This window comes from Oncorhynchus tshawytscha, linkage group LG33 (genome assembly GCF_018296145.1).
Source record: "Oncorhynchus tshawytscha isolate Ot180627B linkage group LG33, Otsh_v2.0, whole genome shotgun sequence".
NCBI classification, from domain to species: domain Eukaryota; kingdom Metazoa; phylum Chordata; class Actinopteri; order Salmoniformes; family Salmonidae; genus Oncorhynchus; species Oncorhynchus tshawytscha.
The window spans coordinates 12,948,890-13,020,778 of record NC_056461.1 but is presented as its reverse complement, the minus strand read 5'-3'; the positions used below and the strand labels follow the sequence as shown (position 1 = coordinate 13,020,778).

The following is a 71,889-nucleotide window of genomic DNA, read 5'->3' as shown; positions in this document are numbered from 1 at the left end:
TTGATTCAGGTGGAGCATTTGTACAACCTGGTGTACCAAACTCTGGACTACATCAATGACAGAAACAAGAAGTAAGTGCAGTACCTTGACTTTTTCCACATTTTGTTGTTTTACAGCCTGAATTTCAAATGGATTAAATTAAGATTTTGTGTCACTGGCCTACACACAATACTCCATAATGTCAAAGTGCAATTGTGTTTTTAGGAATTTTTACAAATGAATAAGAAATGAAAAGCTGAAATGTCTTGAGTCAATAAGTATTCAACCCATTTGTTATGGCAAGCCTAAGTAAGTTAATGAGTAAAAATGTGCGTAACATGATTTTTTTAATGACTACCTCATCTCTGTACCACACACATACAATTATCTGTAAGGTCCCTCAGTCGAGCAGTGAATTTCAAACACAGAAAGACAGTGAAAAGAAGGAAGCCTGTACAAACTGAACTTTATGTCCTGAATATAAAGCGTTGGCCTAGTTATAATAGACTTAAATTGGCTTGAAAATCTATGGCAAGACCTGAAAATGACTGTTAAAAAGTATAATGTGAAAATATTGTACAATCCAGGTGTGCAAAGCTCTTAGATACTTACCCAGAAAGACTCACAGCTGTAATCACTGACAAAGGTGATTCTAACATGTATTGACTCCGGGGTGTGAATATTTACATGAGTATTTCTGTATTTAATTTTCAATACATTTTCAAAAGTGTCTAAAAACATGTTTTCACTTTGTCATTGTGTGTAGGTGGGTGGGGGGGATGGGACAATTTAATACATTTTGAATTCCGGCTGTAGCACAACACAGTGGAATAAGTCAAGGGGTATGAATACTTCCGCAAGGCACTGTCCCTGCCTCGCTCCCTGTGAACACACACAGCACCACTCTTCATGGTTCTCTGCTCCTTCACCTCCTTTCCCATTGAGTTTAAGGGATTTGTACCTGTCATTTTCAGGAAAGATAAACAAGCATTGACTTCTGGAGAGGATGGCACGGATGGGGCCTCATCCAACAATGCTAATGATGATGGCGGGGTAAGAGTGTGGAGCTGGGGGGGGTGACAGTTGGGCTAGGAGACATTGACCAAAGAGAGCCATAGGGGGTTTGTAGCAGCCTTTAGTTCCGGCCCAACACTGTTATTACCTGATTTTACTGATGTTTGATGTTCCCCCAGTTTGACTCCTTAGACCAGGATACAACAGATGTCTCCCTGCAGTCAGAGATGAAGAATGAGGCCAACACGGTGAGTGTCCACCTCTGGAAACATTTAACCCTTTATAAATGCCCCTCTGAAACAGCAATCAATATATTGTACATTCTAATCAGACTAACTGATTTGTGTGTGTGTCCATGATTCTCTGTGTAAATGATTGTCCTGTGTGTTCCTTAGAATGTGGACGTGGCCCCTCTTCCCCCTGAGTCTCTGATTCCTCCCGAGGCATTTGAGAAACAGAAGCTGCTTCTCGTCAGGTGGGTGCCAAGTCCACGGCCTAAACTGCCCTCAACATGATGAACTCTTCTGTAGAATAACTATGGAACATTGTCAGCCTTGCAATATGTAGATGCCTTACTTTCTGGTGGAACAAATTTCTGTAGAGGGCTGTCATATCAATGTTTGTGTGTGTGCCCTGCAGTCTGAAAGGAGAGGTGCTGGGCAGCTGTAAGGACTTTAAGATGAACACGTTCACTCCGGACTCCCTGGGTATCATCCGCCTCTTCCTGGCCTCCTCTCAGTCCCACTTCCTCAGGGATGCCCTCTCTGACGCACCCCTGGTCCCCGTCACCCTGTTCGGGCACCAAGGTAGAGAGGCATTTAGAGATCGATACAGTATATCGACAGTTGTACATTACTGTGTCTAGCTCTATACAAGCGTTTTGGCTTGACTTTATCTCAGCATTCAACACCATAGTACCCTCCAAGCTCATCATCAAGTTCGAGGCCCTGGGTCTGAACACCACCCTGTGTAACTGGGTCCTGGACCCAGAGTTCCTCTGTCTGTTTTTATTTACCCATCTTAATCTATTTTATTGGCCAGTCTGACATATGGCTTTTTCTGTGCAACTCTGCCTAGAAGGCCAGTATCCCGCAGTCGCCTCTTCACTGTTGACGTTGAGACTGCTGTTTTGTGGTTACTATTTAATGAAGCTGCGGGTACTATTTAATTTGACCCTGTAATTGAACCCACAAATGCTGATGCTCCAGATACTCAACTTGTCTAAAGAAGGCCAGTTTCATTGCATCTTTAATCAGGACAACCGTTTTCAGCTGTGCTAACATAATTGCAAAAGGGTTTTCTAATGATCAATTAGCCTTTTTAAAATTATCAACTTGGATTAGCTAACACAATGTGCCATTGGAACACAGGAGTGATGGTTGCTGATAATGGCCCTCTGTACGCCTATGTTGACAATAGTCCTTTACAAAAAAAAAGTGCTTTTCTTTCATAAACAAGGACATTTCTAAGTGACCCCAAACTTTTGAACGGGGTGTGTATGTATTTTCTTAATCCATTCCTTACTTAGATTTATGTGTATTTTGGTAATATATTGTGAAACTGTTAGATATTACTACACTGTCGGAGCTTGAAGCACAAGCATTTCACTACACCCGCAATAACATCTGCTAAACATGTGTATGTGACCAATAAAATTTGATTTGAGAAAACACCCCAAAGATTTGATTTCTCTGAGCGGGTTGGGAGTGTTTGTGATGTGTTTTGCCTCCAACAGAGCAGTAAATAAAGGTTAAATAAAATGCATTTAAAAAAATCTTATACCATGTTGCCAGGACCAGCTCAAATGGAATGTACGGTTCTTTTATGTGTATTTCTAAGCTAAGGCCGGGTGCTGACATCCTTATTGTTGTTGTGTGTCCAGATGACGCAGAGTTTGCAGCAGGGGATGCCGTGGCGGGCGTTACCGGGGACGATGGTGGTGATGCCGGTGCGGACAACTTTCTGCCCCTGGAGGACAACGGGATGGAGATGGACCATGGACCTGAGGAACATATTGACAGACACCAGGTGGGAATGTAGAAATCTCTCTCTCTCTTACACACATGCACATACTCATGCGCATGTAAACTCAGCAAAAAAAGAAACGTCCTCTCACTGTCAACTGCGTTTATTTTCAGCAAACTTAACATCTGTAAATATTTGTATGAACATAAGATTCAACAACTGAGACATAAACTGTACAAGTTCCACAGACATGTGACTAACAGAAATGGAATGTGTCCCTGAACAAACGGGTGGGGGTCAAAATCAAAAGTAACAGTATCTGGTGTTGCCACCAGCTGCATTTAGTACTGCAGTGCATCTCCTCATGGACTGCACCAGATTTGCCAGTTCTTACTGTGAGCTGTTACCCCACTCTTCCACCAAGGCACCTGCAAGTTCCCAGATATTTCTGGGGGGAATGGCCCTAGCCCTCACCCTCCGATCCAACAGGTCCCAGACGTGCTCAATGGGATTGAGATCCGGGCTCTTCGCTGGCCATAGCACAACACTGACATTCCTGTCTTGTAGAAAATCACGCACAGAACGAGCAGTATGGCTGGTGGCATACTGGAGGGTCATGTCAGGATGAGCCTGCAGGAAGGGTACCACATGAGGGAGGAGGATGTCTTCCCTGTAACGCACAGCGTTGAGATTTCCTGCAATGATGACAAGCCCCAGACCATGACGGACCCGCCACCTCCAAATCGATCCCACTCCAGAGTACAGGCCGCGATGTGACGCTCATTCCTTCAACGATAAACGCGAATCCGACCATTACCCCTGGTGAGACAACCGCGACTCGTCAGTGAAGAGCGCTTTTTGCCAGTCCTGTCTGGTCCAGCGACAGTGGGTTTGTGCCCATAGGCGACGTTGTTGCCGGTGATGTCTGGTGAGGATCTGCCTTACGACAGGCCTACAAGTCCTCAGTCCTGCCCCTCACTGCCTATTGCGGACAGTCTGAGCACTGATGGAGGGATTGTGCATTCCTGGTGTAACTCGGACAGTTGTTGTTGCCATCCTGTACCTGTCCCGCAGGTGTGATGTTCGGATGTACCGATCCTGTGCAGGTGTTGTTACACGTGGTCTGCCACTGCGAGGACGATCAGCTGTCCGTCCTGTCTCTCTGTAGCGCTGTCTTAGGCGTCTCACAGTACGGACATTGCAATTTATTGCCCTGGCCACATCTGCAGTCCTCGTGCCTCCTTGCAGCATGCCTAAGGCACATTCACGCAGATGAGCAGGGACCCTGGGCATCTTTGTTTTGGTGTTTTTCAGAGTAAGTAGAAAGGCCTCTTCAGTGTCCTAAGTTTTCATAACAGTGACCTTAATTGCCTACCATCTGTAAGCTGTTAGTCTTAACGGCCGTTCCACAGGTGCATGTTCATTAATTGTTTGATTCATTGAACACTCATGGGAAACAGTGTTTAAACCCTTTACAATGAAGATCTATGAAGTTATTTGGATTATCTTTGAAAGACAGTGTCCTGGAAAAGGGGCATTTCTTTTTTTGCTGAGTTTATATCGATATATATTGTCTTCAGAAAGTATTCACACCCATTGACTTTTTCCACATTTTGTTGTCACAGCCTGAATTTCAAACGCACAATACCCCATAATGTCAAAGTGGAAGAATGTTTTTTTTGAAATGTTAACAAATGTATAAATAATGAAAAACTAAAATGTCTTGAGTCAATAAGTTTTCAACCCCTTTGTTATGACAAGCCTAAGTAAGATCAGGAGTAGAAATCTGCTTGTCAAGTCACATAATAAGTTGCATGGACTCAGTCTGTGAGTTTGTTTTTAACTTGATTTTGGATTGACTACCTCATCTCTGTACCCCACAATTAACTACAAGGTCCCTCAGTCGAGCAGTGAATTTCAAACGCAGAAAGACTGTGAAAAGAAGGAAGATTCAACCACAAAGACCAGGGAGGTTTTCCACTGCCTTGCAAAGAAGGGCACCCATTGGTAGATTGGTTAAAAAGCAGACATTGAATATCCCTTTGGGCATGGTGAAGTTATTAATTACACTTTGGATGGTGTATCAATACACCCAGTCACTACAAAGATACAGGTGTTCTTCCTATCTCAGTTGCCGGAGAGGAAGGAAACCGCTCAGGGATTTCACCATGAGGCTAATGGGGACTTTAAAGCAGTTAAGAGTTTAATGGCTGTGATAGGAGAACACTGAGGATGGATCAACAACATTGTAGTTACTCCACAATACTAACCTAATTGACAAAGTGAAAAGAAGGAAGCCTATAGGGGATAAATATTCCAAATGATGCATCCTGTTTGCAATAAGGCACTAAAGTAATACTGAAAAGAATGTGGCAAAGCAAGTCACTTTTTGTCCTTAATACAAAGTGTTATGTTTGGGGCAAATCTAATACAACACATTACTCTCCATTTTTTGAACAATAGTGGTGGCTTGTAATCGTTAAGGACTGGGGTGTTTTTGAGGATAAAAAATAAATGGAGGATAACCTGGTTGTCTGCTTTGGACAAAAAATTGGGATATGAATTGTCCTGCTGAAAGGTGAATCTAAAACACAAGGCCAAATCTACACTGGAGTTGCTTACCAAAAAGACACGGAGTGGGTGAATTACATGTTTTACTTAAATCTGCTTGAAGATCTGAGGCAAGAGTTGAAAATGGCTGTTTAGCAATGATCAACAACCAATTTGACAGAGTTTGAAGAATTTTGAAAATAATTATTGGCAAATATTGTACAATCCAGGTGTGCAAAGCTCTTAGATACTTACCCAGAAAGAAGTACATTTATAATTGCTGCCAAAGGAGATTCTAACATGTATTAACTCAAGAGTGTGAATACTTATGTAAATGAGATCTTTTCAATACATTTGAAAAAAGGAAGCATGTTTTCACTTTGTCATTATGGGGAATTTAATAGATTTTGAATTCAGGCTGAAACGCAACAAAATGTGGAATAAGTCGAGGGGTCCAAAGGCACTGTGCATGCATGCATACATGCGTACAGAGGAACCGTTGGTATCGCACACACCTAGTTCCATTACAGCTAGTAACCCCTTTATCGTAGCCCTTTTTATGGGACCTTGTGTTGAATTGTGTATGATTTGTATTACCATGTGGTGTTTATTGGTGTGTTCTAATTTGTTCTCTCCCAGGCCCCCAGTGAAAGGAGGGTGTTGAGGGAGAGGGAAGGAGTCCAGCAGCTCTCTGAGGAGGAGCAGAAGAAACAGAGGATGGAGGAGGAGAGGGCTCAGATGGTACGGTTACCCGTCACAACCACCGACACATTTAGAGACGGAAAATAACCTTTCTAGTCTCTTTCTATGCACATTGTTTTTTTTGTCTTTGTGATGTGAGGATTGTTGTGATGCAGGCAAACATGTGGAGGTTACATGACCTTTACGATACAGTCGGCGAGGACAAGCCTCTGAAAACAGGTGAGAACATTTTCCTATCGATGACATGCAGTCCAACTGACTCTTACTCACTGACAGGGTATCGCAGTATGTTTTCTGTGAGGGGGCCTGTCTGTTAAATGTGTGTTCTTTCGCCATAGGAAAATGTTATAAGGTTCCTCCGGGTCTTGATGATTCTGGGAAGCGGAAAAGGAAAGGCCCCGCTGCGCTGCAAGACTTCTGGACCTGGTACACTGGCACCTGTAAGTTGTGTGTGTTGGTGTGTCTGAAGACTGTGAATAGGATGGAATATACCTGACAAATGCCTCTTGTTGCAGATGACCCCCCTGAACCCAGGCTAAAGAATGGACCTACGTATACGGGTAAGGGTGGATCTCACCTCCTCTATCCCCTCATTTAGTTTTCTTTTGGACCCTCTATTTGGCGCTTACAGCAAATGGTGTTTCTGTTACAGACTTGAACTACATCTATATGAGTAAAATGAAAGACAAGCTGAAGACCCGGAAAAGGATTCTTAGAAACACGGTATGTGTTTGTACTTCTATGGGTCACGCTGCAAAGAGCATTTGTTGCTGTTTTTACTGTTGAGTGTATGAGTATGTACTGAACATACAGCCTTGTGCCCTTACAGGGTGTGTTTGTGTCTGACGAGGAGCTGAGAAGGACGTACCTGCAGCTGGACGAGAGAGTAGAGAGGGAGGAGGAGTTAGAGGGCCTCAGACACCACGACCCCCTAGGCCTGCACGATGACCTCTCTGACAACGAACATGACCCTTTGACTGATGAAGCCCCGGCTGACTTCCTGAATGGACAGGCTTTCATACCTGGTAGACACTGTCCTGTCTGTCAAGTCTCCACTGTGTGACTGTAGAGTTAGACTAATGTATTAGTGTCACTCCACAATGATGTGTTACTTGACAATACAAAACACAGATAAAAAAATAAACACTTTGTTGACCACTCAAAGTTAAGACACTGTAGGCAAAGATAGTATGTTTACAATGTTTCTGTTGCTGCCAGGGACAGGCATGGACGGGCTGAGTTACGAAGACCTGGTGAAGAAGAGTGTGGTACGTATACACAGGCCGGTCTCAATAGCCAGTTTTTCTGGGTCATGTTCCAGCAAGAAATACTACAGGGTTCTGTGTAGCTAGTCACTGATGTCCCACCCCACTTCCTTCATATTTCAGGAGCAGTTCTTGGTGAACTCCCAGGGTTATGCCCAGGAGACGGCGCTGTCGAAAAGAGTGAAGGAATGGGAGGACAAAATACGACCGGAGCTCACCTATCAGGTAAGACTCAATAACATACTTTCTAGACATTTTGCTGTAGATCAAGTATCTATTCTAATAAAAATGTATCATTGTTCAGCCTGTTGATTTCTAGTTTGGCGTCATGTGATCTGTTGGCTAAACTTCCACACTCCTGACCCCATGTCTATGCAGGAGGAGCGTGCTACCTTTGACATCCATGACTATGGGGACAGGATCGTAGCCGCGTTGTGCAGTGTGGGCCAGAGGAGGACCTTCGCCTCTGTAGTCCACGGCATGGATAACTTTGAGGCCTGCAAGTACATGCTGGCTTCCCTTCAACTGGTGTGTGTGTGATTTTAATACATCACAATCTAATCGAGCGTAATGAGCCACTGTCTGGAGTTCAGTCTTGACACTGAACACTTGATATTTAGAGATGCTTGATTTTATTGTATGACAAATGAGTTTAATAGCTCCTAGTTCAAGGTGTATTTGTCTACAGTAACTCCATTACTCTACCATCAGGACACTGTGCCATCAGGTTATTATCATTCTCTCTCCTCTTCAGGCCAACGATTACACAGTGGAGGTGGACAGGAGTGAGGGTCTTGAGGAAAGCATCGACAGCATGGGACTCACTCTGCTCAGCAAACACCGGGCCAACCAACGATTCAAGAAAGCCCCCGCATCAACCTCCGACCCAAATCACCCAGACCCATTCATCTCCTCAACCTGATCCAGTGGGTGTGTGAGCGCTTGCCTCCTACAGACTCAGTGGGGACTGGAGACCCATTACTCTGAAACGTGGTACACACTCCTGTGTGTGTGGCGCCACTTGTGCCTACCGGACCACTAGTACTAACCTGCTCTATCAACAGGACCTGGCTGCACCCATTAACTCGCTCATGTACTTGCTCTTATTTAATTTCAATCTCCTCTCTATTGTTTTGATCTTTTGTGTCTGTATTCCTCTGGTTATGTAAGAAGCTATTTTTCCCCTATTTTTTCCCCAACATACCCCTTTTTCCCCATTTACACAATATATTTACCAGATGTCGCACTTGGGGTATGTTGTGGTGTGTTGACTGACACACATCTAAAAAGATCACAATTTTTGCCTTTGTATCCATGACAATTGTATACGTAGCTTTTTATTTGCATGTTTGTCCAGGTGGTGTAGAACTCGTACATTTTCTATATAAAATGAGAGGACTTTTTAAGAAAAACTTGATCATTTTTCTACTTTCATTTAAGAGAATAACCTAAATTGGGAAATTATGTTTCATTGGTTTGTAAGCAAAAATGTTTTTTACTATGGCCAAAAATGTGTATAAATAAAACATGAGCATGTGGATTTTACTAAGATTATGTGAAGACACTTTCAATATTGCAACACCTACTAGTGTCTGTATACTAGTGATTGTCGTGCCCTTGACAAAAGACTAGTATAAAGAAAATTTCATATGCATATCATTATTGTTGGACAAAAACAACTTATTGCACACACAGAATCAGCATAGCCTCTGGGAATAATTTAACACAGGGCCTAATTTCTGATGGAGATTATCTGGACTGGGTTCAGTTTAAGTGTGACATACCATGGGTCTTTGATACAGTCTTGTTGGTGTGGTTACCGTCATTCACTCAGAGAGTTTGACGTAGCTCTTCATATGGTTTCTGACGCTCTCAGCAATCTGCACGTCGTCCTTCATCCTGTTGTAATAGTCCAGGAACAGCCCATCTGGGTTGACCAGGTAGATGAGGATGGTGTGGTCCACTATATAGTCCCCATCCTCATCCTTAGGTCCAGGGCTGGCGTACACCCTGTAGTCCTTCCCCGCCACCTTCACCTCATCTGGGGTACCCGTCAGGCCGATCAGCCGGGGGTGGAAGTCCTTCACGTACCTCTCCAGGGCTGCCACGTTGTCTCGTTCCGGGTCGACCGTCACAAACAGTGGTTGGACCGCGGGGAGAGACTGGTCCTTGTCCAGGGCGCTGACCACAGCAGATACCTTATCCAGCTCTTCGGGGCAGATGTCAGGGCAGTGGGTGAAGCCAAAGTAGAGGAGCACCCAGCTACCCAGGAAGTCTCTCTTGGTCCTGCGGTGCCCCCTGTGGTCGAGGAGGCTGAAGTCTCCCTGGCCCAGGGCCACCTTTTTCAACTGCTCTATACGCTGCATTCGGTGATTTTGCCGCTTCTCGTTTCGCACGTACCACCAGGTGCCAAGCAGACCCCCGCCGAACAGCAAGGTGACTACCAGACGCGTTCGCAACCTGATCTTCGCTGTGGAGGTGTTGGGTCCCTGGGAGAGGGTGACCCTCTGGGTGAAAAGGGGGAGGGAGAGAAGGCCACGGGAACTCCCCAGTGTCTGCTGCGGGTGTGTAAAAGGCCCATACGGGCCTGTCCTATGTTTAGGGGTATGGTGTCCACAGAGTGGTGCCTGTGAGGAGAGCCACACCCTCTGGGGGTGGTGTGTGGAGCCAGAAGTCTGTTGGACTGCTGAAGACCTCACGGTGCATCTCAGGAGTCTCCCAAACGTAGCATGGAGGTCACCCCCTATGAAGCCTACAAGTCCCAGCATCCTTCTCTCCAGACACAGCATACTTCCCACAGAAAACCTTGAGGGGTTGAGAATAAAGGGTTGTCACTAGTCACCGCAGCCACAAAGTCATAAACTCTTGTCTATTTCTACAATTTATCTTCTTGAAATGTGAGTTTTAAACCTAACCACATTTTTAATGCATTTTTTAAGATGGAGCCAATTTGGACTTTGTGGCCGTGGTAACTAGGGGAAACCAGAAAAGTGAGAATGTAAGCAAGCTGTGTTCCAAAGGCATACCAGCCCATTCAGTCTAATAACACCACAGGATGTAGCTTGGTAATTGTCCTGACCCTGTCAAACCATACCACAATCATCAGCAACACAGCACTACCACAAAGACAATACAGGTTTAGAAACTGTGACGAGTAGGCGACTCAAGCTAAACTGCACCATTCTTATAACCAGCTTGAGTAGCTAGCTATCTGGCTAAGCCTACAAGCTACCTGATTTAGATGCAGACGTTTTTATGAGCATTGACTGAGCTCTTTAAATTAGTCATGCTTTCATACAACACGCAGGTTATCTTATAATATCCCATTATGATGGCAAAATGGATAACATAGCTAGGCTAACTACCTCAACTTCCTGGCTGGTCGACCTTTACATGCACACACTGCTCGTGTGATGCTGCTGTTACATGACCACCTTCTTTTCAGATATGTATATTCGACAATACCAATATGTAATAAATAACAAAACAAATACCACTATTATGAACAAGGCAACAATTGTTAAATGTGTTTGACAATTGTGTTGTTACAAAAGAGTTAGAACAATTGTCTTTTACATGTTGAAGTCACATCGGCAGATTCGTGTAATATCTCTGTTTGTGTCCTAGACTTTCCAATAGGTGGTGCTGTTGTCTCTCCTACATGCTGCGGAGTTCACCAGAGTTCAAATTTAAATGAATTCCTTCAGTTTAGCTTCTTTCTTTTACGTGTAGGTAATTTGTTGGTGCTGGATATCAAATTATTTAATCAGACATTTCTGCATGGTTAGATACTTCCATGGTTCAAGAGATCATGGGAAAAGGGAACAGATAAAAGCAAAAAAAATAGAGATAAAAAAATCAAACATAGGCTCTAAAAAGGTAGGATCCATTATATTTATATTGCAACCTGCTCCCTCTCTCCAATCTTACTCCATTATTGATCTGATAATGAAGGCCTACACAGCAATTTGGGTTTGGGGTAAATCCATCCCAATCAATGAAAGACAGAATGTTTCTTTTTTCTTTTTACCAGGCCACAGATTATAGACTTGATCTCTATGCACTGGTGTAGCTTGTGATTTTGATAGGGAAATCATTGATTCACTTCAGCCACTTCCAGTGTTTCTCCATTCTAATAGTAATGGTGTGTTTTTATACCACAGTGTGAACGTTTGTGCGTGCGTGTAACAGTGGATGAGTCATATTATACATACTGTCCATAATGTCTATACACACCATCATATACATTTACTGTATATTTTAATTTCCGGACTCCGACATTGCTCGTTCGAATATTTACATATTTCTAAATTCCTTTATTTTTCTTTTGGGGTTTTGTTTTGTGTTGTTAGGTATTACTGCACGGTTGGAGAACGGAACATAATCATTTAGTTTCACCCGCGATAACATCTGCAAAATACATATGTGTATGCGACCAATAACATTTTATTATTATAGAGTTACTCTCTCACCCCGTCCCACTGACCTCTGGCCCATATATATTCTCTCTCTCTCACACTCTCTCTCGAAATCAACAACGCATGAGAAAACTTTGCGTTTCGTTTAGTTTGTTTGTCAAGTAGGGTGTGCAGGGTGAACGCGCGGTCTATCGTACTGTCATTTGGTGAAAAGCTTTGCTCAGTACATTGTTTTCACTGAGGAAATGTGCAGGTCTGCCTTTAATGATAACGCAGAGGATTTTCCCAAGGCTGCCGTTGACACATATCCCACGGTAGTCACCTCTCTCATTCCATCTCACCAATCTGTTCCCCTCTCTCTCTTTTCATCTTCTACACTGGAGTTGTAATATATGACCAAGTTTTTCATCTCTTTCTTTTCCTCTGTCTCTTTCTCATGAGACATGTTTGCCTTTCAAATTGAAACAAATTTGGATATTTTTTTACCAATGTAGTAGTGCATAATACAATGTAGGCCTTATAGTAAGAGGCATTGTTTTGTTCTACTGTAATAAGTGCAAATGTAAATGATACCCAAGCAGTACCTAGGCTATAATAACTAGATGCGTTTGATGTAAATTGTGTCTGAGTCTGCTGATGAATTAAAAACTTGTGTGGTAGGGTTAATTTGAGTTAAGCAAAGCTGGGTTGTGTGGTCTCTCTAATGTTTAGTGTTTTGATATTATGATTTTAGGTAATTATTTGGGCTTATGTTATAGTTTTGTTATGAAGCCATTTCTTCTTATAAGAGGTCGGCAGGCAATATGTGGTATAGCTGCATAGTTGTAATGCAATGAATGTGGTGATTATTATGTTGCACTGTTATTAGTGTGCTGCTTTAAATGTTAATGTTATTCAGGGAGCTCTGCCTTGGTCTCTGGGGCAGAAACAAACACACACACACACACACACACACACACACACACACACACACACACACACACACACACACACACACACACACACACACACACACACACACACACACACACACACACACACACACACTTACACACACACACTTACACACACTCACACAATGAACAAAAGCAGCCCAGACTCCCTACTAGAGCATCAACCACCCAAACTATAGATGAGACAAACTACAGCCGTGAGGACCAGTGTTAGCCCAGACCCAAAAACGTGTGTGTGTGTGTATCTGCTGTCTCCTAGCCAAAGGTGAAAACAGCTTAGATAAATCCCTTCACCCTAATCTCCTGCCCACCCATGTCCCTCCCACTACAGCTCTGCACTCAACAGACATCTCTTATCTAACTGTCTCCAGTTGTTTTCAACAGCTCAGATCATTTACATGTTATTGTATTTAAAGTGATATTACAGTGCTTTGTAGACTTTTTGTGACATTCAAGGGAAAAATGTACCTCTTAATGTCTTGTGAGCTCACCATCAGGAAACAGGGGGTGTGGCGGTATTGTATGTAAACACAACTGGACTAGTCTGTTCTGTTTTAGTTTGGAAAATGAAGTCAGATCTGGCTTTTAGAAGTCAATGTAGGTGCTAGTGTGTGGGTTCGGTATTGTCCGTGTGTGTGTCTGTGTGTGTGTGTGCGTGCGTGCTGTGCATGTGCGTGTGTGTGTTCTGGCCCTGCTGTGTTGACAGTAATAGGCAGGCTCCCTATTCCAGACCACTGTGGTCACTGTGGAACAAGAACAGTAATTACATCTCTCTTCCTCTTCAATCCCTTTCCTCTCCTCTCAATCTCTCTCTCCCTCTCTCCATCAACACTATCCCTGACTCAACCACCTCATCTCACTTTCTTGCTCCTTCTCTCTTTCTATCAGTAAATACTCCTTGCCTCCCCATTTTTCTTCTTAATTTTTCTTTCATTGACTCTCTCTCAGTGTAAAACATAAGTTTCTCCCTGCCTATGGTTTCCATATTTAATTAATATGCTGAACAGACTACAGGGCTGCAGTATCCAGGTCATTTCACAGTCTGTTTCGCACTCCTTTCTCCAGATCTGGGTGTGGCCAGGTCCGCTGCTTCTCTCTCTGGAGGAAGAGGAGGAGGCAGAAAGGGGGACGCTGCCCTTTTGAGGGGCCTCCATGTTGGGCTCCCGCACGTCCACTAGCAGGTAATACTGGATGTCCTTCAGCTCCAGGCAGTCTTTGGCAGACTGGTCCCTTGGTCTGGAGAGGACAGAGGGAGGACATCCAGGCTTCAGGCACCTCCCCACACCTGAAGGCCCAAATGACCTCCTCTCGTTCTTCACAACGTGGACAGCTGAGGGCAGCAAGCCAGGGCGAAGCGGGATTTTAATTTTTTCCCCCCTGATAAACATGCAGAAACCTTTTGTTTTGTTTGCCAGTGTTTTCCTTCCCCTTAAGTGCACTAGATGTTCTGTAAATGGATTTGGGCTGAAAAGGCCCATGCCATAAATAAATCAGAAGAGAAAATGCATTTCTGGGCCAGTTGATATTATTATTGTGTTATGAACAACAATGCTTTAATCAACAACAGCAGGCAGCACAGCAGGCCTTGGCTAGGCTACTACCCTCTCTTTCTGTGGCACTAAAGTTTGCATACACAGTGTTGACTGTTTTTTATCAACGGGAAAGGAAAAAATAGAGGTCTGGGTTAAATTTCCACTACAAATAAATTAATATAAAGATGAACATTTGTTTGGGTTACCTTGCCTGATCACTCTGCAAGTGTAGGGAGAAAATCGGCACACCTGTGCTAAAAGCCTACCACACCTGAATAAATTAACCTTCTGAATACAGCAAAGACATTATCAATATCTTTTGGTCTTTATATGCAAGTGTGACTCCAAAAGTGGGCACAGTTGAGAAGTTAAATATACCCTAAGCAGGAAATTTGTTGAAACAAAGCGAATAGGTTAGGCTACTGTCCCACCTTTTGACGCATACGAACAAGTTGTAGGCATAGGCAGAGCCATGTATTTAGAAAGTAAGGGCCAATGCAGTTTCTGCTTAATTTTTCTCAGAAAATAGATTGTTATAACATTTTTTTCAGATTTTTCAGGCCAGCACCCCTACATCCTACTATGTATCCAGGTACTTTTTTTGTTGCAGGTGCTGGAGTGATAGGTGAAATCATCTGGAGGAAGAGGAGGAGGCAGAAAGGGGGACACTAGCATTCTGAGGGGCCTCCATGTTGGGCTCCCGCACGTCCACTAGCGCGTAATACTGGATGTCCTTCAGCTCCAGGCAGTCTTTGGCAGACTGGTCCCTTGGTCTGGAGAGGACAGAGGGAGGACATCCAGGCTTCAGGCACCACACCAGAAGGCCCAAATGACCTCCTCTCGTTCTTCACAACGTGGACAGCTGAGGGCAGCAAGCCAGGGCGAAGCGGGATGTTTTCTGTGTTTTCAAAATAAGACAGACTAAAACTATTATATATATATATAACATATATATTTTTTATATTGACTTCCATTTTTTCACAGACAAACTTTACTTTTTAAAGTAAAAAAGCCTTACCTATCTCGCCCAGCATTTTCTGGATCCTAGTCAAATGCTGGGAAGATTTCTTAAGAGACATTGTAATACTTACACGTTTACTCTATGATTTCAGTTTGTGTTATGAAGTTTAGGGTGTCTTTTTTGGTGAAAAGCGCATTTGAGCGTTCTGTTACCCGGCATATACACTGTCAAAATTCTAGAATATCACAGGACTTTATTTATGATGTTATCGCCATTTTCAGCAGAAATACAATGGTTGTATCAGTGTTCCTAGATGTAACAATTAATGACGATTATGATGCTTTAGCCTACAGCAGGTATCAGGTAGCCTAGCGGATAGAACCATTGGGCCAGTAACCGAAAGGTTGATGGGTTCAAATCCCTACGCCGGCTAATTGAAAAATCTGTTGACGTGCCCTTAAGCAAGGCACTTAACTCTAATTGTTCCAGGGATGCTATCGATAATGGTGGATCTCTGACCCCACTCTTCGAGGGTGTCTCAGGAGGAGTAGGGATATGCAAAAAAAACATCTCCAATTCGCACTTGTACATGTGTGAAATAGAACTATTGTCAGGCTTAGGCCTATAATGTAATGCAGTTAAGTTGTTTGTGCTTTCAAATAATATTACACAATGGACATTCATGCTAATGCGGTGTAGCCAATAGGACAGGGTTGCTCTGCTCTGTAAAAAGTATGTGTAGTTTGGTTTGTGTTGACTCTCTTACCCTCAATAAGGAGAGTGAGCTAATACTCTTTGGGGGGGACATGGGAAGGGAACACCACTCTCCAGCCACACGCACTCACACATATTTGGTAACATTCTATGACAAGATTTATAGTGTGTTATGACACTAACTATAAGCGTCCATAATTCTCCATTCTCATAAGTGGTTACATTAGGGCTCCCGAGTGGCGCAGCAGTCTAAGGCACTGCTTCACAGTGCTAGAGGCGTCACTACAGACCCTGGTTTGATTCCAGGCTGTATCACAACCGGCTGTGACTGGGAGTCCCATAGGGCGGTGCACAACTAGCCAAGCGTTGGGGTAGGCCGTCATTGTAAATAAGAATTTGTTCTTAACTGACTTGCCTGGTTAAATAAATAAAATAAAAACATAATACTCTGTATGATGTTTTATGGATTATGAACTAAAATTACCTATAAGACTATAGTGCATAATGTATTATAGCCATGCTGGTTTAAAACACAGAACATCTACTTATAACACACATTAGGCCAACCAAATATTTTTCCACGTTTTTTCACTGCAAGAACCTCATTAGGTACAATAATATTCCTTCACCTCACTATGGTACTAAGGCATATTAATATGGATATATAGTATGGAAACAGTGTTGTAATGACACTTCTGTTGATCCCAACTCTGGCCCAGCTGTGTCTTAACAAGATCACAATGTCTTTCCGACAGAGTGCTCTGCCTTGCGCCCAGGGCAACCACGCTCCATCTGGGAATACCCAGTTTCACTCTCTCCCATGCTAACTGGGGCACCTGACTGTAAACTGTTGCATGTGTTTTGAGATGGAGCAAATCTGTCAGCTGCTCTTATGGCTGGTTGGAAAGAGGAAACAAAAAACAATTAGGGCTTATGCCTTTTTTACGGTGTTGATGTTTTCTCCGATCCACAACTTCTTTTTACCAAATGGACTTGCACATTGTGTACGCCCGGAGTGTTTGTGTGTGTGTGTTATCTACACCCTGGCTTAATGGCAATGAACGCACTCAACTTTCCTGCCTGTTTAAATGTGAATGCCTGTGTCACACAGAGAAGTGATGACAGGAGAGACTGGGAGATCCTGTCTTAGCCCATGGCAAGGTTAGAACAGTGATGAGAGGAGAGACGGGCAGATCCTGTCTTAGCCCACAGCAAGGTTAGGCTAGTTTTCACAGCCTGCTTGTCTTCTTGTCTTTATACCAGTGTGTGTTTATGTTAGTTTGTGTGTGTGTGTGTGTGTATCCATGTGTGTTAATAGACTGTACGTCCCCACTTACCTCCTGATGATGGTAGCATGGCATTCATAGCATCTCCCATATGATAGCACACAGCAGAAACCTCCACTCCTTGCGTCACGGTGGTGGGAGCAAAACCTATATGTGTTGCTAGTTTATTCAATTCTACTTATGCAATTTGTCATAATTCTGGGTATACTCCCTTCCCTCTTCCTTTCAGACAGTAGTGTTCTTTCTCTCTCTGGTCCTCAGAAAGCCTGCCTTATATAACTTCTGCTGCAGTGTTGCACAGCGATACACAGAGGATCAGTCACACTCACTCACTGTAGTCAGGTTTACTGATTCACCGTCTGATCGAGAGAACCCACAGGGCAGAGGACACCAGGGTGTTCTGGTAAAGATGAAAAATCCTTCAAAGTCAACTTTGAACTTTTGTAGTCTTTCCTGAAACTTTCATCATTGGCTAGTAAGGACCATCTATTACAACTAATTTAGATATTGAGGTGTAACTGTTAAGAATGTTTCACTTATCTCGGTAGTTTTGTTTTCAGCTTGAACAATTTGCATCTAGCCTATTTCATGTGATGCGGACCAGTGGACTTGGTTGCCTAGCAACCCCATTCGCCTCGAGTTGTGTGATGCTCTGATCTCGTCGCAGTTCCATTTTTATAACGAGAGGCCTGCTTGTTGTGAGTCATTGTGTATTGTGAAGTGTTACTCAGTTTGTTACTTCATGGCCTATGTGCTCACAATGACAACATGTCAAAGCTGAGAGCACATAATAAATAGTTACATCTGTTGACAATAATCAGCACTGACAAATAGGCTACTTTGGTTACATTTGATGCCATTCTGATAGTCATGAATATTAAAGGTTATATTACAAAATGCTGTTCGCAGAATGACAGATACCATAAACCTGTACATATTTCCCCCGCAGTGTTTCATGTCCCTCTGAAGGTACACGGCAGCTGTGAGAAGCCACAAGAGTCCTCCCTCATCAGTCTCTCCCCCAGTACCTGTCCTCAGTGCAGCGAAGGGTTAAATCACTCACGTCATAAGTTCATTGTGTATTCATGACATACAATCTGGGCTCTCTCGTCAGGTTGGATGGCTAGATGAAACTAGCTGTGTTCGTTGATCATAGCTGACGGGTCAACAGCAGGTAAGGGAAGGGTTAAGCCGTTTTAATCTGTAAGGAAAGATATATGGGGAGGATAGACGGAGACGGAATTAATCAGACAGCGGTATTTAGTATGAGAACCTTTACTAATGAGGCCTGCGTAGTTAACACAACGAGAAAAGAGAATCGGAGGGAGAGAGAGTGTGTGTGTGTGTGTGTGTGTGTGTGTGAGAGAGGGGATGGAGGGAGGGAGGAGTGAACGACAGACGGGAAATGAATCGCAAGCTGCAGGAGAATAGGTTGTCAGCATCCAGAGCTCCAAGGTCTGACTCTCATTAAAGGTAAATGCAGTGTGTGTGTGTCTATATTTACCTGATATTTGCACTTACAGATACGTGTGCTAGATGGAGAAAGGAATGCATTTGATTTGACCCGTGTGGTTAAATCAGCAGAAAGAGCAGGTAGAGGGAAAGAGAAAGGGAGAGGTAAAACGAGAGAAGGGATACAAAGCATTAGCATCAAACGTGCTTCATACCCAGGCCGAGACGGGAGAGAAACCAGTAGAGGGACCAACCGTGCAAATGAGAGTGAGAGAATTGGTCAGTGGTAGAGAGAGAGAGAGAGAGAGAGAGAGAGAGAGAGAGAGAGAGAGAGAGAGAGAGAGAGATAGCGAGAGAGAGAGAGAGAGAGAGAGAGAGAGAGAGAGAGAGAGAGAGAGAAAGGACAGGAAAGGGTTATAGAATAACAGCTCAAGTAAAAAGAAGACAGAAGTGCAGTATCAAAACAAAAGGAGGTCTAGAGAGTGAATTGTGTAGTATCTGAGTGAGTTTGAGAGAGAGCTGTAGTGTTTGTCGCTTTGTTGCATGCATCTCAGACTGCGGTCCCTCGCTCAGTTTGTCTCTTTGTTGCATGCGTCTCAGACTGTGGTCCCTCACTCAGTTTGTCTCTTTGCTCTCCAGCGTCTGTGCTTCTCTCTCACCTCCAGGATGGAGGGGCTGCTGCGGCTGAGTCTACCCGGAGCTTGAGGAGCCTTCCTGGGCTTCGTCTGCGTCATCTTCCCCCTGTCTCTCTCTGCCCTGGTCCCCCTATACTCATCCATCACTCGACCTCTGCAGTACAAGAGAGCATCTGGACCCACACGACACCTCCCCCTAATCCCCCACACTGAGTTGCCAGGGCAACCATGGACGGACTACACCTGCCACCGGTCATCGAGGAGGTCATGGACCCTGCAGGTTAGTGTGTGTGTTTGTTTGTGTGTATGTTTGTTTGTGTGTATGTTTGTGTGTGTGCTTATCATACAATGTGTGTGTTGTTTATATGCCTGCGTGTGTGCATTGCATACCAATGACTCCATGGATGTCTACACAAAATGTTGTGTTCGTGAGTGTGTGAGCCATAAATGGTCTACCAGTGTATGTGTGTGTGTGTGTGTCTGTTTGTGTGTCTGGGTGTTTGTGTTTGCCAGTCAGCGAGGCCTGTGTTTACCAGAACAGATGGATTAACAGAGAGATCCAGGCATGCTTCATCTCAGAGGGAGGGAGAGACAGCCTGCCAGCCTTCCATAGTGACACTACTCAGGGACGTCATCCAACAGAGACTGTAAGCTAGCTGGATCACAGAGCTCTGTGAATATTACATTCATAAACTCTTAATATGAATAAAATATTGGATTTACACATCCAAATATAAATGCTGATGCTGGGTAAATAGTCAATCATCAGAACAATAGGAATTCTGTATACATTCTTTCAGCGATCAGATCCCCAGGGGTTTTCCTGGCATTAATGATGTTGGACATTCAGCCTATGTATTTGTTTTGTAACCTATGACCTCTGTTGTGAATCCTTTATGATAACTAGCCTATGTACGGTGTATGACTGACCGTTGGTCCACAGGTTAAGTTTGGCCATTGAGCCGATTACTACAAGCTCTATGCAGACGCAAGATTTGGAGTGTTGCAATGTTTTTCGTTACAAAAGGGCCCTTGTAAATACACTCCGACATTCAACATACCTTTTTACTACCTGAAAAGTTTTGCCGCTTGGTTTCTTGATCTGATCTATATGCTAAATAGGCTATTCATCAAAGTAGCCTATTTTGCATTGATAACCAAATATAATCTCAGTAACTGTTCAGACAGTAAACCAAACAACAAGAATCCCCCGAACAAGGTATTTTGTTTAGGACCAGTGATATAGGCTATTGTGAAATGGTAGAACCTGGTGTAGGCAAGTGGCTAGCCATGTGCTTTTTTTCTCCATGACCAAAACATGATAACGTTTTACTTTTAGCTGCTGGAAATTAATACACAAGCAGCCTATCAAACTGGAATAATGTTTTAGGTTACACCAGCAAGTATAAAAATATTTATAAAATTATAAATTATAAAAATTATAAAATTATTGTTATAAAGATTATTTCACATGGAGATGTGGGAAGCTGAAAAGGCTAGCTAGCTCGCTAAGTTTTTAGCAAGGCTAAAACCAGCTAGCCAGGCTGCCACATAACTACTACTAGCAAGGAAAAGCGACTCTTCCTTGCTTTAACTAAATGAAAAGACAAAAATGAAAAACGTTGCTATCGCCCCCTTGCAAATGGGAGAGGGACCGTGGACGATATCATGTTACCAAAAGGTATCCTCTACTCCAGAAATCCCACTCCAACGATGCACATAGATCAACGGAGGGAGGCTTGTAGTAACCTTAATATAAGCCATGGTCTGATCACACGTATGGTTCCTTATGTTAATTATCCAAGACATACTGTATTTGAGGGCAGAGTGTGAGGTGTGCAGTGGGTGGTTAAAGCAGGTATAATGTTGTAGTTTTAACAGGTGTAGGTGAGACGGTGTTGTAGTTTTAACAGGTGTAGGAGAGACAGTGTTGTAGTTTTAACAGGTGTAGGTGAGACAATGTTGTAGTTTTAACAGGTATAGGAGAGACGGTGTTGTAGTTTTAACAGGTGTAGAAGAGACAGTGTTGTAGTTTTAACAGGTCTAAGTGAGACGGTGTTGTAGTTTTGACAGGTGTGAGACAGTGTTGTAGTTTAATCAGGTGTAGGTGACAAATGTGTTTTAGTTTTAACAGGTGTAGGTGAGACAGTGTTGTAGTTTTAACAGGTGTAGAAGAGACAGTGTTGTAGTTTTAACAAGTGTAGGTGAGACAGTGTTGTAGTTATAACAGGTGTAGGAGAGACGGTGTTGTAGTTTTGACAGGTGTGAGACAGTGTTGTAGTTTTAACAGCTGTAGGTGAGACAGTGTTGTAGTTTAATCAGGTGTAGGTGACAAATGTGTTTTAGTTTTAACAGGTGTAGGTGAGACAGTGTTGTAGTTTTAACAGGTGTAGGTGATACAGTGTTGTAGTTTTAACAGGTGTAGGTGAGACAATGTTGTAGTTTTAACAGGTGTAGGAGAGACAGTGTTGTAGTTTTGACAGGTCTAAGTGAGACGGTGTTGTAGTTTTGACAGGTGTGAGACAGTGTTGTAGTTTTAACAGCTGTAGGTGAGACAGTGTTGTAGTTTAATCAGGTTTAGGTGACAAATGTGTTTTAGTTTTAACAGGTGTAGGAGAGACGGTGTTGTAGTTTTAACAGGTGTAGCTGACAAATGTGTTGTAGTTTTAACAGGTGTAAGTGAGACAGTGTTGTAGTTTTAACAGGTGTAGGAGATACAGTGTTGTAGTTTTAACAGGTGTAGGTGAGACAGTGTTGTAGTTTTAACAGGTGTAGGAGAGACGGTGTTGTAGTTTTAACAGGTGTAGCTGACAAATGTGTTGTAGTTTTAACAGGTGTAAGTGAGACAGTGTTGTAGTTTTAACAGGTGTAGGAGATACAGTGTTGTAGTTTTAACAGGTGTAGGTGAGACAGTGTTGTAGTTTTAACAGGTGTAGGTGAGACGGTGTTGTAGTTTTAACAGGTGTAGGAGAGACAGTGTTGTAGTTTTAACAGGTGTAGGTGAGACAGTGTTGTAGTTTACACAGGTGTAGGAGAGACAGTGTTGTAGTTTAATCAGGTGTAGGTGACAAATGTGTTGTAGTTTTAACAGGTGTAGGTGAGACGGTGTTGTAGTTTTAACAGGTGTAGGTGAGACAGTGTTGTAGTTTTAACAGGTGTAGGTGAGACGGTGTTGTAGTTTTAACAGGTGTAGGAGAGACAGTGTTGTAGTTTTAACAGGTGTAGGTGAGACAATGTTGTAGTTTTAACAGGTGTAGGAGAGACGGTTTTGTAGTTTTAACAGGCGTAGGAGAGACGGTTTTGTAGTTTTAACAGGTGTAGCTGACAAATGTGTTGTAGTTTTAACAGGTGTAGGAGAGACAGTGTTGTAGTTTCAGCAGGTGTAGGTGAGACAGTGTTGTAGTTTTAACAGGTGTAGGTGAGACAGTGTTGTAGTTTTAACAGGTGTAGGTGAGACGGTGTTGTAGTTTTAACAGGTGTAGGAGAGACGGTGTTGTAGTTTTAACAGGTGTAGGTGAGACAGTGTTGTAGTTTACACAGGTGTAGGAGAGACAGTGTTGTAGTTTTAACAGGTGTAGGTGAGACAGTGTTGTAGTTTACACAGGTGTAGGAGAGACAGTGTTGTAGTTTTAACAGGTGTAGGTGAGACAGTGTTGTAGTTTACACAGGTGTAGGAGAGAGTAGATAGAAAGAAAGAAAAAGTAGAGCTGGTATATGGCTCATATCTTTTTTGGTAAAGGCTAGAATCAAGCCGTTTTCTCTGAGGAAACGAGGGAGACTTGGTTATAGTGGCTACAGAACCAGGCTATGAAATGCAGTGGGGAAAGTGAGAGGGTTGAACGAGACCACACATTCAAAGATGGCCTACTTTTCTATAGTAGAGGGTTAGAAAAACGTAGCTCGACTGTTGTTTCACTATTAAACTCAATGCTGCTGTTGTTTTTCCTTTAGTAAAGGAGCTTCTTTCTTAACCAGGCAAAGGGTAGCTAACTAAAAGGCTGGTGGTGACTGGTTATCCACGGGAAAGCAAGAGAGTCGGCTATAATCGGAGGCAGGCTGTGTGTGCCTGGGGGTGGTGTGTCCTTTAGACTGCTGAACAGAACTGCTCGGTGCATCTAATATTCATTGTGCTTATCACTGAAATGCTTTCAATCTCACCTAAAAACTCTTATCCAGTCCTTTGGGCTCCTGAGTGGTGCAGCGGTCTAAGGCACTGCGTCTTAGTGCAAGAGGCATCACTGTGGTCCCTGGTTCAAATCCAGGCTGCATCACATCCGGCCGTGATTGGGAGTCCCATAGGGTGGCACATAATAGGCCCAGGTTTGGGTAGGCTGTACATGAGAATTTGTTCTTAACTGACTTGCCTAGTTAAATAAAGGTTCAATGAGAAAACATTAGTTGTCCAATTTTAGTCACAGAGAATTAGCCACAGGTGTCTGAGTTGAGTTTCTGTTCAAGATCAATTTAGTTAGCCAAAGCTGCTCTGGCAGAGTGGATGGGGCTAGTTAGCTGTTGTAGCTATGAGTTAGCGATAGCTGCTCTAGTTAATGGGGTTTGTTAGCTAGTCTGAAGGACTTGAGCTAGGTATAGCTAGCTATACCCAGATGAAATAGAGAGTCCCGGGAGTTCTCCCTGTAAAATGCTGTCTCTGATCAAACCCAAAATCCGTTGTGATCTTCAGAGCTGCTTTGTAATGGCTCGGTAGGTCTATGCTGTGTGGTTCATTCTCTGTGTGTGTGTGTGTGTGGTTCATTCTGTTTGTCTGCTGATGGCCCAGTTTATTCTGCTACTGTAATGACTACAGTGTTTCTCCACTCTCACTGCAAGGTAGTGACAAACACACAGCATCTCTCTCCTTCTCTCTCCCCCTCTCACCTGATTTGACTCTAAGGAGTTTGATAGAGAGGTAGAGGATAATGATGGACACACTGTGGGAGAGGGACGGAGAAGGTCTCCACCCACTGCATCTCAATCTCCTTTGATCTGACTGCGACATTCTAGAACACCCCATCCATGTTGTCACAACACACACACACACACACACACACACACACACACACACACACACACACACACACACACACACACACACACACACACACACACACACACACACACACACACACACACACACACACACGCCTTTGAAGAACCATTGACTCCCATAGCTCTTCCCTCAATACCCACTGGTTTCACCAATCCCCATCTCTACTTGTCCACCCCCAGCAGCTGCACCCCTCCTCTCCCTCTCTTCACATATGCCATGTATAGCCCCCACAGAGCCCAGCGCGTGCCAACCTCATCCTCCCACCATCACGCCTCCATGGCCCACTAACACACCACTCTACTGCAGTCTCTCTCCCTGCTCTCTCTCTCTCACACACAGGGAGACAGCTGCAGCCATAGTTCTGCCTCTGCATCCTCCTATTAGAGCCTGTCTCCTCTCCTCTGTCATCTGTAATTGGATGTGACTGGCGATGAAAAGTTCAGGATCGTGACCCATTGCCTGGGTTTACCCTCTCTGTCTCTCTCTCCAGCAAAAACGAGGCCTCTTGAGCCTTCCCTTCCTTCCTGCCAGTAACCAGTCACCCCCCCCCATCCCCATGTCCTCCTCCTGAACTACCTCAACTCTGCAACCCATCCTCTCCTTGTACACAGAGCTAATCGTAGGAGTGTGTCTGTAACAGAGGTCAACAACAAGTACAGTCATGAGCTGATTGTCTAGTTACAGTATAACCTTCTTTAAACTGTGTTTACTCTCTCTCGCTCTCTCTCTCTGGTGTGTGTGGGCCGCTGTCTACCAGGATTATTATCAGTGTAGCTGAGTACTGAACTCATACACTGTCTCCGTATTACGACCCACTTAAAGGCAATAACTGTCAAACTAACAGTTCATCACTATACCCTCATCAAGTCACTAGATGTCTGACTGGAACAGGACTGTAGACTGGGAATTTGCTTCTACTGCTTTGAGCCAAGTCTGGGAATGGCTTGAGGTCTGTGGACGTGTATCCTGGCTGGCAATCCCGATGAAATATCCTGTTTCGAAAGACAAACTGCGTCCCAAATGTCACCTTGTTCCCTATATAGTGCACTACTTTTGACCAGAGCTCTATGGTCTATCTAAAGTAGTGAACTACAGTATATAGGGAATAGTGCCATTTGGGATGCTATCTAACGTTAGCTATGGACACTGCACTAACTGTGCAGTTAACACAGGCAGCTGTTTCAGGTAAACTAGCTAATCTAGCTAATTGGGATTTAATTATAATGTCAATACTAGGTACAGTGGTTAGCTAGCTTGGAGGAAGTATTTAGTGTTGTGTGTACTGTGTTTGGGCAGTCTATTGACAGTGAGATTCTCAGTGTGTTTCATGCTTTACAAGTAAGCTATGTTGTTAGACTAGTAACCTTCTGTGTTACAGTACAGACTTAGTGAGACGTGTGTGTCTGTGTTAGGCTGTGTGTGAAGTGGTTTGTTGAGAAGTGTGTGTCTGTGTTAGGCTGTGTGTATGCAGGTGGCACATGGGCACAGGGTTGGGTGTATTATTTGGTACTTGAGGCCTAATCAGTTGGTCTACTGAATACAATATAACTGTGATATACACAACCCAACAGTTACTAATTGGTAAATAGAAACCCTGCTTTTTGTTCATTATTATGGAATCCCAATTATATGTACTTTGTTACAATCCCTGGTGTCACGCCCTGGTCGAAGTATTTTGTGTTTATCTTCATTTATTTGGTCAGGCCAGGGTGTGGCATGGGTTTTGTAGCTTAGTGGGGTGCTTAGTGTAGCTTAGTGGGGTGTTCTAGTTAAGTCTATGGCTGTCTGAAGTGGTTCTCAATCAGAGGCAGGTGTTTATCGTTGTCTCTGATTGGGAACCATATTTAGGCAGCCATATTCTTTGAGTGTTTCGTGGGTGATTGTCCTTAGTGTCCTGATGTCCTTGTTCTGTGTTAGTTTACACAAGTATAGGCTGTTTCGGTTTTCGTTACGTTTATTGTTTTGTAGTGTTTGTGTTTAGTGTGTTTGTCATTAAACATGAATCGTAATCTACACGCCGCATTTTGGTCCGACTCTCCTTCAACTAAAGAGAACCGTTACAGAATCACCCACCACAACAGGACCAAGCGGCGTGGTAACAGGCAACAGCAGCAGCAGGAGCCGCGTGACAAGAATTTCTGGACTTGGGATGAAATCCTCGACGGGAGAGGACCCTGGGCTAAACCAGGGGAGTGTAGCCGCCCCAAGGTGCAGCAAGAGAAGGAATGGACATGGGAGGACGAACTGGACGGTGAAGGACCCTGGGCTCAGCCTGAAGAATATCGCTGCCCCAAAGCAGAACTGGAGGCGGCGAAAGCTGAGAGGCGCAGGTATGAGGAGGCAGCACGGCGAAGCGGATGGAAGCCCGAGAGTCAGCCCCAAAAATTTCTTGGGGGGGCTCACAGGGAGCATGGCGACGCTAGGTAGGAGACCTACGCCAACTTCCTGTGGTTACCGGGGGGCTAGAGAGACCGGGCAGGCACGGAGCAGTCAGTCTGCCAGGATCCGCCAGTCAGCCAGACTCTTCCAGATCCGCCAGACTCTTCCAGATCCGCCAGTCAGCCAGACTCTTCCAGATCCGCCAGTCAGCCAGACTCTTCCAGATCTGCCAGTCAGCCAGGATCCGCCAGTCAGCCAGACTCTTCCAGATCTGCCAGTCAGCCAGGATCTGCCAGTCAGCCAGACTCTTCCAGATCTCAGTCAACCAGACTCTTCCAGATCTGCCAGTCAACCAGACTCTTCCAGATCTGCCAGTCAACCAGACTCTTCCAGATCTGCCAGTCAACCAGACTCTTCCAGATCTGCCAGTCAACCAGACTCTTCCAGATCTGCCAGTCAACCAGACTCTTCCAGATCTGCCAGTCAACCAGGCTCTTCCAGATCTGCCAGTCAGCCAGGATCTGCCAGAACCACCAGCCAGCCAGGATCTGCCGGATCCAACTACCTGCCTGAGCTTCCTCTCAGTGCCGAGCTTCCTCTCAGTGCCGGGCTTCCTCTCAGTGCCGGGCTTCCCCTCAGTGCCGGGCTTCCCCTCAGTGCCGGGCTCCCCCTCAGTGCCGGGCTCCCCCTCAGTGCCGGGCTCCCCCTCAGTGCCGGGCTCCCCCTCAGTGCCGGGCTCCCCCTCAGTGCCGGGCTCCCCCTCAGTGCCGGGCTCCCCCTCAGTGCCGGGCTCCCCCTCAGTGCCGAGCTTCCCCTCAGTGCCGAGCTGCCCCTCAGTCCCGAGCTGCCCCTCAGTCCAGTGGGATTCTGGGTGAGGACTACTAGGCCATGGTCGGCGGTGAGGGTGGACTATCCTAGGACGCGAGGAGGAGGGACTAAGACATTGATAAAGTGGGGTCCACGTCCCGCGCCGGAGCCGCCACCATGGACAGACGCCCACCCGGACCCTCCCTATGGTTTTGATGTGCGTCCGGGAGTCCGCACCTTAGGGGGGGGGGGGTTCTGTCACGCCCTGGTCGAAGTATTTTGTGTTTATCTTCATTTATTTGGTCAGGTCAGGGTGTGGCATGGGTTTTTGTATGTGGTGTGTTGGTATTGGGATTGTAGCTTAGTGGGGTGTTCTAGTTAAGTCTATGGCTGTCTGAAGTGGTTCTCAATCAAAGGCAGGTGTTTATCGTTGTCTCTGATTGGGAACCATATTTAGGCAGCCATATTCTTTGAGTGTTTCGTGGGTGATTGTCCTTAGTGTCCTGATGTCCTTGTTCTGTGTTAGTTTACACAAGTATAGGCTGTTTCGGTTTTCGTTACGTTCATTACGTTTATTGTTTTGTAGTGTTTGTGTTTAGTGTGTTTGTCATTAAACATGAATCGTAATCTACACGCCGCATTTTGGTCCGACTCTCCTTCAACTAAAGAGAACCTTTACACCTGGTAACACCCATATAGTTACAACATGCACCTTACTTCGACAATATATGTTAACAATATGAACACCTTACTTTAAATGAATGGGTTTAACGTGTTGTAATTATTACATTCTGTACAGACTAATTAGCATGTTAGGTATCTAATTTGCATAAAATAGTATAAAAGTTGTATTATAATTTCAGGAATTGTTACATAGTCTCAGTTTTGCATAAAGCATGAAGATTTGTAAATAATATGACCAACAGATGTTAAATTATTGGGCTTAAATTACTGTAATTATGTATTCTGTACTGCCTAATGTGCATATTAAGTATCTAATTTGCATAATTACATTTTCATTGAGTAAATTTTACTTTAAATTGAATAATCTCTGTTCTACATCAGCCTTGAAAATGTGACCACCCTATCTTGAGAGAAAAAAAAAAATGTTCTAACAGGTGCGTGTGTGTGTGTCAATTATTGTGAAAGATCTCAGTTGACATAACCGACATATTTGTCTCAGTGAGAATGTGAATTCATAACGTGGCTCGATTCCTGTCATGGTTTCTCTTCTGAATGGGATGTTTTGTCCTTGAGGGAGCGACGTCAATAAACAAAGATGGATGGGATGCGAGTTAACATGTGACGATTCTGCACGTAACTGTAGTTTAAGGTGTGTGTGTGTTTTCTCCAAATGGGACCATGAGACTGTTCCCAAATAACACTGCATTGTGTCTATGCAGTGCTGCTAGACATTGACAGTGTGTGTAGGGCTTGAGTGTGTGGGATGTCATCTTTGTGTGTGTGAGTGTCAGGTGTCTGTTACCTTAGTGTGTTTGTAGAAGATTAGGATATGAAGGATAGAGGGGGGGAGAGAGAGAGTGAGTGAAATTGATAACATTATGTCCCAGTGCCCTTCGTCCTCCATCTTCATCATCCTATAGTATATCATATCCCCTCTGCACTGGGGCTGTGTGTATTCAGGTTAGTCATATGGATTTTATAAGCCCTCGTTCTGTGTGTGTTTGTGTGTGTGTGTGTGTATTCATAATCTCCTGGTAAATCATAGAGACAGGGGTGCTCTGATAGGAGATATTTTCCTCATATTGATCTCCCGTCCCTTGTACAGAAGGAAAACAAATTGAATTGGGTTTATAATCGGGTAAACATTAATACTGGTGATTAGTCTCGTCTGGTATAGGCTTTTATTTATGTCCTCTCTAATATTCCTACTCTTTGATTCTATTCATTCCTTTTACTCCTATCTTCTCTCGCCTATCCTCTCTCTGCTTCATCCTTTTTTACTCTAAAATTGTCTACGGTCCTTCTCTCCCTTCAACTGTTTTTCTCTTTTTCCCCCTCTTTCAGTCTCATCATCTTACTGGCTTCATCTCCTCTCTCCATCTCATATGAAATGACTCATTACAGCTCTGTCAAACATGAATTAAAAACACCACTGCCACAGCGATGACGTCTGATCTGTCCAGAGAGAAAGAAAGGGAAGATGCTGAGAACCAGAGGAGATGAGGGATGGAGGAAGTGAAGGAGAGAGAGATGTTACATGTCTTCACAGAACTAATGCAGGCCTATTGATATTCCAGCACTGCTCTCCCCTGGCTCTCCCCTGGCCTACGGTCTACTGTCACCCGCTCCACCTCACCTTTATTTAAACAGGTAGGCTAGTTGAGAACAAGTTGAGAACAAGATAAAGCATAGCAATTCGACACATACAACAACACAGAGTTACACATGGAATAAACAAAACATACAGTCAATAATACAGTAGAACAAAAAGTATATATACAGTGAGTGCAAATGAGGTAAGATAAGTGAGTTAAGGTAATAAATAGGCCATGGTGGCAAAGTAATTACAATATAACAATTAAACACGGGAATGGTAGATGAGCAGAAGATGAATGTGCAAGTAGAGATACTGGGGTGCAAAGAAGCAAGATAAATAAATAAATACAGTATGGGGATGAGGTAGATAGATGGGCTATGTACAGGTGCAGTGATCTGTGAGGCAAGCTAGCAGGTGCAGTGATAAAGGCAAGCTAGCACCCTGTCCTTGGTCTGGGATGAAGCACAACAGAATAGTAATCAGTGCAGGTGTGGGCCTGGGGCAAAAGACACGTTTCTGATTCTCTGTCACTCGTTCTTCCTCTCAACCTTCCTCTCTTTTCACTGGCTCAGCTGTAGAATCTTGAGTGGATATGTGGCACACCTGAATGTTGCTGAGATGCAGGAGATAACGAGAAACACTGAAATTAAAAGGAATCAGAGCATCCAAAACCACACAATGCCAGAGGCCACATATAGGCAACTTGCGTCAATGCAATCAGACATGATGTGAAACACGTGCATACAAAGCAATCAGTAATCAATTATCTCAATTGTCTCAGAAAAGTGTGACTTGATTGAGTCAGTATAGATATTTTTGGGATTCAGTATAGTTTTGACATAATTGTACCTTTTTTAAAATTACATTTGAACATAATGCATAAACACTTCAAAAGCCTAGAAACAGGTGTGAAGACCAAGAACTAAATAAAAATGCGAAAGGGGTGGGCCTATGGGAACTTGTACACGGTTATCGGGTTAAAGAAGTCAGAAATGAAAGGAACCACATAAAGCCAGGGGTTAAGAGGAAACATATTAAAGGATGACCCTCGTTAAAATAATGAAATAAAAAAATACTGGATCAAGTCACACCTTTCTGAGATAATTGATTACTGATGTGCCTCCTGGTGCTTTTGTTGCTGATGTGCAACGTGTCTGATTGCATTGACGCACATTTCCTACGTGTGGCCTTGTGCGTCGTTGTGTGTTTTTGTATGCTCTGATGAAGGTCTGACAACCGAAAGCTCAGCCTAATAAATAGAAAATGATGCATTGATCATGAGTGTACGGACATTCCTTTTCATTTCACTGGCTCAGCTGTGCCACAGAGCAGTGTTGTCTGTTCCTCTTTGTGTGAGTGAGTGTGTGCGCGTGTGTGGTGTGTGTTTGTTTGTGTGAGTGGTCCTGAGTGGATGTGTGTACTGTGTAGACAGTATTGATGGTGCTTGTTCTGGAGTGATCAGGGATGTGGAGAGGGACTGTGTCTGGACATTACTGCCTTTGTCAGGGAGAGGCAGAAAGAGAAGGATGCTGAAGAAAGAGAGATTAACAGATTAGGAGAGAAGGCGAAAGAGACAGAAAGACAAAAATATCGAGCAAGATACATTTTATTCGTCACATGCGCCGAATACAACTGGTGTAAACATTACAGTGTACTGCTTACTTACGAGCCCTTAACCAACAATGCAGTTTCAAAAAAATATGGATAAGAATAAGAGCTAAAAGTAACAAGTATTTAAAGAGCAGCAGTAAAATGACAATAGCGAGACTACTGTATATACAGGGGGGTACCAATACAGAATCAATGTGCGGGTAGTATGTACATGTAGGAAGACTATGCATAGATGACAACAGAGAGTAGCAGTGGTGTAAAGAGGGGGGGGCAATGCAAATAGTCTGGGTAGCTTGGGGGTAGAAGCTAGTTGGAAGTCTTTTGGACCTAGACTTGGTGCTCTGGTACCGCTTGCCGTGCGGTAGCAGAGAGAACAGCCTATGACTAGGGTGGCTTGAGTTTTAGGGCCTTCCTCTGACACCGCCTGGTATAGAAGTCCTGGATGGCAGGAAGCTTGACCCAAGTGATGTACTGGGCCATTCGCACCTATCCTCTGTAGTGCCTTGCGGTCTGAGAATGAGCAGTTGCCATACCAGGCAGTGATGTAACTAGTCAGGATAATCTCGATGGTGCAGCTGTAGAACCTTTTGAGGATCTGAGGACCCATACCAAATCTTTTCAGTCTCCTGAGGGGGAATAGGTTTTTTTGTGCCCTCTTCACGACTGTCTTGGTGTGCTTGGACCATGTTAGTTTGTTGGTGATGTGGACACCAAGGAACTTGAAGAGGTTGAAAATATCAGTGAAGTGAAGACACTTGCCAGTTGGTCAGCACATGGTCACAGTACATGTCCTGGTAATTCTTCTGGCCCTGTGGCCTTGTGAATGTTGACCTGTTTAAAGGTCTTACTTACATCGGCTGCGGAGAGCGTGATCACACAGTCTTCTGGAACAGCTGGTGCTCTCATGCATATTTCAGTGTTATTTGCCTCGAAGCGAGCATAGAAGTAGTTTAGCTCGTCTAGTAGGCTCGTGTCACTGGGCAGCTCTCGGCTGTGCTTCCCTTTGTAGTCTGTAATGGTTTGCAAGCCCTGCCACATCCGACGAGCATCAGAGCTGGTGTAGTACAATTCGATCTTAGTCCTGTATTTACGCTTTGCCTTTTTGATGTTTCATCGGAGGGCATAGCGGGATTTCTGATAAGCTTCTGGGTTGGAGTCCCGCTCCTTGAAAGCGGCAGCTCCAGCCTTTAGCTCAGTGCAGATGCTGCCTGTAATCCATGACTTCTGGTTGAGGTATGTATGTACAGTCACTGTGGGGACGACATCATCAATGCACTTATTGATGAAGCCAATGACTGATATGGTGTACACCTCAATGACATCGGAGCAATCCCGGAACATATTCCAGTCGGTGCTAGCAAAACAGTCCTGTAGCTTAGAATCTGCTTCATCTGACCACTTTTTTATTGATCTAGTTACTGGTGTTTCCTGCTTTAATTTTTGCTTCTAAGCAGGAATCAGGAGGATATAATTATGGTCAGATTTGCCAAATGGAGGGCGAGGGAGAGCTTTGTATGCGTCTCTGTGTGTGGAGTATAGGTGGTCCAGAGTTCTTTTTCCTCTGGTTGCGCATTTAACATGCTACATGGATTAAAGTTTCCCTGCGTTAAAGTCCCCGGCAACTAGGAGTGCCGCCTCTGGGTGAGCGTTTTCTTGTTTGCTTATAGTGGAATACAGCTAATTCAATGCTGTCTTAGTGCCAGCCTCTGACTGTGGTGGTATGTAAACAGCTACGAAGAATACAGATGAAAACTCTCTCGGTAGGTAGTGTGGTCTACAGCTTATCATGACATATTCTACCTCAGGCGAGCAATAGCTCGAGACTTCCTTAGATATCGTGCAACAGCTGTTATTTACAAAAATACATAGTCCGCCGCCCCTTGTCTTACCAGGCGCCACTGTTCTATCCTGCCGATACATTGAATAACCAGCCAGCTGCATGTTGATATTGTCGTCGTTCAGCCACGACTCCATGAAGCGTAAGATGTTACAGTTTTAATGTCCTGTTGGTAGTTTAATCTTCTGCGTAACTCGTCAATTTTATTCTCCAAGGATTTTACGTTTGCTAGCAGAATGGAGAGAAGTGTGGGTTTTTCTGACCGCCTATGTATTCTGGCCCCTCTTTCTCCGCCTCCTCTTCACACAGATCACGGGGATCGGGGCCTGTTCCCGAGGAAGCAGTATATCCTTCGCGTCGGGCTCGTCAGAGTCGTGAAAGGAAAAACAGGATTCTGCTAGTCCGTGCTGAGTAATCGCAGTCCTAATGTCTAGAAGTTATTTTCGGGCATAAGAGACGGTCGCGGCAACATTACTTACAAAATACGTAAAAAAAACAAGTTAGAAACAAACAAAAAAACAATTGTCTGGGGGCACGTAAATTGTATAGATTAGGAAAAAGGACTGAAAAACGTATCCATCTTTAATTCACTTTACCTTAATCCATCAGAAATATATGAATGGGCAAGTGAGAGAGAGAAAGGATAAAGTAAATGACTAGACATGCTGAAGGGGGTCATAATTTGTCCTCCCCCCAGCCCAGTGGCACATATCCCAGCGGTCTATTTTAGCCTGGGCTGTCACAAATATTTATTGACAGGCACTCCATGGCCACCCTTCACTCGTATTACCTTTCAATTCATAGTCTGATTCTAAATGCTACCCTTTTCCCCTATAGTGCACTGGTCAAAAGTAGTGTATATAGGGAATAGGGGGCCATTTGAGCCGCAGCCACAGTGGGTGTACTTTCTATATGTAGCCGTCTTTTAGAGGCGACTGTAACACTGCTTGTTTATTTCCAGTGAGTGAGAGGTCCCACATACACATTAACCTGCAGTACATCACTCTTTATACAGGCTAAGAGGGCTGCTCTGCGTGCCTTTGTAAAAAAAAGGTGCCGCTTCAAGGCAGGCTAATTTACTGCTAGATTAAGCCAATTTACGTTGGTTTGAATTCCTCTGTATCAGGGCAATGTACAGTATATTGCAGAGGGTGTTGGAGTGATCAGAACAGAGGAAGAGGAAGTCATGTCTTTTTTTATTGTTTTACTTTGAGTGGACTCAGGTTGGAACCAAAGCATTGTCTGACATGGTGTCTTGGTGAAACATGCTATTCAGACAGTGAATTGTAGCTGAATCGTCAGCTTTACACCCCCAGAGGACAGTGACTTCAGGTATCTGCATGCTAAGGAGACTGTAGGGTGTGTTTGTATGTACGTGTGTGCTGGAATCCTAGCCTTCGGTAAGTCTGTATGTCTCAAACTCTGTAAATGATGTCGTGGTTTTCACCACTCTTTTGCGTTCATGTCCCTAATAGTCACCTGTCTTCCCTAGCCATGGTTGGATGACATTACTCCTGCTCTGAATACCAGTTATTGTTTCAGCAGCTTATTTACTACCTTTTATACCAGTAAGATTGCTCTAGTTCTGTTTCCCTGAGTACCCTGCAATCAAATTGTCTGTAGCCATAAACCCATATTTGATATAACATTGCAGTGATGGGATGAAGTGTGTAAGACTGGAGTCTCCTCATGTGTATTCTAAAGGGGGTGTATCTCTTTGACTGCATAAATAAGCTGCTTTCTGTGTGATAGGATGCATGTGTAGCATACTGTATGCAGAGAAGAGAGTGTGGCCATGGTTACCAAGGTGCTGTTTTGTGACGCAGTGTTGAGGTATGACTCATTCTGTCATCGCAGCCTCCCCCCTTCACCTCCAAACAACCAGCCACTGTGATTGTCCCTTTGTCATGGGGACACGAAGAGGGACAGGGCTGGGATTATGAATGGTGGGGAGGGGGGGGTCATTATTTATGGGCACAGTTGTGTAGAAGGGATATAATTGGTTATGGTTGTTATTTGGGCTCTGTTCTAACTGTGGCTTCTCAGTCAGACAGAAGAGAGAGACACGTCTATTTCATCTTGCCAAGAGTATTTCAATGACAAACTCTGTCTTTAGAAAGAGTATTGTGTTTCTTTGAGAGAGAGAGAGAGAGAGAGAGAGAGAGAGAGAGAGAGCGAGAGAGAAGGAGTAGAGAAAGAGGTGGATAGAGAGAGGAGAGAAGAAAGGGTCAGACAGCAATGATGAGTGATTATTGAATGATCCCTGTGACAGTGATGCTGTTGTAGCAGGGACATCATTGGTCGCCTGCCAGAAGCCCTTAACCAATCAGTCAGTCCTGTGGCAGACCAGAGTGATGTTGGGGCTTGATTACAGAGAGGAGGAGGAGGAGGGGAGGAGTAAGGTGTGAGGGTTAAGAAGGTTAAACAAAACAAACAAACAAGAGGGGAGGGAACCGTGAGGAAATTACTAAAATGGTTTCAATCACTTCAATCACCTAAATTACCTTGAAAATGGCACATAACCATATTTGCAATGGCCTGTCGTAAGTCTCATCTCTATACCCCACACATACAATTATCTGTAAGGTCCCTCAGTCAAGCAGTGCATTTCAAACACAGATTCAACCACAAAGACCAGGGAGGTTTTACAGTGCCTCACAATGAAGGGAACCTATTGGTAGATGGGTATAAATAAAAAATAAACAGACATTGAATATCACTTTGAGCATGGTGAAGTTATTAATAACACCTTGGATGGTTTATCAATGCACTAACAAAAGGATTGGACCCGTTTTTTCAATTTTCGCATAAAATGACATATCCAAATCTAACTGCCTGTAGCTCAGGACCTAAAGCAAGGATATGCATACTCTTGACACCATTTGAAAGGAAACACTTTGAAGTTTCTGGAAATGTGAACTTAATGTAGGAGAATATAACACATTAGATCTGGTAAAAGATAATACAAAGAAAAAAACACCTACAATGTATTTTTTCCCCATCATCTTTGAAATGCAAGAGAAAGGCCAAAATGTAATATTACAGATGAGGTGCAATTTAGATTTTGGCCACTAAATGGCAGCATTGTAGGTGCCATGTTTTAGACTGATTCAATGAACCACTGCATTTCTGTTCAAAATGTTGTATCAAGACTGCCCAAATGTGCCTACTTGGTTTATTAATACATTTTCAAGTTCATAGCTGTAAGGGGTGCGTATCTGGTGGCAGGGAACTCAGACGCAGGAGAGCAGAACTTGATAATAGCCGGAGCAGTTTAATAGTAAAACCAACAGCATAAGAACAAAGTATGGGCACAATAAACCGACGCGCACCAGTAATACAAAATGTGCACAACCACTTACAATAAACAATACCACACAAAGACATGGGGGGAACAGAGGGTTAAATACACAACACATAATGAGGAAAATGAGAACCAGGTGTGTGGGAAAACGAGACAAAACAAATAGAAAATGAAAAATGGATCGACGATGGCTAGAAGACCCGAACAAGGAGAGGTATTGACTTCGGCAGAAGTCGTGACAGTACCCCCCCCCCCTTGACACGCGGCTCCAGCTGCACGTCGACACCAGCCTCGGGGACGACCCGGAGGGCGAGGCGCAGGGGGATCCGGACGGAGACGGTGGAACTCTCGCAGCATTGAAGGATCCAACACGTCCTCCACCGGAACCCAGCATCTCTCCTCTGGACCATACCCCTCCCAGTCCACGAGGCACTGAAGGCCCCTCGCCCGATGTCTCGAACTGAGTACGCCGGGGCCCCCTTGATGTCCAGAGGGGGTGGAGGAACCTCCCGCACCTCAGACTCCTTGGAGCGGGCCAGCCACCACCGGCCTGAGGAGAGACACATGGAACGAGGGGTTAATGTGGTAATTGGGGGGAAGCTGTAACCTGTAACAAACCTTGTTCATTTTCATCAGGACTTTAAATTGCCCCACAAACTGCAGACCCAGCTTCCGACAGGGCAGGCGGAGGGGCAGGTTTCGGGTCGAGAGCCAGACCTGGTCCCCCAATGCGAACACTGGGGCCTCACTGCGGTGACAGTCTGCGCCAACTTTCTGGCGCAGTGCAGCTCGCTGAAGGTGAACATGGACGGTGTCCCATGTTTCCTCTGCGCCCCGGAACCATCGTCCACCACAGGAGCCTCGGTCTGACTGATGCCAAGGAGCCAGAATCGTCTGATACCCCAATACACACTGGAAAGAGGAGAGGTTAGTGGAGGAGTGGCAGAGCGAGTTCTGGGCCATCTCTGCCCAGGGCACGAAAGCTGCCCACTCCCCCAGCCGGTCCTGGCAATAGGACCTCAGAAACCTACCCACATCCTGGTTAACTCTCTCCACCTGCCCGTTACTCTCGGGGTGAAAAACTGAGGTAAGGCTGATCGAGACCCCCAGACGTTCCATGAACGCCCTCCAGGCCCTCGAAGTGAACTGGGAACCCCGATCAGACACTATATCCTCAGGCACCCCGTAGTGCTGGAAGACGTGCGAAAACAAGGCCTCCGCAGTCTGTAGGGCCGTAGGGAGACCAGGCAGAGGAAGGAGACGGTAGGACTTAGAGAAACGATCCACAACAACCAGGATCATAGTGTTTCCCTATGATGGCTAGAATGCCGGCGACGTCGACCGCCAAACACCGCCCGAACAAGGAGAGGCATCGACTTCGGCAGAAGTCGTGACAAGAACTGTACACTTTCCTCAAACAATAGCATGGTATTCTTTCACTGCAATAGCTACTGTAAATTGGACAGTGCAGTTCGATTAACAAGAATTTAAGCTTTCTGTCCATGTCCTGGGAAATGTTCTTGTTACTTACATACTCATGCTAATCACATTAGCCTACATTAGCTCAACCGTTCCACGGGGTGGACACCAATCCCGTAGAGGTTAAATGACAGAGTGAAAAGAAGGTAGCCGAGAATACAAATATTCCGAAAGATGCATCCTGTTTGCAATAAGGTACTAAAGTAAAACTGCAATAAATGTGGCAAAGAAATGAACTTTATATCATGAATACAAAGTGTTATGTTTGGAGCAAATCCAACACAACACATCGCTCTTCATATTTTCAAGCATGGTGGTGGCAAGGCCTAGGGAATTAGAATAGAGCTTATGACAGGCAAAATCCGAAAGGTAAACCTGGTTCAGTCAGCTTCCCAACAGAAACTGGGAGACAAAGTCACCTTTCAGCAGGACAATAACCTAAAACACAAGGCCAAATATACACTGGAGTTTCTTACCAAGACGACATTGAATGTTCCTGAATGGCCTAGTTGTTGTTTAGACTTAATTCGGCTTGAAAATCTATGGCAAGACTTGAACATTTCTGTCTAGCAATGATCAACAGACAACTTGACAGAGCTTGAAGAATTTTAAAAAGAATAATGTGCAAATGTTTGCAAAGCTCTTACAGAAAGACTCAAAGCTGTAATTCTCAAAAAATGTAGCATTTCTAAAAACACGTTTTCACTTTGTCATTATGGGGTATTGTGTGTAGACGGGTGAGAAAAACACATCTATTTAATCCAGTTTTAATTCAGGCTGTAACTAACAAAATGTGGAATAAGTCAAGGGGTATGAATACTTTATGAAGGCACTATAGTTTTACTTTAACCTTCTTTGAAATCATGCGTTTCCCTCACCTTGCTCTATCCCAGATATGTGTGGTTTTACTCCTGTCTCGTCTCCCTTCGACAACTCATTACATTTGATTAAAAATAGATTGCTAGCTTTTAGGCATCACTGTTAAATCCAGACTAAACCAGGGCCTCCAGATATTCTTCCATAATTGTGCCATGATGATAATTGTTATGCTGTGAGATTCTTTCTCCGAGGCTAACGTTGGATAAGTGTGTCGTGTCTTTCATTTGAGTAGATTTGGGTTGGAAGAGGGACTTGGGAATGAATTCAAGGACATTTCCATCCTAATACGAAGTTGCCACAAACCCAGATCTCACAATGAAAAGACACAAGTTATCTTTCAAAAACAGGAAATGACTTATGTCAGGATACAGTACCCTTACATACACAGGCTTCATCCTTACTAGTCTATGCACCCTAGAATTAGACGACGTTGTTTCCTAAGGCCTCACCCACATTAAACAATCTCTTCAAAGGGGACAAGAGGAGCTACGGTCTAGTGAAATGAAACCAGGCCTAAGTCTGCTCTTACAGTAAGATCATTGATTTAATTTCCCACAGTGCTCTGCTGTGCTATTGCAGCCTGCTATATACAGTATAGCCACCTCAATATCAGGTCTGTATACAAGGAGCTCAAATGGAGATGTTCTCCTGTGTCTCGGTATCCCCTTTAATCAGAGTGGTGACACCAGAGAGCAGAGAGTGGAGGGTTTATAGGGAACTGTGTCAAGCATGTTATGTAAGAATGCAATACTCACTGAGTACATAGAGTACTCACAGAGTATTGAGCTCTTTGACGTGCCACTGTCAGCAGCAGGACGTTAGCCCTCTGGATGGGTGTGTGTACCATGGAGAGATCGGCTATGAAATTGTGTGTGCGTGTGTCTGTCTCGGTGTGTGTGTATGTGTGTGTGTTTGTGAGAGGAAGAGGTCAGTGGCTGTGTGTTGGAGGTACTGGGCTATGGCTGGAGGTAGGAGGTCGACTGCTAATTGTCTAATACATAGCCTCCTTTAGTTGTAAAGTATTCATATTCACCAGTTGACTCAACTACTGTGAGTCATCTTCACTGAGCCATGTGTGTGTGTGTGTGCGTGTGTTCATCTGATTATAACCTGTTGTTGACTGTTTGTTTATAAGCAGGTGTTGGCTTGTTGTGCTGCCTGTATTATATATATATATATTCTGAGTCAGCTGATATGAATCTCTATAAGTCTGGAACAGTATTGGTACAGGGCAACCCCAAACAGTTTCAGCTGGACTTTCACCTAATCAAAGAATTAGCCCAGCAGGAGAAGCTATCCCTTGAGAAAGCTACCCAAACCCCGAGCGGGTCAGACCAGACCTCTTCATTATATAACCCTACAGACTAGAGGTCTACCGATTATGAATTTTCAACACCGATACCGATTATTGGAGGACAAAAAAGCCGATAGAGGGGGGCTGAGTCTGATTTTTAAAACATTTTAAAAATATATATATATACATTTTTGTAATAATGACAATTGCAACAATACTGAATGAACAATGAACACTTTTATTTTAACTTAATATAATACATATGGGCTTTTGGATGGGTGTTCTTAAGGTGGTTCCACAGGTTGGTGGTATTTCTTGATTTAGCCGTTGCTGACCCCATGCTTACATCTTTATCACAAATAAGACACCTTGCTTTCCCTGGTGCCAATTCTATGTAATAGTCCCACGCTGGTGCTCTGCTTTTCTCTGCCATCTGTAAAACACACACACAGCTCTGAAGTGACAATGATATCAAAGAGTCTGCTTAGGAGACAAATACTCTCAACTGTTTGAATAAAAATAGAGTTTAAGTTACCTGTGAGGAATGTTGAAAACAAAAACTGTAATTTCTATATGCAGGAAATCCTATTTTAATAATGGACTTGGTAAGAATTGACTACCAAAGTGCGAGTCATAATTCCCATGACACCTTCTAGCAAAATTTGAAAAGCGGTTCCTTCATTCATTTATTCCATAGGATATTTTGAGATTCACTTCAAATAAGGTCTGTGTTACGTGTAGGCTTACACCACCTTGCCAATTTTATAACTGTGTAGATATCCATAGGACAAGGTAACTCTGATCAATATTGGCTAAATATAAGTGAAGATCATTTTTTTGTAGAGTGGATTTCTGAAAATATTTTGACAAACGTTACCTTATCCTAGTGAGATTTACACGGGTATAAAAACGCCGAGGCGGTTTAAGCCTGCACAAAACACAGACCTTATTTGAAGTATATCAAGACATTCCCTATGGAAGACATGAACGGTAAAATAACGAAGGAACCCCTTTCAAGTTCAGCCGCAAGTTATTACAGGAATTATAATGCGTCGACTATTTCTCTCTAAACCATATACCTTTGACTATTACGAGCCTGCTGCTGCCTACCAACCCTCAGTCAGACTGCTATATCAAATATCAAATCATAGACTTAACTATAATAAACACACAGAAATACGAGCCTTAGGTCAAATCCAGAAACTATCACCTCGAAAACAAAACGTTTATTCCGTTCCGTATTTTATCTGATGGGTAGCATCCATGAGTCTAAATATTCCTGTTACATTGCACAACCTTCAATGTTACGTCATAATTACGTAAAATTCTGGCAAATTAGTTCGCAATGAGCCAGGCCGCCCAAACTGTTGCAGATACCCTGACTCTGCGTGCAATGAACGCAAGTGACACAATTTCACCTGGTTAATATTGCCTGCTAACCTGGATTTCTTTTAGCTAAATATGCAGGTTTAAACATATATACTTGTGTATTGATTTTAAGAAAGGCATTGATGTTTATGGTTAAGTACACATTGGAGCAACGACAGTGATTGTTTTTTATAAGAAAAGTTTAATGCTAGCTTGAAATTAAGGATAAATTCACCCAGCTGGAGGTAAGGCAGGTGGAGCTGGAACCGCAGGTGATTACACTCCAGTCAGCACAGACCCAGACAACAGTCCAGCACAACAACACCCCCTTAACCAGACCCGGAGAGCTGGAGAGAGACATATCTGCACTCTGGACTGTAATGAGACAACATCTCCAGGAGAAGAAGCAGGAGCTGGAGAAGAACAGAGCACTGGAGAGGATCAGACTGGTGGAGGAGAGTGTGAGGGGGATGGCGTGTGACAGAGAACAACCCACTAGAGAGGTGGCCACCCCTGAGGAGAGCCAGCAGAACAGCCCACCTCAGCTTCCGACAAAAGTCTCGACACCACAGCAGAACAGTCCACCCCTGACCTCAGCGTCGAAATCACAGCAGGACAGACAAATGAAGAACCCCAAGCCCCCCCGTCAGCCACCCTGATAGCCCTCCTGACAACACGCCCACACCCACTGAGAACATACACAAGACGCAGATTGTTCTCCTTATGGAAAATACAAATACAGTGTGTCTAAACTCTGGAGTCCAAACACCCAGCGCGCCCTAGACCTTCTGTCTGAAGACCAACTAGGATCACCCAGCCACATAATAAAACACACAGGCACAAATGACCTGAGAGCCCAGTAGGAAAGGGTGGCCACAGCACTCAAGGGAGTGATTGAAAAAGCTTATTCTACTTTCCCCAATGCACAAGTGGTTATCTCCACTCTGCTACCATGAAAAGACTTCCAACCTGCTACCATACAGCGGGTAAATGCAAGTATTTCCAATGACTGTGCCTCAAAACCAAATGTTTTCCTGGCCCACCACTCCACCCTGGACTTGAACAGCTTCTATGACCAGGTCCACCTATACAAGGCAGCTGTGCCCACCTTTGCCCGGACCCTAAAGGACATCGCTCTTAAACGCAGCCCCAACACCTCACACAGGAGCATCAGATCAATAGACACCACGCCCAGACCAGCAAGACACTTTCCCAGACCAACACCCCCCCAAGTCAACCATGCCCACACCCCATGTAGGCCCCCTCAGATCAGACCTATACCCCTCCTGCCCACCCCATGGCCCCCACTCCCGCAAAGAGGGCCTAAACATGGAAGTCACACATACGCCCAGGCCGTGAGTGGGTAAACAGGCCCAACCCCCACTCTTACACTAGCCGAAGCCAATGGCATGTACCAGATGCTCAGCAGGCTCTGCTCACACTTACTGGCCTGATGCCAAACCACACAACCAACAACATTGGACACTTAATGGGACACAAAGCCTTCACTATCTCATCCTGGAATATCCAAGGCCTGAGGTCATCTGCCATCAATCAGAAATACAGACATTATCATCCTACAAGAAACATGGTATAGAGAAGACGGACCCACTGGCTCTGCTAATTTGATATAGAGCAGACCTAACTCACTCTATTAAATTAATCAAAACAGGAATATTTTACATTTGGCTAGAAATTCAAAAGGAAATATCAAGGCACAAGGCGAGACCCAAATGCAGACACAGGAGACAGATGGTTGGAGTCTTACAATGTTTATTAATCCAAAGGGGTAGGCAAGAGAATGGTCGTGGACAGGCAAAAAGGTCAATACCAGATCATAGTCCAGGAGGTACAGAGTGGCAGACAGGCTCGTGGTCAAGGCAGGCAGAATGGTCAGGCGGGCAGGTACAGAGTCCAGAAACAGGCAAGGGTCAAAACCGGGAGGACTAGAAAAAGGAGAATTGGCAAAAGCAGGAGAACGGGAAAAACATTGGTTGACTTGGAAACATACAAGACGAACTGGCACAGAGAGACAGGAAACACAGGGATAAATACACTGGGGAAAACAAGCGACACCTGGAGGGGGTGGAGACAATAACGAGGACAGGTGAAACAGATCAGGGTGTGACAGGAAATGATCTTAACAGAGAAAAACCTCCTGTATGCTATCTTTATTTTACCTTTTATTTAACTAGGCAAGTCAGTTAAGACACATTCTTATTTTCAATCATGGCCTAGGAACAGTGGGGTTAACTGCCTTATTCATTGGCAGAACTACAGATTTTTACCTTGTCAGTTCGGGGATTCGATCTTGCAACCTTTCAGTTACTAGTCCAACGCGCTAACGACAAGGCTACCCTGCCACCCCTATATCTATCTATATTCCCCCACTAGAATCTCCATACTTTAATGAAGACAGCTTCTCCATCCTGGAGGGGGAAATCAATCATTTCCAGGCCCAGGGACATGTACTAGTCTGTGATGACCTAAATGACAGAACTGGACCAGAACCTGACACCCTCAGCACACATGGGGACAAACACCTGCCTGGAGGTGACAGCATTCCCTCCCCCATGTGCCCCCCTGGGCACAACTATGATAACATAACCAACAAAAACAGGTCACAACTCCTGCATCTCTGTCGCACGCTGGGTATGTACATAGTCAATGGTAGCCTTCGAGGGGACTCCTATGGTAGATACACCTATAGCTCATCTCTTGGCAGTAGTACTGAAGACTACTTTATTATTGACCTCTACCCAGAATCTCTCAGAGCATTCACAGTCAGCCCACTGACACCACTATCAGATCACAGCAAAATCACAGTCTACTTGAACAGAGCAATACTCAATCATGAGGCATCAAAGCCAAAGGAACTGATTAATATTAAGAAATGCTACAGATGGAAGGAATATTGTGTGGAAACCTACCAAAAAAGCAATTAGACAACAAATTCAATCCCTTTTAGACAACTTCCTGGACAAAACATTCCACTGTAATAGCGAATGTGTAAACTTGTCAGTAGAAAATCTAAATGGTATATTTGACCTTTCAACTTCCCTATCAAATAAAAAAAATTACAAACAGATGTAACGGCTGTCTTGGGTGGAAGAAGGAGAGGACCAAAGCGCAGCATGGTTAGTGTTCATCTTTTTAATAAACTGAACACTTCAAAAATACAAAACGACAACCAAAACAGTTCTATCTGGTGCAGACACACAAAGACTGGAAATAACCACCCACAAAACACAAAGGAAAACAGGCTACCTAAATATGGTTCTCAATCAGGGACAACGATAGACAGCTGCCTCTGATTGAGAACCATATCAGGCCAAACACAGAAATAGAAAATATAGAAAAACAAACAAAGACTGCCCACCCCAACTCACTCCCTGACCATACTAAATAAAGACAAAACAAAGGAATAAAGGTCAGAACGTGACAACAGAAAACTGAAGAAAATGAACAACAATGACAAATGGTTTGATGAAGAATGCAAAAAACCTAAGAAAGAAATTGAGGAACCTGTCCAACCAAAAAGGTATTGACCCAGAAAGCCTGATTCTGTGCCTTCACTATTGTGAATCCCTAAAACAATACAGAAATACACTACGGAAAAAGAAGGAACAGCACATCAGAAATCATCTCAATGTGAATCACATATTCACCCTGCACAGGCTAATTGACAAACAAACAAACAAACAAAACAAAACAAAAGCAAAGCCTTCTCATGCTTTGTTGATTTAAAAAAAAGCCTTTGATTCAATTTGGCATGAATGTCTGCTATATAAATTAATGGAGAGTGGTGTTGGGGGAAAAACACATGACATTATAAAATCCATGTACACAAACATTATGTACACAAATTAAAATTGGCAAAAAACACACATTTCCTCCCACAGGGACGTGGGGTGAGACAGGAATGCAGCTTAAGCCCCACACTCCTCAACATATACATTAACGGATTGGCGAGGGCACTAGAACAGTCTGCAGCACCCGGCCTCACCCTACTAGAATCTGAAGTCAAATGTCTACTCTTTGCTGATGATCTGGTGCTTCTGTCACCAACCAAGGAGGGCCTACAGCAGCAACTAGATCTTCTGCACAGATTCTGTCAGACCTGGGCCCTGACAGTAAATCTTAGTAAGACCAAAAAAATGGTGTTCCAAAAAAGGTCCAGTCGCCAGGACCACAAATACAAATTCCATCTAGACACCGTTGCCCTAGAGCACACAAAAAAACCATGCATACCTTGGCCTAAACATCAGCGCCACAGGTAACTTCCACAAAGCTGTGAACGATCTGAGAGACAAGGCAGGAAGGGCCTTATATGCTTTCAAAAGGAACATAAAATTCGACTTACCAATTAGGATCTGGCAAAAAAAAAATCTTGAATCAGTTACAATGAGGGAAAAAAGTATTTGATCCCCTGCTGAATTTGAACGTTTGCCCACTGACAAAGAAATTATCCATCTATAATTTTAATGGTAGGTTTATTTGAACAGTGAGAGACAGAATAACAACAAAAAATGTTATAAATTGATTAGCAGTTTAATGAGGAAAATAAGTATTTGACCCCTCTGCAAAACATGACTTAGTACTTGGTGGCAAAACCCTTGTTGGCAACCACAGAGGTCAGACGTTTCTTGTAGTTGGCCACCAGGTTTGCACACATCTCAGGAGGGATTTTGTCCCACTCCTCTTTGCAGCTCTTCTCCAAGTCATTAAGGTTGAGGCTGACGTTTGGCAACTCGAACCTTCAGCTCCCTCCACAGATTTTCTATGGGATTAAGGTCTGGAGACTGGCTAGGCCACTCCAGGACCTTAATGTGCTTCTTCATGAGCTACTCCTTTATTGCCTTGGCCGTGTGTTTTGGGTCATTTTCATGCTGGAATACCCATCCATGACCCATTTTCAATGCCCTGGCTGAGGGAAGGAGGTTCTCACCCAAGATTTGATGGTACATGGCCCCGTCCATCGTCCAGATGTTCATTGGCAAACTGCAGACGGGCATGTATATGTGCTTTCTTGAGCAGGCGGACATTGCGGGCGCTGCAGCATTTCAGTCCTTCATGGTGTAGTGTGTTACCAATTGTTTTTTTGGTGACTATGGTCCCAGCTGCCTTGAGATCATTGACAAGATCCTCCCGTGTAGTTCTGGGCTGATTCCTCACCGTTCTCATGATCATTGCAACTCCACGAGGTGAGATCTTGCATGGAGCCCCAGGCCGAGGGAGATTGACAGTTATTTTGTGTTTCTTCCATTTGCGAATAATCACACCAACTGTTGTCAACTTCTCAACAAGCTGCTTGGCAATGGTCTTGTAGCCCATTCCAGCCTTGTGTAGGTCTACAATCTTGTCCCTGACATCCTTGGAGAGCTCTTTGGTCTTGGCCATGGTGGAGAATTTGGACTCTGATTGATTGATTGCTTCTGTGGACAGGTGTCTTTTATACAGGTAACAAACTGAGATTAGGAGCACTCCCTTTAAGAGTGTGCTCCTAATCTCAGCTCGTTACCTGTATAAAAGACACCTGGGAGCCAGAAATATTTCTGATTGAGAGGGGGTCAAATACTTATTTCCCTCATTAAAATGCAAATAAATTTATAACATTTTTGACATGCCTTTTTCTGGATTATTGTTGTTGTTATTTTGTCTCTCACTGTTCAAATAAACCTACCATTAAAATGATAGACTGATCATTTCTTTGTCAGTGGGCAAACGTACAAAATCAGCAGGGGATCAAATACTTTTTTCCCTCACTGTATAGAACACTTTGCCCTTTATGGTTGTGAGGTCTGGGGTCTGCTCACCAACCAATAATTCACAAAATGGGACAAACACCAAATTGAGACTCTGCATGCAGAATTCTGCAAAAATATCCTCCATGTACAACGTAGAACACCAAATAATGTATGAAGATCAGAATTAGGCCGATACCCGCTAATTATCAAAATCCAGAAAAGAGACGTTAAATTCTACAACCACCTAAAAGGAAGCGATTTCCAAACCTTCCATAACAAAGCCATCACCTACAGAGAGAAGACAGACTACAATATGTGCACACAGCCCACAAAATGAGGTGGAAACTGAGCTGCACTTTCTAACCTCCTGCCAAATGTATGACTGTATTCGAGATACATATTTCCCACAGATTCACAAAGAATTCGAAAAACAAACCCGATTTTGATAAACTCCCATACCTACTGGGTGAAATACCAGTGTGCCATCACAGCATCAAGATTTGTGACCTGTTGCCACAAGAAAAGGGCAACTAGTGAAGAACAAACACCATTGTAAATACAATCTATATGTTTATTTATTTTCCCTTTTGTACTTTAACGATTTGCACATTGTTACAACACTGTATATACACATAATATGACATTTGAAATGTCTTTATTCTTTTGGAACTTCTGTGAGTGTAATGTTTACTGTTCATTTTTTTATAGTTAATTTCTCTTTTGTTTATTATCTACTTCACTTGCTTTGGCAATATGTTTCCCATGCCAATAAAGCCCCTTGAATGTAATGTAATTGAGAGGAAGTGTGTGAGAGGATGAGAACGGGATATAGAAATATATATAGAAACAGCACCTGTCAGCCATGATGTACAGTTGAAGTCAGAAGTTTACATACACTTAGGTTGGAGTCATTAAAACTCGTTTTTTCAACCACTCCACAGATTTCTTGTTTAATAACAAACTATCATTTTGGCAAGTCGGTAAAAACATCTACTTTCTGCATGACAAGTAATTTTTCCAACAATTGTTTACAGACAGATTATTTCACTTATAATCCACTGTATCACAATTCCAGTGGGTCAGAAGTTTATATACACTAAGTTGACTGTGCTTTTAAACAGCTTGGAAAATTCCAGAAAATTATGTCATGGCTTCAGAAGCTTCCGATAGGCTAATTGACATAATTTGAGTCAATTAGAGGTGTACCTGTGGATGTATTTCAAGGCCTACCTTCAAACTCAGTGCCTCTTTGCCTGACATCATGGGAAAATCAAAAGAAATCAGCGAAGACCTCAGAAGAAAATTGTAGACCTCCACAAGTCTGGTTCATCCTTGGGAGCAATTTCCAAAAGCCTGAAGGGACCATGTTCATCTGTACAAACAATAGTATGCAAGTATAAACACCACGGGACCTTCAGGCTGAGGAAGGAGACACTCTCAGGAAGGAGACACGTTCTGTCTGAGAGAGACTGTTTGTTCCTTACTCAAATACCTGTATCCCATTATAATCCCATTATAAACATCCCAACAGTAAAAACCACCCCCAACCTCTCACACAGACATTCCAACATTAAAGGCATTAACCTGGTGCACACAGAAAACACATGAATCACAGTTTCTTTCATTTTACAGAAAATACACCCCTGCCTGATTCCTGGTTCAACCCGTGCCAACCAGCTGTTAATGGCCAGGGCTCCATGAAGAACCCTCCACTGGAGGTCCCTGACCTCTTTGGTACTGGGGGTTTGTAGAGCCCCCTCCACCTAAAACCCACCATACTCTCCGCCCCACATACCCCCTGCCACTGATGTGCCTTCACTCCTGTTAGGCTTCTAATGTTCCTAACCTTAAAGCAGAGGCTGTAGAGGGCTTTACCTCCCACATCCTCAAACTCCCCCAGGCTCGGAGTGTTAAAATCTAACAAGTCCTCCAGACCCTCTTGCCAGTCTCCAGTCTCTGCCTCACCTGCAGTGGCGGAAACATTGGTGGCCCCTCTCCATTTGGCCGCTCAAACATCCCTCTTACCGGCTCAGACAGTGCCTCCTGGACCTCCTCCAGGAATCTCTCCAGCAGCCTAAGAGATGTTATTCCTGTTTATTGTGCCAAGACTTCCGGGGTTTTCCACCCCTCCTCTCCCAGCAGTCTCAGGTCACCCAGCCTTTGTGAACCCCCTGCCATCAGTTGCCTCTGCAGGGTGGCCGACTGAACCGATCTCAAAGGGATGGCTGGGTTGTGCTCCACACCCCCTTCTCATATGGGCCTTAGCAGCTGCCAGGCCCTCAGCATTGCAGAGTAAAAATCTGAGAGACCTTCTGTACTCAGCCTCTCCAGCTTCATGAGGAACAGCTGCCGGTCCAACCCTTATCCGCCAGCTCTCCTCAGCAGCGCGCATGCTGGCTCCCTCCAGCCAACATCAGCATGGTACAGCAGTCTCTGCACCGCCTTTAGCCGGAAAGCAGCCATCCTGCTCTCCAGTTCCACCAGGCCCTGTCCTCCTTCACCAGGCTCTGTCCTCCTTCATGTACAACACTGCTGCCTTCAGCCAGTGATGGCCCGAGCAGAAGAAATCCACCAGCTTGCGTTGCAGGTCTGCGGATTGAGGACAGCCAGTTTATGCCACAGGGAAGATGCCACCAGGTTGTTAATGATCAGCACCCTCCCTCTATATGACACTTGGGACATGAGCCACCTCCACCTGGCCAGTCTTGACACCATTGCCTGTGACAGCCCCTCCCAGTTCTTCCTTACCCACTTCTCCGAGCCCAGGTACACCCTCAATACATTAAGCCCTTCACAACCCCACTGCAAATCCCCTGGAAGCAGAGTAGGAGCCCCATCCCCCCCATGCCCCACATAACAGAGCTTTGCTCTTGCCCCAGTTTACCTTAGCTGATGAAGCTCCCTCGTACACCTTCAGACTGGTCTCTAGTGCCTGCATATCCTGATCATCCCTGACCATCACAGAAACATAATCTGCATATGCTGACACTGTTATGCCTGTCACCACATCCATTCCTGTCCAGCACACTCCCTGCAGTCTCCTGCGTAGCAGTCCTATAAAAGGCTCAATGGCTAGTGTGTATAACTGCCCCGATAGAGGGCATCCTTGTCTAATGCCCGTCTCACCCAGACTGGCCTACTGAGACCCCCTCCCATCTTGACCATACATGACGCCCCAGCATACAACAGCTTCACACATGTCAAAACACTCTTCCCAAACCCAAACACAGACATCACATTGTGGACCATACCCATACTCATGGTCCACTCTATCAAAAGCCTTCTCTTGATCTAAAGAGACCAGTCCAAAGTTCACATTAGAACCTCTCGACAAGTCCAACATGTCCCTAATTAAGAATAAGTTGTCCGTGATTGAGCGTCCCGGTACACAATATGTTTGGTCCTTATGTACTATCGAGTCCAAATGGGACTTCAGTCTGTTAGAGAGGACTTTGGCAAATATCTTGTAGTCCACACAGAGTGATGCCACAGGCCTCCAGTTCTTAAGTTCACACAAGTCCCCCCTTTTTGGGTGGGAGAGTCAGAGCCGCCCGACGCATTCACGCAACACGCAACAAAAATCCTGTCCAATTATTCCCCAGAATATTTTATAAAACTCCACTGGGAGTCCATCGACCCCCAGTGCACGACCGGGGGACATCTAGGTTACGGCTTCTTCCAGTTCATGGGACAACAGAGGATTGTCCATTTCATCCCTCTGTGCCAGAGAGAGCTTAGGGAGTACTGCGAACAAGACTTGAGCACACATAGGATCACACACTTCTGCCCTATACAATTCAGTATAAAACTCCACAGTCCGCTCCAGCATCTCAACCACCACAGAGGTCACCCGCCCATCAGACAGCCGTAGACAATGCATGCCCTTGGCTTCACTTTGGTATTTCCAAAACAAAGAAGAGGAGCTGGGAGCATCCATCTCCTTGAGCATGGAGAACCTAGCTCTTACAAGTGCTCCCTATGCTTTAACCTGGAAAAAACTGCCCAGGTCCCTATGTAATTTGGCTAAGTTAGCCTGGAGGCCTACATTGCCTTGCCCCACCATCTCTACCTCTATCTCACTAATATAACGCTCTAGTTCCCCCATTACTCTCCTAGCCTCTGAGGATGAGAGAGCTGTGTACTGTTGACAGAAAAGCCGAATTTGGACTTTCCCCACATCTCACCATTGACTCAGAGACTCATACTCCTCTCTTCGCTGCCCCCACCTTTCCCAAAAGTTCTGGAAACCTGAACAAAAAGTGGCATCTTGTAGGAGCTTTACATTGAACTTCAAATAAGATGCCTGCTGGGGCCCTGATGAAATAGACAGCTGAGCCATGGTTATGTGATGATCCGAAAACCCCACCGGGAGAATGGTAGCTCCCAGCAGCCTATTGCTCCGATTCCTAGACACATATAACCGATCAAGTCGGGCTGCACTCACCCTAGCCCCAAAAACCTTCACCCTGTCTTGTGTTTGGATGTTTAGTTCTCCAAACATCCACTAGGTCGAACTGATTAATGACATCCCTTAACACTCCCACTGACACTGAATGAGGCTCTTCCCCATTTCTGTCTTTCATAAAATCCATTGTACAGTTCCTGCCCCCTCCGACCACCAGCGTCTCCTCAGGCGCCACCTGTGAGAGTTCCTGTCTAAGGCTCCCAAATAGAACCCATCTTTCTCTCCCTGTGTTAGGCGCATACACATTTATAAAGACAAAACCCATGTTGTTCATTTCTGCTTTAACAACAAGCAGTCTACCTTTACACACCTCCTTTGAGGAGCAACGTTTTACAGACAGCCCTGGTGCAAAAAGGACTGTCTCTCCTGCACTAGGATTTGTCCCATGGCTCAACACACTTGCCCCTTTCCACCAGAGCCCCCAATCGACTTCATTCAACACATCACTATGTGTCTCCTGCAGAAACAACACCTGTACTTTTTTTTGTTTTACATATTCACCCAACACACTCCTCTTTCCCGCATCTATGGCGCCATTTATATTGAGCGATCCTACCCGAAGAGTCTCCATAAGAAGTGGGAGAAAAGCCAGCAGAAAAAGAGACCAATAGCAAAGCTCAAAAAGCCCCAGTGTCAGAAAGAAAATATACATCTAAACAGTGTCTGAATGTAAACCTTTACGCACTGTTGTGACCCACTTCCTCAACCTAAACCGTTTCCTGGGTGAGAGGACACCAAGCCCCTCATTTTTCATAGCATGTTGTACTGATCTTACAAACTTTCTATGATCAGAAAAAAAAGCCTCAAGATGAACTTTTTTCCCCCTTAGTCTCATTCAGGAACCTTGTCAATTCTCTTAACGTGTACTTAGACCCCTCTGCTTGACTGGCTGTCAGCTCCGGGCCCATTGAAGAGGAGTCTGAAAAAAATAACTCCTCATCCTCTTCCTCAGACTCACTTTCTTCCTCATCTCCATCTCCCACCAAAACCACCTGCCCTTTCTCTCTGATTAGGGCATCACCCACAGCAACAGGCAAAATTTCCATTGTGCCTTTGTCCACACCCTTTTTCCTTTTCCGCTTGACACCCCCCCCCCAATCTCTTCCACTTCCCCACTATACTCTCCTCATCCACTAGAATAACCTGACTAGACCCAGCATCATCCACACCATCCTCCATAGCATGACTAGGCCCAGCCTCAGCTTCCCCACCATCTCTAGCCTGACTAGACCCAGCCTCCATTACCCCACCATCTCTAGCCTGACTAGACCCAGACCCCGCTACACCACCATCCATAGCCTGACTAGACCCAGCCTCAGCTACTCCACCATCTCTAGCCTGACTAGACCCAGCCTCAGCTACCCCACCATCTCTAGCCTGACTAGACCCAGACCCCGCTACACCACCATCCATAGCCTGACTAGACCCAGCCCCCGCTACACCACCATCTCTAGCCTGACTAGGCCCAGCCTCATCTACACCACCATCTCTAGCCTGACTAGGCCAAGCCTCATCTACACCACCATCTCTAGCCTGACTAGGCCCAGCCTCATCTACACCACCTTCCCTGGCATGACTAGGGCCCAGCTTCTGCTGTCTGCATCTCCTTACCCCCTGCACTTTGACCTCGATTTCCCCCACTGGCGCTTGTACCCTCACCTTGTCTGCGGGCTTTACATGGGCACGCAAAGCTCTTATGCCCCAAATCCCCACACTCAAAACACCGTAGACTATCTGTGCTGGCAAACCTTGCATAGAGCCCCTCCCCATGCCTCACTTTAAAATGCACATTTAGTTGTTGCTCATTGTTGTTCAGAAACATAAACACTTTCCTCCGGAATGAAACAACGTGCTTAACGGCATCTGCCTGAAAACCTGCTGACACGAAAACCGCTAGTAAACTTACCAAAACAACTCAGCTCTTTCCTGATTTGGTCATCCGTAATAAACGGAGGCAAATTTGCAACTACCACTCTTGTCCATGGGGTAGAGAGAGGTGAAATTGACACCAACACATCCCTTACAAATATTCCGCAAGCAATTAGCCTACCAACCAAATTAGCCCTTTTCATGAAGACAACCACAGCTTTGTTCATTCTAGAAGCAGAATGTATAAATTCAGCTCCTACCTGTTCACCGACCGCGAGCAGAACGTCCTCCACCTTAACTCCATTCTCAGGAACACAAATCAAATCAAATCATCAAATCAAATTTTATTTGTCACATACACATGGTTAGCAGATGTTAATGCGAGTGTAGCGAAATGCTTGTGCTTCTAGTTCCGACAATGCAGTAATAACAGCAAGTAATCTAACTAACAATTCCAAAAAAACTACTGTCTTATACACAGTGTAAGGGGATAAAGAATATGTACATAAGGATATATGAATGAGTGATGGTACAGAGCAGCATAGGCAAGATACAGTAGATGATATCGAGTACAGTATATACATATGAGATAAGTATGTAAACCAAGTGGCATAGTTAAAGTGGCTAGTGATACATGTATTACATAAGGATGCAGTCGATGATATAGAGTACAGTATCAACGTATGCATATGAGATGAACAATGTAGGGTAAGTAACATTATATAAGGTAGCATTGTTTAAAGTGGCTAGTGATATATTTACATAATTTCCCATCAATTCCCATGATTAAAGTGGCTGGAGTAGAGTCAGTGTCATTGACAGTGTGTTGGCAGTAGCCACTCAATGTTAGTGGTGGCTGTTTAACAGTCTGATGGCCTTGAGATAGAAGCTGTTTTTCAGTCTCTCGGTCCCAGCTTTGATGCACCTGTACTGACCTCGCCTTCTGGATGACAGCGGGGTGAACAGGCAGTGGCTCGGGTGGTTGATGTCCTTGATGATCTTTATGGCCTTCCTGTAGCATCGGGTGGTGTAGGTGTCCTGGAGGGCAGGTAGTTTGCCCCCGGTGATGCGTTGTGCAGACCTCACTACCCTCTGGAGAGCCTTACGGTTGAGGGCGGTGCAATACCAGGCGGTGATACAGCCCGCCAGGATGCTCTCGTTTGTGCATCTGTAGAAGTTTGTGAGTGCTTTTGGTGACAAGCCGAATTTCTTCAGCCTCCTGAGGTTGAAGAGGCGCTGCTGCGCCTTCCTCACGATGCTGTCTGTGTGAGTGGACCAATTCAGTTTGTCTGTGATGTGTATGCCGAGGAACTTAAAACTTGCTACCCTCTCCACTACTGTTCCATCGATGTGGATGGGGGGTGTTCCCTCTGCTGTTTCCTGAAGTCCACAATCATCTCCTTAGTTTTGTTGACGTTGAGTGTGAGGTTATTTTCCTGACACCACACTCCGAGGGCCCTCACCTCCTCCCTGTAGGCCGTCTCGTCGTTGTTGGTAATCAAGCCTACCACTGTTGTGTCGTCCGCAAACTTGATGATTGAGTTGGAGGCGTGCATGGCCACGCAGTCGTGGGTGAACAGGGAGTACAGGAGGGGCTCAGAACGCACCCTTGTGGGGCCCCAGTGTTGAGGATCAGCGGGGAGGAGATGTTGTTGCCTACCCTCACCACCTGGGGGCGGCCCGTCAGGAAGTCCAGTACCCAGTTGCACAGGGCGGGGTCGAGACCCAGGGTCTCGAGCTTGATGACGAGCTTGGAGGGTACTATGGTGTTGAATGCCGAGCTGTAGTCGATGAACAGCATTCTCACATAGGTATTCCTCTTGTCCAGATGGGTTAGGGCAGTGTGCAGTGTGGTTGAGATTGCATCGTCTGTGGACCTATTTGGGCGGTAAGCAAATTGGAGTGGGTCAAGGGTGTCAACACACCTGAATCCATGCCGTATCGACAGCGTCTCCTCCGCGCTAGGCTGAGAAGCCATCGCGCACACCACACCTTCCAAACCCCAGGAAAGTTACTCTGTCCTCTTCCACCCTAACTTTGAAAAAACTGTGGATACCGCTAAAACAAATATTGCATTAACCCTCCACCATAGAAAAATAAAATTGAAAGAAAAGACCAAGAAAATAAGCAAGTTAGTTAGGACGGAGCCCTCCACACCAAACACTCAAACTCCAAAAAACTCCCAGCATGCACTGCAAGAGAGAGAGAGAGAGAAAGTGAGAGTGTCTTGCTCTCTCTCTCTGACTCTGTCTCTGTCTCTCTCTGACTCTCTCTCTCGCACTCTGAGTTTTTGTCCTTGTGATTTCTATCATATCTTTAACATGGAAAGCAGTCTACCTCAAATATTGCATAAGCAATGACTCAAGTGTATCAAAAGATAAATATTCCTTCTTCGCCTGACTCAGCATTATTTTAGATGATTCTAAAGAGACACATATAGCTCCATAGAGTGTATTGAGTGTTTTGAGTTCCTCTGAGTTTCTCTGACTGTTCCACTGTTTTCCCACTAGATGGCTCTGTAGAACAGGTAACACTACTTGAATAGTTGCTCAGCAGTCTTCTGCTTGGTCTGATGACAGCAATCTCAGGTGGTGGACTGTATGGGCAAGAACGAGTGTGTGTGGGAAGTCTTTGGGGGGTCTCTGTGGACACCAGGTGAAGATCATACCGGGGGGCAGCAGGTGGAGTGGGAGCTGGGGGTCAGGGGGTTGGGGTAAGAGACTCAAAGCCTAGACAAGCAATGAGGTAGGGGGTTGAACCACAGCTGCCTCAGCTTGCAAACACCAGGAGGTATAATATGAAGAGCGGTCAATGTGTTAAGAAATACTGCTACTACTTTGTAGGCCAATGCAGACCTCTGTATGAAAGGAGTTTGCAAACTAAGCTGTTTACCGAGGTAGTAATTCTCTCTCTCTCACACACTATCTATCTTTATCTCTCCTTTCCCCCATCCCTCTCTCTCTAGATGACATATGTGACCTGAAGGTGGAGAGGCCTGGCATTGTGGACATGCTGACGGCCAAAGAGAGGGAGACCCTGGAGGAGAACGATGAGAAGGAGGAGAAAGAGAAGGAGGTAGAGGTGGGGAATGGAGAGAAGGGCCAGCAGGAGGACCAGGGAGAGGAGAAGGAGGTGAAAGTGGAGGAGGAGGAGGTGGAAGGAGTAATGTTAGAGGAGGACGACTTGGAGGAGTTGAAGTCCCAGGTGTTGCAGCTGGTGTTGGAGCTGGAGGAGGCCAGGGAGGTGTCTCAACAACATGAAGAGAGCTTCATGGAGATCCAGGGTGAATTGCTGTTTGTGAGAGTGAGTGTGTGAGTGAAGAGTTTGTGTCTGAGTGTGACTGTATTTGGGTTAGTGTGTGGAATTGTGTGTGTCTGAGTGAGTGAGTGTGAGTGTATGTGCCTGTGTGTGTGACAGCTGTAGCCATGATCGCATGCTGGGTGTTTAGTTCATTGTGACATCACGGCTGGGTTGTGAGAGGGTTGGGAGGTCCTATTGCTCAGCTGTCATGGTTCTTGTGCCAGTTGTCCCTGCCCCCAACTCCCCCATGGTCCATTCTGCTGACTCACATGCATACTCACTTTGTTCCTCCTCTCTTCCCCCTTTCTCTCCCTCCTCTTGTTCTTTTCCTCCTCTCATATCCCCCCATTCTCTTCCTCCCCTCGCTCCTTCTTTCCTCTGTCTCAGGTCTGTTGGAAGATGAGCGTCTGGCTAGTGCTCACCAGGCAGAGAGCTTTACCAGACAGATCCAGAGACTGCAAGGTAGACACGCACGCAAGCGTGTATGCACACACACAGACATGCACACAAGCGCACACACCCTTATACACAACCTCTCCTCTCTCCACTTCTGATAAATGAGCACAGCACCATTATCTTCCCCTACTGTCTCATGAATTAGTGTATTGGCTGAGGAAAAGTTAACATTAAACATAACTTTTATAGATGAACATTTTTAAATGATCCCCCCACTCCTTCGTCTCCTAGTAGGGTCTCATGATAGTGGAGAGAGGACAACTTTAAGACATACATGGATTGGACACAATATCCTTCTCTGCCTATTTGTACTGTCCCCATCACTTGACAATGCTATAGGGTTTAAACAAAAGTTTTATAATAAATTGTTCCAAGTAGAGTCAATATTAAAAGCGCTATAGGGTTCCAATACACATAGCTGAATCTGACACTATATCTATTCTCTTATGACTTAGTCCCACCATAGTTATATGGTCTAATGGTCTAGTGCCAATTACCAATCTTAGACTGTATTCACAGAATGTGTCTGCTTGGGAAGATGTCTGGTATAGCTCCATGATTGGCTGGAATCTCAATGGTGCTCAACCTCAGGAGACTTGGTGGCCATCGTATGAATGATGTCACGTGACCAGAGAGACACCAGACCATAGAAATCCATATATTACTACTCTGTTCTATTTCATTCTGTGCACCAGACATCATTAGTTACAGGAAGGACAGTGGCTCCAGACGACATAGAGGCCTTGTCATGATGTCACTACCTTAGGAGAAGATGCTCAGTCCCCAGGCTCAGCATTTGGATAAACATGGGGTTATGTAGGTGACTGAGTGTAAGGGTGCGTGGGGGGGGGAGAGGGAGCACAGCACTCCCCCCCTTGCAGTGACACTCACCACATGACTCCTATTGGAATGCAGACTGGGGGTGGGGTGGGTGGGGGCAGGCTGAGGTAGGGGTAGTTTGTCTTAGCTCATTTGGCTTTGTTATTCTGCTGTTGTACACACACGACGCCAGTGTTTCCCATCTACAGTGAGGGAGAAGGAGAGAGAGAGGGAGAGAACTCTCCGTACATGGTGCGCTCCACGTAACGGCAACCCCAAGGCAGAATGCCATGTGACGTCAGAGAGAGGCCATGTGATTGGCTGAATTACTGTAAACATTAAGGCAGAAGGGGATTGATGTTCCCGTAAGCAAAGTTCTCAAGAGGAGAATGTGAACGTATTGTACAACCGTGTGAGTGCTCAAGAATTGCCCTCTTGCTCTGGTGAGCCCAGACGCCTTTTGTCCCTAACCCAGGACAAGCCTATGTCCAGTACAATACTATACTGTACCTCACACTATAACTAAGTAAGTAAGTAGCTTTGTCTGAGCCAGAACTGCCCAGACTGTACATCTTCGTAATGTTGTGGTCCAAGAAGTAATCTAGGTGTGTGGTTCCTCTGTGCAGTGTGTGGTAAGAGAGCTGGTCTGCAGACACTGCCATATAGCCATGGCCTCTTGAGCTCTGGCCATGTCTTTGTAAACACATCAGTCTCTCTTCACTTTAAAAGTAAAGTGTGTGTGTGTGTGTGATTAATGAGGAGAGGTGAGGCGACAGGGGTTCTACTTTAGAGCTAGAAAGCCCAGACCAGAGCTAATGCCCTTGTCCCTCTCCTCTGCCTTCTCCCTCTTCACTCTCCTCCCCATATCCCTGGCTCATTCAGCTCTTGTGTCTGCTCTTTGCAGCCAGGACATGTTCACTAGAGTGTTTACCAGACCTTCCTGAAACGAAAGGTCCTTGACAGAGTACAAGTCAACATTGCTTGTCTTTTCTGATTCACAGATTGACATGAACTCTCCTCTCCTCTTCTATTCTCTTCTCCCCTTTCCTTCCCCCTCTAGCTCAGCTGCGTTCAGTCCAGGAGGAGATGGACTCTCTGGAGGAGGAGAAGGAGAGTGAGCTGGGGGAGGTGCAGGAGGAGCTGAGGTCTGCCCAGGAGGAGGTGCTGGTTCTGCAGCAGGCGGGGGAGGAGGCAGCAGCGGAGAGGGAGAACGACATCGCCTCCCTGCAGGAGGAGCTGTGTCGTCTGAGGGCCGAGCTGCAGCGTCTCCGTACCACGGCCCAAGAGTACGAGCTGGAGATCACCACCCTGCGGGCTGAAATCAGTATGAAGAGCATGAGGAGGGAGGGAGAGACTGACGGTACTATCATACTATATACTGCACTAACCCTGCATCTAACCCAAACTACTAACCACTACAACACCACACAAGCTGCAACACTGCTTAAACCCCTTACACAAACTCAAAACACAACCATTCCACACACATTCCCTGCCCATCCAGTACACCACTCCATACATAACACTGAAGCAATGGAAACCAATCAGTGATGAGGAAAATCCCAGTCAGTATGAACAGTAATATGATCCATTTAAAACTGTAGGCCGGATCCAATAGACTCAACAGGTCCAGTTGGCAGAGAGGCCTTCTTAGCAGCAGAGAACTGTGGGTAAATACGAGACAGTCTGGGAGTCATCATCGTGACTCCAGGGTTTCCAGATTTGTCTTTAGCCCTCTCCATTAAAACACACTTCGGCAATGTTTAGAGGATTTATGAGTGTTATTGATCGCAGGCTTATGGTTATTGGTGAAGTCACACATGGAGAGTTCAAGGTGTCGCACCTATACTGTTAGGATAATATGGTAATGACACAGCACCACCGTGTGTACTCAAACAAGAGGGAGGAAAGCCAACAGCCTCTGTTTCAGTTAGATGGGTTGATTCTCTCGTGGATCCGCTAGTCCGTAACGATCTAGGTAGATCCCCTTTCAGTTTTAATGCCCCCCCCATTGTTGGATAGGCTGCAGAACTCCTTACCTCTTGATTCTCTGGTGCCACCAGGGTAGTTTATGGCTCGAGTATTAGATGTGTTGAATGAGAGTTGCAGTTGTTTTGAGTGAATGAAGATGAAGATTGTTGTAGTTGTAATGTTGAAAGTTGTAATTTGTATTTTTTGTAAAAGTTAAAAAATAAATAAAAATCTTTGTTAGAGTGATCATTTCTCTATTGTTGTATTGTTGTGCTGAAAATGAGACGTTGGTCTCGATGGGTTTCCCCAGACTAAATAAAAGAGGCCAATAAAAATAAATTCAACCTGATGAGTAACAAACTGTTTCGGAGAAAATGAGGATCGCAATCTGTCTTGGCCTCTGTAGGGATGATGCAGACTGAAAACTGATTCATCCTTCAAACACTCTAATGTTGAAACCCCTCAAGTCCAGAAAGCAGGCGAAAGCTTTTAAAAGTTCTACTGTGCTCTCTGTCTCGATGTGCTCATTTGTTACGGCTGCTCCTCCTTTATTTGAATTGAATGCTATAATAAGTAGAAAAACAACTCTGCCCTACACAAAACCAACCCAATAGTAGATATAAATGAGTTAAAGTCCCATATTTTTCCAGGGCTGCTTTTTTCAATTGGCTATTTTCAGAAGAGAGCCTGGGTACTGCGCGCTCTCTCTCTCCGTCTCTGTCTCTCTCTCTCTCTGTCTCTCTCTCTCTCTCCCCACTGGCCATTCCTCCTCAGTGCTGTAAACCTCTTCTGGTTTCTTCTCTCCCTACTTTATGTATTCAGTATAATGATGACATAACATATTATCTAGCAGAATGAGTAACACAGGGTTACTCGATCAAAGGCTCTCTCTCTCTCTCTCTCTCTCTCTGTGTGTGACCTGTATTATATTGGCAGTTCACAGTACTCTATCCTCGTGCATCTCCAGCCTGTGCATGCCTTTCATTAGCCTGTGTAACAGCAGGGCTAATGCCAGAGAGAGAAAGAGGGAAGAAAAGAGAGGGAGGAAAGAAAAGGGAGAGAGGGAGGGAGGGCGGGGGAGAAGGTGGTATTGAGACAGAATTAGGACTATAAAAGTAAAGGAAAACAGGGATTCAGAAAGGGTCAATGAGATTGTGCTCAAGATACAGTGGTGGGTCTAAGTGTACTGTACCTCACCCAGTCACATAAACACATTAGGCTATTATTATAGCCATAAATCAGGATCTTGAACAAGAAGTGGCAACCTCTCTCATAGCCACCCACACATACACACTTTCAGGTGTACACACACGTGCACACGTTTAGGTATACACACATAAACACACGCTGCCCAGCAACATTACAAACAACATTCCTAATTATAACACCTGTAAGAGGAGCTCTTTGGCGCTATAGTGCTGTCGTGTTTAAAGGTAAGCTTATACTTGGTTATTTTCAGACTTCATCCTCAACTCTCCCACACTCATTGACCACCTTCATCCAGGGGAGGATTGAGCCTCTCAACCAACGTCTGTGTGTTGCTAACAGTATACTGTAGCGTCCTCCACTGTCCCTGTTTCATACCAGTCTCGATCTAGTGAACCTCTGTTCGCAAACACCAATTGGATAGCTTTTTTTGGCAGACATTTTGAGCTCGCTGTGGAGTGAGCTTATGTCACGTTCTTAACTCTGTTACACCTGAACACATTTCAGGACTCTATCTAAACTAATATGTTACAGGGCCATGGTGGAACCAGTGTTGTTCAAAACCTCAACTACCTTCCTCGCCATATCACACCCTTTCCTGTGGAATCTGTTACCATGACTACTTATTGTTAACATGGTTCAGTGCGTCAATTTTCCCACCCCAACACACACCCAAGACAAAACAGCACACTCTCATGTGACCCTGTGTACGTGTATGCGTGTGTTCCAGGTGAGGTAAGCCAGCTGGCGGCGGAGTGTCATGCGATTTCAGACGAGTGTCAGACCCTGAAGGACGAAAACAAACAGCTGAGCCACGAACTGCAGCAGCTACAGCAGCAGCGAGCCGGGTGAGTGGCCGAGCAGCCAGTCGAACAAGCTGCCGACCAATCAGTCACAGGCTCTCTATGTCTGGGGACCCCCACATTGCTCTACAAACCTACCGTCTGTTTACTGTCTGCAGATCATCTATCATAACTTTTTGTCTGGGGTCTGATGTATCAGTAACAAGCTGTCAGTCCACAGATAAGACAAGATCACACAGGTAAACGTAAGAGGCTTTTTAAAGCCTTTGTCTCTTCCATCTCTATCCCCAAGACATTTCTTCCTTGGTCGTCTGGATGTGTGAGAGTGTGATCTCGTTCCTACAGTATACACCCTGTAACATAACTAGTAGGTGTGTGTGTGTTATAGGTCCCAGTTTTGGGACTGGTGCAGCAGATAATAGTTCCTGTAGCACAGGATAAATGATGAAACAGGAGAACGTGGCTTCTCTTTCAAAGGTTCTCTCGATTATTTTATTCAACATTCTCTCAAGGTCAAATCGTCTTTTTCTGTCTTTTCGTTGTATTTTAACGTTTTTTGTTGTTGTTAAAGTGTATTTAATAATCTGTCTCATATATTATTACATTAATACATATTCGTTCATACACATATCAAACATACATCAAAAATATTACATTTCAATCCAATTCACATCTTCAAATTCTTTACATTTATACCCCAAACACATTTACGCTTAACTTAATTCACCTGTTTAGATTATAATTATGTAGTTGATTGTTGGCCACTATAGCCCCATATGAGACTCTAAAAGATGCAAGCCTTTAAGGTGGTATAACTCATTAGAAGTTATTTTATACCCATGCTCAAAATACATTCACTCCGTGTAAGAAAGGTTAATAGAAAGACAAGAATATTGCAAATGAGATTAATGTTAATTATTGGAAAATGAATGAACAAGCTACCATATCGCTAACTGAAGCTAGCAACCAACTGACCGGAGCTAGCAAACAGCTAACCGGAGCTAGCCAAAAGCTAACCGGAGCTAGCAACCAACTGACCAGAGCTAGCAACCAACTGACCGGAGCTACAGGCCAACAGTAGTATACATGCATCGAAATGGCAAGACCTTGGAGGACTGACATATGAGTAAAAGTGTTCTTCCCCAATACAAAGAAACAATACATAACCGTACATTTTGTGTGCATCACACATGCATGTGTCTGTGTCTGTGCATGCACATGTGTGATTGTGCACCTGAGAATACACCAGATGTGTCTTAAAATATACATAATACAGGCAGCACAACAAGCCAACACCTGCTTATAAACAAACAGTCAACAACAGGTTATAATCAGATGAACACGCACACACACACACAGCTCAGTGAAGATGACTCACAGTAGACGAGTCTACTGGTGAATATGAATAATTTACAACTAAAGAGGGAGGCTAAGTATTAGGCAATTAGCAGTCGACCTCCTACCTCCAGACATAGCCCAGTACCTCCAACACACACACACTAACCTCTCCCTCTCACAAACACACACACATACACACACACCGAGACAGACACACACACACACACACACAATTTCATAGCCGATCTCTCCATGGTACACACACCCATCCAGAGGGCTAACGTCCCGCTGCTGACAGTGGCACGTCAAAGAGCTCAATACTCTGTGAGTACTCTATGTACTCAGTGAGTACTGCATTCTTACATAACATGCTTGACACAGTTCCCTATAAACCCTCCACTCTCTGCTCTCTGGTGTCACCACTCTGATCAAAGGGGATACCGAGACACAGGAGAACATCTCCATTTGAGCTCCTTGTATACAGACCTGATATTGAGGTGGCTATACTGTATATAGCAGGCTGCAATAGCACAGCAGAGCACTGTGGGAAATTAAATCAATGATCTTACTGTAAGAGCAGACTTAGGCCTGGTTTCATTTCACTAGACCGTAGCTCCTCTTGTCCCCTTTGAAGAGATCTTTAATGTGGGTGAGGCCTTAGGAAACAACGTCGTCTAATTCTAGGATGCATAGACTAGTAAGGATGAAGCCTGTGTATGTAAGGGTACTGTATCCAGGGGCCTTCTGGTTGGCGCAGTGGTTAAGGGCGCTGTACTGCAGCGCCAGCTGTGCCACCAGAGGCTTTGTCGTAACCGGCCGCGACCGGGAGGTCCGTGGGGCGACTCACAATTGGCCTAGCTTCGTCCGGGTTAGGGAGGGTTTGGCCGGTAGGGAAATCCTTGTCTCATCGCGCAGCGGCGACTCCTGTGGCGGGCCGGGCACAGTGCGCGCTAACCAAGGTTGCCAGGTGCACAGTGTTTCCTCCGACACATTGGTGCAGCTGGCTTCCGGGTTGGATGCGCACTGTGCTAAGAAGCAGTGCGGCTTGGTTGGGTTGTGTATCGGAGGACGCATGACATTCAACCTTCGTCTCTCCCGAGCCCGTACGGGAGTTGTAGCGATGAGACAAGATAGTAGCTACTAAAAACAATTGGATACCACGAAATTGGGGAGAAAAAGGGGTAAAATAAAAATAAAATATCCTGTATCCTGACATAAGTCATTTCCTGTTTTTGAAAAATAAGTTTTTGTTGTGTGATCTTGGTTTGTGGCGACATCGTATTAGGAAGGAAATTTAATTGAATTCATTCTCAAGTCCCTGTTCCAACCCAGATCTACTCAAATGAAAGATACGACGCACTTCTCCAATGTTAGCCTCAGAGAAAAAAATCTCAGACTCATTGGCAGAAGTAGTGACTCATGTTTTCCCAGAATGAAAGAGAGCTGTGGTTGGTCCTTCACGGTATTGCACTGTAATACATCACACTGAATACAGTAGTTACTTCAATGCACTCTATTCTTGTACTCTGATAGTGCTCATCAATTTTTAAGCTTCAATTATTTATGTTCACTCTACCGATTCACAGAATGTATGGTTGTGTTTTAGCAAAGTACTCTGTAGTGTAATGGGGTGATCTGACCATATAAGCTGTTATGTCATGAATGTTTAAACTCTGTGAGAGTTGTGGTTGGCCCAGGGGACAGAGTTAAATCTGTTTAAACTCTGTGAGAGTTATTGTTGGCCCACAGTATAATTTTCTCCCAGTGAATAAATGTTGCTGAGAGGGAATCAATAATGAGGCGAGTACTGCACTGCGGATATCAACAACACCACAGCAAATGCACACACACACACACACACACACACACACACACACACACACACACACACACACACACACACACACACACACACACACACACACACACACACACACACACACACACACACACACACACACACACAGATGAATGATGCTTATAAATTGCTAACACATTGAATGATCTCTCTGGATGACAGCTCCAATGATTTCTATCTGGCCTTGAGAGGGGAGGGGGACGAAGACCAGAAGGATGAGGGTGTTGGGCAGGATGAGGAATCAGTGAAAGCTGGAGGCTACATGACCCTGTCCCAGACCCAGGGTGGGCAGACCCAGGGTGGGCAGACCCAGACTGGTCAAGGTGGGCGCTTGGTGGATGCCTCCATCCAGAAGAATATCTCGTTTGATGGCAAGCCCATCACCAATTGGAACGGGGGACCCTCTGAAGTCTTCTCCCTACGAGACCAGCTCAAACTGACTGAGGAGAGGTCCTCGCAAGTACAGAGACAAGTATGGACACAGACACATACAAGTCTTATAAAACAGAGTAAGCCAATGTGATGATGAAAATGCTCTCTCTCTCTCTCTCTCTGTCTCTCTCTGTCTCTCTCTCTCTCTCTCTCTCTCTCTCTCTCTCTCTCTCTTTCTCTCTCCCAGTGTGAAGGGTTGAAGGGGAGCTTGCGGAACTTCAGGGGCTGTTTGACTGCAGCCAGAAGGAGAGGGCGGAGCTGGAGCAGGAACTGCATCACTGCAGGGTGGAGCTAGAGAGGCTGGGCGGCAGGAAGTCACAGGTGAGAGGTCAGCGGTCGGAGGGAGGTAACTTTGGTAACTTTGGTAACAATGGCCGACAAAAGATGGCCTCTTCTGTGTATGAGTTGGTGAAAACAAGTGTTCCTATAAGGGGACAAACACTACACATGTGTTATAAGAAGGGTTATGGTGGTGAAGGAGCTGGTTATGAGGTAAGTAGAAGGGAACGAGAAGACAACTATACACATACACACCTGTATTTACAGTACACTTGCGCTAACTAACCCATTCTCCTCAAGCATCAAGTCTGTCTGTCTGCCTGTATTGTGTGTATGTGGGTCAGTAGCAACAGCTCAGTCAAACAGCTATGTCTCATGGAATCGTGACTTGTCTCTCGTCCTCTTTCTGCCTCCAGTCCTCTCTCTGCCTCCAGTGGTGTAGTCAGTTATTCTTGTGTCCTCAACTTTGGTCCCTGGCTTCTTCCGCCCTCTTCTCAACATGCATTGCTTCAATGGCGGTGTGCGTCCTCTGCGTCCTGTCGCCCTGTCCAGTGTCTGTCCCCGTGTCCACCTAAACAGTCCGGTCCCTACCCTCTTTCTCTTCCTCTTCCTTTCTGATGCCATCAAAACCAGGAAATTCTGAATCAGAGTTTTGTTGAAAACTGAATAATAAAAAAGACTAATCAACCCACATGTTATTATAGTGTACAAATGTGAGCTTATAAGCAAGCCACTCTACCCTTGATGATTTGATTGGGTGTACGTGGTCTCCTTATCAAGAATTTGGACTTAGACCATCCAGCCTGAGTACCACAGCAGTTCATGTCACTCACCTGTCCTCCATAGTTGTAGTTTCTCTTGTGACGAAACCCCCTCACCCACACTGCTGGGCTGCCTACAACTCCCAGGGTTCTCTCTGTCTGAGTGACCGTTTGAGTGACAGGCAGCACTTTTCAGTGTTGGCAGAGATCTTTAAATGACAAGATAGAACCATTACACAAGTTGTTCATCTTGTCTTTAACCATCTTTGATGTGCTCTAATGCCATGCTCTTTCTGTTTCTCCCCTCCCTTCATCGTTGCCATGGCTGTGTTTTGTTGAAAACTCATATTTATAAACTTATTCACATTCATATTGTCAAATCTATTTACCATAACCACCCCACAAAACGTTGCGCAATATGGTTTTTATTATCAATCTGCCTGTCTCTTTATTCCTTTGGTTCTCCCTCTCTGTCACTCACCCTCTCTGTCCTTGTCTATCGGTCTCTCTACCTGTCTATCTGCCTGCCATCTCATTTATCTACCTCTCAATCACCTCATGATGTTTTATTTACATATATCTATCTATCTGTTGTCTCTTCATCTATCTCTCCATATGTGATTCTTTCATTTTTGTCTCACTTTATTATGATTTGTGATTTCTCTCACCACCTCCCTCCTCCTCTCTCATGCCCCCACGATCCCTTGTTTTCTCCCCAGAACTGCACTCCTCCGTCTGAGCCCCCTGTTCTCTCCATCTCCTTCATAGGAATGATTGTAATAATGGCCCTGATATGGTGCTGGTGGGAGGAGCTGGCATCCTAGAGGGGACCAGGTATGGGCATGCCCTTTCTTTATCTAGAAGAATCAAATAAAGTCAACTCTTATTTCCTCTAAGAGAGGCAGAATGTCTGTTGTAGATGCAGATTATTCAGCCTCTGGCTGTGGGTGTGCCTGAATGTAGAATACTGCACACACAGATATACTGTAGAAAGCGAATGTGTAGCGCCAGTACGTCTGGTTTGGTTAATGGTTAAATGTTATTAGAGTTCGTAGTTCAAAGTTCTGAATGTGATCTGATCTGTTTTGGAAGGATACCTTATTCCACTGACATAAAGACTCTGATTCAAGCACAAGCGTGTGCTGGAAAGACCAGCTATTGCAGTGGAGTAGACCCATGTCTTACAATGTAAGTTGTCCCTCTGAGAATCACGTTTCCCTTGATCTGTCAATCAAACTAAAGCTGTTTGAGGAACGCAACCTCTATGGTGAACAATAAACATCCAAAGCCACATTAACACCAAATGGGCTAGAACCAAAATGTCAATAGAGGGTGGCGAAAATACTTTACAGATGTCAGCGACTTGGCTCCCGTTGGGGTAAACTGGCTCAAAATGTACCGTGTGGTCTGCTTTGTTCCTCTGAAGGTGGGCCGTCAACCTTAGAGTTAGCGGAGTCACTGAGGCAGACGGTCCAATAACTCAGTCCCACCCAGCAGTCTCCAAATGCACCATTCACTGTGTTTACTATGACTCTACTGAATGGAATGACTCCGATTCTAAGAATACTAAGAACTTGGCTTGGAACAGCCAAGCAGCCGCAGCACTTGAAAAGCTGTGAGTAAGAGAGAAATGAAAAGGAGAGAGAAGAAAGAGACTTTCACACTTGCTCGCCTGTTCCGCTGATGTTTTCGTCCGAGAAAGGTGGCTTTTTTTTGAGTGGTCCGTTACACTTATCCGAGGGAAACACAGTGACACGCAGCTCCTTTCATGTCTCCATTGGGACTGTGCAGAGATTACCACTAGAGCCAAGATGGATGACACAGCGCTAATGTCAACACCCACTGTTCCTGCCTGACCTCCACAGGCGGGACAGCAGCCAGGAAGCCAGGGAACTGAGGTTTAGAGATACCTTCTCTCCCTCCAACCTCCAGCCAGCTGAATGCTGTGTTGTGGTCAGCCTGCAGTGAGGCATAGCCCTTTCTCCATCCCTCTCTCTCTTGCATGGCCCCTGACAGATTTAGCTCAAAGGGGTCTTGGGACATTTAGAATGAGTTATGTCTATTTACCTTGGGACATTTAGAATGAGGTATGTCTATTTACCTTGGGACATTTAGAATGAGGTTTGGCTATTTACCTTGGGACATTTAGAATGAGGTATGGCTATTTACCTTGGGACATTTAGAATGAGGTTTGGCTATTTACCTTGGGACATTTAGAATGAGGTTTGACTATTTACCTTGGGACATTTAGAATGAGGTTTGGCTATTTACCTTGGGACATTTAGAATGAGGTATGGCTCTTTACCTTGGGACATTTAGAATGAGGTATGGCTCTTTACCTTGGGACATTTAGAATGAGGTATGGCTCTTTACCTTGGGACATTTAGCCTGAGTTGGAGTGTTTGTCTTTTATTGTAGTGAGTAAGGTTTCAGAAAGTTTAATGAGAGTGTCAAGCGTCCATTTTAGGATGACATGGCCACAAGTTGTGTGTGGGTGTGTGTGTATGCGTGTGTGTGTGTGTGTGTGTGTGTGTGTGTGTGTGTGTGTGTGTGTGGGCGAGAAGCTGTCAGTACACTACACCACACTCAGGGGGATCCTCTTACTGGGCTCCAGGGTGACATCACTGCTAAACTCTCTCTCTCTCCCTCTCTCGCACACCACACACACCACACACACCACACACACACACACGCACACGCACACACACACGCACACGCACACGCACACACACACACTCTCTCTCTCTCTGCAGCTAACAACACCACTCAAGTCTTCTCTCTTCTCACAAAAGAGTGTGTAGGTTGGTTGTGTCGGTCTGTATCCCAATTGAACTGTAAATTATTGGGCTGTAAGGCACAAAATAGTCCTTTGTCCAACATGTGTGTTGAGGAAATGGATGTGTCCAAAGTGTATGCAAAGCGAAGGGGTTGTTTGAGCTAATCTGACCAAACTCGAGGAGCTGGTACTGTATGTGTGTTAAAACTTGTGAATGAATAACCTCTGTGACCTTTGAACCCTGTCCTCTGTCCTCTTGCCACCAGGAGAGCGAGGGAGGCTGGAACCTGGTGGCGGTGGTTGCCTTGGCAGCGCTTGTAGTCCTGATAGTCCCCAGCCTTTCCAGAGCGTTTACCTGAGGACTACACAGAACGGAAGTCACTGTACAGGAAATGACTGTGCTGGTTTCCCCTGGCAACATGGGCAATGCCATGCCCCTATCTCATGATGCCCTTGTCAAGTCTCCTCCTCGCTTCATCTTCCAAGGAGGACTGCATTGACAACTGACATTTTCACCAGGAAATACAACACAACAAGGAAGTAGTCTCAAGGAGAAATACATATACCTGTTTAAGCCACTCTAAAGATAAGGATGGCAATATCTTGTTTCTCTCTTTAAAGTCCTTCAGTTTGACTCAATCGGTTTCCCTATAACAGGGACTGCCTCCGGGTTTGTGGCAGTACGGTGTCTGCATGGGCATCAATGGAAATACACAATTTAGCACAGAACATGTCTGCGCATTTCTTGATTGATCGGTTGATGATTTATTATTTGATTGGTTGATGGTTGATTGGTTTATTGACAACCTGTAAAGGTTGAATTGGGAAAAGCTCATGCACATATTGAGTCACTGATGAGATTTTTCTCTTTCCAATGGGCATGTGATCTTTCCCCAGAACCTACCCCTCCTTTTGAATCACTTTGAACATTGCCACTGCAATAGTCTCTGCTATACCTGCAACAATTTTCCTTCTGTTTATGTTGTGTTATGCTCTTTTTATGTTTAAATGAAGATGTGTGGAGGAGGGTTTGATTATATGAGTTTGTTGTATTGGAGGTTTGTCTCCTCTGTAAATGGTTCTTTCTCTCTCTCGTCTGCGTCTGTATGTCTCTCTCTCTCTCTCTCTCTCTCTCTCTCTCTCTGTCTCTCTCTCTCTCTCTCTCTCTCTCTGTCTCTCTCTCTCTCTCTCTCTCTCTCTTTCTCTGTCTCTCTCTCTCTCTCTGTCTCTCTCTGTCTCTCTCTCTCTCTCTCTGTCTCTCTCTCTCTCTCTCTCTCTCTCTCTCTCTCTCTCTCTCTCTCTCTCTCTCTCTCTCTCTCTCTCTCTCTCTCTCTCTCTCTCTCTCTCTCTCTCTGTCTCTCTCTCTCTCTCTCTCTCTCTCTCTCTCTCTCTCTCTCTCTCTCTCTCTCTCTCTCTCTCTCTCTCTCTCTCTCTCTCTCTCTCTCTCTCTCTCTCTGTCTCTCTCTCTGTCTCTCTCTCTCTCTCTCTCTCTCTCTCTCTGTCTCTCTCTCTCTGTCTCTCTCTCTCTCTCTCTCTCTCTCTCTATACAATTGGTTATATTTTGTATGTGAATGAAACCACGACCACTATACACATCTATACAGACAAACAATACTATCATAAATGCAACTTGGTGTGTTCAATTTGACAGTCCAAATGATTTCCAGCTAGATGTCTATTTTTGTAGCCATAGGAATAATCTATCCCCAAGACTGAGGAGTTATTTAATGACTGATTCCACTGTGTTTGATTCTGCTTAGAAACAGAACTTAACAAGGCTCGTTATTTGAAACAGAGAGTTATTTTTGTAAATAGACATTGTGTTTAAATGTTTTGCATTATTTTTTATATCATAATCGTGACAAGCATTCTGAAAAATTACAAACAATCAACATAGGTCACCAAAATGAAAAGTGGAGCCAGTGATGAAATATGGACCATTGTTTTCTAAGATGTGCATTTTGGGGTGTCTCTTACCGAGTCTTTTCGTCTTGTACTGTTTGCGTTCTACTCTCTGATATCTATATTCTCTAACGATGATTCCCTTTTCTTTGTTGGCACGAAGCACACAGTTTCTACACAGGTTCTACAACTGCA

General features: G+C 44.7%; 3 protein-coding genes across 3 annotated transcripts in view; 2 read left to right on the top strand and 1 right to left on the bottom strand.

The window, feature by feature from the left end:
- LOC112214273 (condensin-2 complex subunit H2) overlaps positions 1-9,020 on the top strand; it is a 10,722-nt gene extending 1,702 nt beyond the window's left edge. The window contains exons 4-19 of the mRNA XM_042311717.1: positions 10-71; positions 954-1,032; positions 1,158-1,241; positions 1,389-1,468; positions 1,633-1,799; positions 2,876-3,021; positions 6,148-6,249; positions 6,366-6,429; positions 6,549-6,650; positions 6,726-6,770; positions 6,863-6,933; positions 7,040-7,235; positions 7,429-7,478; positions 7,599-7,700; positions 7,854-8,003; positions 8,230-9,020. Coding sequence (XP_042167651.1) covers positions 10-71; positions 954-1,032; positions 1,158-1,241; positions 1,389-1,468; positions 1,633-1,799; positions 2,876-3,021; positions 6,148-6,249; positions 6,366-6,429; positions 6,549-6,650; positions 6,726-6,770; positions 6,863-6,933; positions 7,040-7,235; positions 7,429-7,478; positions 7,599-7,700; positions 7,854-8,003; positions 8,230-8,397 — 1,668 coding nt within the window. The 3' untranslated portion in view covers positions 8,398-9,020. The remainder of the gene's footprint in view (positions 1-9; positions 72-953; positions 1,033-1,157; positions 1,242-1,388; positions 1,469-1,632; positions 1,800-2,875; positions 3,022-6,147; positions 6,250-6,365; positions 6,430-6,548; positions 6,651-6,725; positions 6,771-6,862; positions 6,934-7,039; positions 7,236-7,428; positions 7,479-7,598; positions 7,701-7,853; positions 8,004-8,229) is intronic.
- Positions 8,795-10,912, bottom strand: LOC112214274 (protein SCO2 homolog, mitochondrial). The gene is made up of 2 exons (XM_024372915.2): positions 10,841-10,912; positions 8,795-10,280 (listed from the first exon to the last, which is right to left on the bottom strand). Exon 2 carries the CDS (start codon positions 10,262-10,264, stop codon positions 9,302-9,304), a length of 963 nt encoding a protein of 320 aa, XP_024228683.1. The 5' UTR covers positions 10,265-10,280; positions 10,841-10,912; the 3' UTR covers positions 8,795-9,301.
- An 8,742-nt stretch (positions 10,913-19,654) lies between these two features.
- On the top strand, positions 19,655-70,930 carry LOC112214276 (coiled-coil domain-containing protein 136-like). Its single transcript, XM_042311716.1, is given in 10 exon segments — positions 19,655-19,706; positions 56,759-57,076; positions 57,481-57,555; positions 59,429-59,728; positions 62,276-62,393; positions 65,707-66,016; positions 66,164-66,275; positions 66,278-66,297; positions 67,736-67,850; positions 70,059-70,930. Coding segments are annotated over 9 exon segments (1,410 nt in total). The 3' UTR covers positions 67,841-67,850; positions 70,059-70,930.
- The last annotated feature ends 959 nt before the right edge of the window (positions 70,931-71,889 follow it).

What these genes read in the sequence shown, in the direction of transcription:
- LOC112214274 (XM_024372915.2), bottom strand. Translation starts at nt 10,264, where the DNA reads ATGCTGTGTCTGGAGAGAAGGATGCTGGGACTTGTAGGCTTCATAGGG.